The following is a 72,089-nucleotide window of genomic DNA, read 5'->3' as shown; positions in this document are numbered from 1 at the left end:
AAATTACTATTGTGACACAAGAGTATCTAAGACATTCAAAATTACTATAAGATGCATTTTTTGATCCACTCCAGCCCTTAACATAACATAGGAATTTCAAATAAGTGACCTTCACATTACCAAGTAACTTAACAGTGCACCCCATCCTCGTCGGCTACTTTACACTAAATAGACAAAATTATCTGCACTGAATTATAAAATCTTCTTAAATGTTCATGGATCAACCATCCAAAATGTGATTATAATTTAATTGCAAAATCTTTTTAATATGTTCTTAGATCTGCAATCCACGTGAAGATACATATAATAGTTCTCAATTACGGTTACAATTTTACATCCACCTTAAAAATCTGAATTTTGCTCAAAACCACCAACCAAAATAAACGCATAATGACATCTTATCCGACGCCCTACTCTTACTGTTATATTTAATGTAATGGTAATCATCACCGCGTCCTCGACATCTTCTACTCGTACAGTCTTTCCTCTCCCTCCCTCTGGGCAAACACGTTTGTTCGCCCAATGCTACCCCACCTTGCCTGCCTGCCTGCCTTATTAATTTGACCGTTATTTTTTCATTTCTGTCGATGAGTCATACAGACGACGGGACTACACTACGAGATTGGACGCATCAAACTTCATATATAGTGACCTCTTGAGTGAGGCGCCACTGACATAAAATGAAAACGCCTGACTTTTGCACGCAGTTCAATCCAAAAACACTTTCTCCTCTCACGGATTCCAATCGGTGAATTGAATTTTCGTTTAATGGGTACCTTTAAAATTTATTTTTTGGTTCATGAATCGAAAATATTAGAGGATAAGGAAGATGTTATTGGACAATCATCGTGTACTTTTCCTGAAATTTTTATTGTAGGCTAAATAGTGAGCTTATAAAGTTATAGAAATTTTGGTCTGATTTTGAAAAAATTCGATAATTTCGATATGATTTTGAAAAAATTTAGTTGAAACTTATAAAAATTTAAATTATTATAGTTAAACTCAGAATTTTGATGCACATGATGCATGATGTAATGGTTGGGGCGGATGGCTTTCGCACGCCCCAGTCATGTTCCATTCTTGAGGAGGCGCATATTTGATGACCTATAAAGTTATAGAAATTTTGGTCTGATTTTGTAAAAACTATCGTCTTTTCGATATTAATTGTAAAAATTTAGTTGAAACTTATAAAAATTTAAATTATTATCGTTAAACTTAGAATTTTGAGTATCAAATTTCTAATGATGCTGAATCTGATCAAAACTAATTAAACACTATCACAAAAATTGTAACCAAATTAAAAAAAAAAAATTAGCTGTATTATTTGCTTCTACATTTTACATATTAAACTGTCGATTAGCTATATGTTGTTAAAATACAATATGTTAATAGAGATGTCTGGTTTTGGAGAGCTGTTAACTTAATAGAGGCAGGTGATAAAAATATTGTTTGACCTAGCTCCAATTAAAATTCAAAATATTCTCAAAATTTGAATAGAAAAGACACTCCTTCCAACTCAATTTACTGTTGCTAGACAACCTTGGATGCTTTTATAAAGGAGTTCGGAAACTCCACCGAATTATATATATCTACAAAGTATTTGAAGGAGAGGGTGGAGTGGCAAAATTCACGTGTTGGACATTATAAAATGAAATATTTTGAAATCTTTGAAGCACAGCGTCGTCATATATCATCAGAATTTGCCCGTGGCCTCTGGCTATCGCAGATGTTCTGACGGACTGTTTTTTCACAGGTTGATTCCGTTTAAAAGGTCAAGTATTAAATTTACAAGGACTCAGAGGCCTCAGGTCCAATAACTGATATGCACCAAGAACATTAATTGGACCATAGAGCAGAGCATGTAGCCCCGTCAGGATCTATTAAATTCCACAGCGTCCTGGAAAATGCTCACAGGAAACTTGCTCTGACATTTATTAACCAGTTAGAGAGTTAATAGACCTAGGGTGGATCTAGTTGACAGTCGGTAACCGAATTTTCTTTTTATATATTTAAATTTTATGACATGGGCTTCTCCAGAAGTACGCTTAAAGGAATCTGGCACTTCATCGAATCCTCTCGTGGCCAAGATGACCTCCAGTGTGGGCTGCATGCCTATTCATGGTCTTCATGTTGAATTGAAAATCATTTAACCTAAGAAGATTTTTTTCTTTGGTCTCATCTTCGTTAGAGAGGATTCAGCTTAAGAGAAGCCTTAATTAAATATCCTCTCGTGTGTCCACTGTCTTGGTACCAAATCTGCAATGTTAGCCAATACTTTTATGTTAGTCAAATAGCTTTGTTTGATGGCTATATCTAGTTTAGTCCTAAGAATTTCTGCTTTCATATTTGGTAGTATATTCTTGCTATAACATTTTGGCAGAAATTTTCACCCTCTATTGAGCCCTCGAACCTCCATGTTCTAGAAAATACCAGCACCTTAGTGGCTTTGATCCCTTTGATGGGTTATTGTTAGCTAAGAATTACATGTGCGCTGAACAAAAAGAAAAATATAGCTAGACGAAGGAATAAGAAGGTACCAAACTCCAAGAGGTGAGCACAAAGGGAAACTCAGAATCAAGAGGGTAAAGAGGTTGTTGATGGAGGATGAAGCCAATGCCACATCACAAAACCAACAATGACCACTTACCTAGGCCATAAGAAAACCCATCCATTTATAAGAGAAAAAACATTTCCCTAATGGAGTCGGCAGGCCAACAAAGAAGAAATTAAAATAATGAAATCATAACATAAAATTTTGAAAATCCAAGGAAGATGGGGTTCATTACCAAGTAAAGAGGTAAATAGAGGAGAGCATATCCCATAGAGAACAATTAAATGTTTTCTTGATGCTCTGACATTGCACAACTTTCCATTACCTCTAGTCGAGATATCCCACTAAGCCACATAAATGGCCACTCATGTGCATAATGAGGTTGATTCTTAAGAAAAATGGATCACAAAAGTTTCCATTTTGGCTGAAATATACCTGGATTAACGTACATTGGTGTGATTAAGCTCCCTTTACTTTTTATCAACCATCATATACTATTCAAGGGTCATATCATCATAATGTAAAGACTGCCCATTATGCTCGTGAATGTTTGTCTCATTACTGAGGGTGTGGGGTGATGGGGGTGGTGCATGCCGACATCCCTTGGTTGGCATGTGTTGTGGGGATGATAGCAATGTGCTCCAACACATGTCACTCCTTTGACACCCCATTTAGTGAAGAATGATCTTTTAGAGATGCATTAAAACCATTATGTTTAAGGCTTGATTTGGGAATCGTAAGCCAATCCAAGCATATTGACAAGGCTTGGAATTCCATCCTTCATTAGCTACGATATCTGCTACGTTGTTTCCCTATTATTTAACATGAGAAGGCATGATGATAGGTATTGAAGACATGTTCCTAGAAATGATCACCAAACTTTATTTTGGCCAACAACTTATACTTACTTTGCTATGTGTCAATGCACAAAGAATTGTCGTGACCATATTGATGATGATCTAATATTTCCTCCAATGATAAGTTTAGTGATGCACTTATATTTCTCTATCTAAAGCCTTACTTCAAGGACTTTGAGCTCTATTGTGTTGTACTTGTATGCCCTATGGGTCCTAAAAATAGAAAGAGACTAATACTGTGGGAGTCCTTGACGAGTCTTGCATAGCTTGTGGTTACAAGGTTGCCTTTCAAAACCCCATCAAAATTTAACATGATGAATCCTATTGGGGGTTGGATGGTGCTTAAATTAAAGAATTGGAAGGAAAAGGTGAGGGAGGATTGAATATTAGTTGCAAAGGTTCATATCTTAGTTGTCACTCATTGAGGATTAAGGCTGCCAAGTCCCTAGCTTGCTAATCTTTCTCAAACTAGGTTTGTGAGATAATAGTCTCTTCAATGAAATTCTTGAGTAAATGTTATATGAGATTGATATTAAGATATATACCTTGAAAAATAGATCTATTTCTTTCCTTCCTAATGGCCCATAACAAAATTCTCTTGGTAAGGGTCTAGATTTGATTTAGAGTGAGATTTTTAAAGGCTGTGTTTTAATGTTGATGTAGAAATTTGATAGAATTGCAACTACTCAAGAAATGTAATGTAAAATCATGAGACACAATTATACTCTAGTAATATGCAAAATGAAATTCACAATTTAGAACAACATGCATAGACATGCAATAAGAAAAACAAAAAATACGCTATGATTTCTAGGGGAACCCAATAGGAAAAACCCCTCAAGCCTATTTGCATTAATCAAAGAATTGAGAAACCATTACAATTGCTACCTCCAACTCTGAGCTCAACTTGCAAAAGAATAATTGTTTTCTTGCTCAATGAAAAAGCTCTTGCCAACACTTAGCCAATTCTATGCTCACCAAGGCCCCTATTTCCTTGTGCAAATCTTGAGCAAATTAGCCCCTATTCTTTAGGAATTTCATCCAAAATGATTGCACAATTCCCAAGGATTGATCATTGATTGCATGCAACACATGTACACTCAACACTAGTTTACAACTAATGTTACACTGCCTTGGAATCTCCACCACAACTGAGAAATTTGAATTCCTTGCATGCATGAGCTATTTTTGGTTGATTGATCAGTTAACTAGATGATCTCTGAGTTAGACTATTGTCTCACTGCAAAACTAACCTCCAACTAGTTATATTAAATATTAGAAATAGTTTAACTGAGTACAACTGGAAATAACTAAACTGGATTGCTATAAATTAGCAATCACACATGCATAAATGAACTCCAAGCCCTATAACTCAAATTTACTGAGTTAACTGAGTGAAAAGAGCCATGTCACCTCAATTAACTGCCTCCAAATTGTCTGCTAATATGGAAATTTCAAATTTTCTCAATTTGACCAAGGCTAAGCCAAATTGAACCCTTCTTGCTACACTTCTCAACACGCCCTCTTAGTAGAAAGGGATTATCAATCACCCTTGTCTTGTAGCTCTGTAATTTGAAATTCCCTCTTGGAAAAGCCTTTGTTAAGATGTCAACATCTTGTTCCTCAGTGAGAATGTATTGTAGCGACATTATCCTCCTCCGCACATAGTGTCATAAATGATGATACCAAATGTCTATATGCTTGGATGGATCATGAAATATTGGATCCTTAGAGAGATTAATACAACTCTAATGATCATAATAGATCACAGTTGGATCCATCTCCTGACCAAACAGTCCCACAAGTATATTTCTCATCCACATTGCTTCACATATTTCTTGACTTGCATCCATGTATTCAACTTATGTTGAGTTGAGCACCATAGACCTCTGCTTCCTATTGTTCCAAATAATTGTTCTCGAGCCAACATTGAAAATTTCGCCTGATGTGCTCTTTCGGTAGGATGGACTCCCTACCTAATCTGCATCTTTGAAGCCATGCAACTTCATTCCCTCTGTTTTTCTGTACCATAATCCATACTAGGTAGTGCCTCTAAGGTACCGTAAAACATCCTTTGTTTCCTTCCAATACAATTTGGTTGACCTAACCATAGCTTGGCTCAGTTGGTTGAGTGCATAGCACATATCTGGTCATGTGTTCACAAGATACATCAATGAACCCACTAGCTACAGGTAAATGGTAGCATCAACCTCTTCACCTGAAGTTTCATTCTCCTTCCTCCAGTTGGCTGCTAGAGGTTTCTCCATGGGCTTACAACTCTCCATACAAAATCTATGCAGTATCTCGCTTGCATACTTACCTTGAGACACAAAAAATTCCCCATCACCTTGCCACACATCGAGCTCGAGGAAGTAGTGCATGAGACCATGTCTTTCATCTCAAATTCCCTTGCAATGCTCTCCTTACAAGAGTTCATCAGTTTCTCATTACCTTTCAGTATTAAATAATCAATATATAAAACAATGATAAGTAATTTACCTTCTACCAAAATATGATAGAGGTTCACATCTGCTTCACTTTTGGTGAAGCCAAATCCAGTGAGATAACTATCAACCCAAATGTACCAAGCTCATGCTTCTTGTTTGAGACCATGCAATGCTTGCTTGAGTTCACACACATAATACTACCGATCAAATGTCCCAAAAAATTCTGGTTGCTCTATGTATACTTCCTCCTCAATAAAACCATTGAGAAATGCTATTTTTACATCCATCTAGTGGATCTTCCAGCCCATCTTCTCAACTAGTTCAAGAATTGATCCAATGGATGAATACCTTTCTACAAGAGTAACGGTTTCCTCATAGTTGATTCCCTCAACTTGGGAGAATCCTTTGGCCACAAATATGGCCTTATACTTCACTATGTTTTGTTTGCTGCATTCTTAACTTTGAAGATCCAGTTTGAGCCCACAACTAATTTTTCGGTTAGTCTTGGGACCACATCCCAAACATTGTTCTTTATGATGGACTCGTATTCTTCTGTTGTTGCATCAACCAAAAATAGATTTTCAAATGCTTCTTCAAAAGAGTTTGGCTAAGTCTTTACAAGCTCAATCATTAGATCCATGTAGCTAGTGTACCCCTCAGGTGACCTCCTTTTCCTATGCAAATTTGAAGGATCTCCGACATTCTCCCTCTCATATTGCATCAGTCTCTTAGCTTCCATGGTTCTTTTTCTAGCTTCTTTGGATGGTTGTTCTTAAGTGGATGTCTCCACTTTGGCTCCTCGCTGCTCCATTTTTTGTTCCTCCACAACTTCTTGAGGCTCCTACTTTGGAGCTAAAAGCTCCTCTTCTAGTGGGATTTGAAACTCCCTCTCAAGAGAGCATCTCATTGCTTTCACCTCATCAAACTTTACATCCCTTCACACAACTGTCATTCTGGTGGAAGGTAAGTACACTTGATAATTGTGTGGAGTTTCGGTGTAACCCACAAAAACTCCCAACTCTATTGTCGACTCAAGTTTCTTCCTCGAATCTTTGGAGACATGGAAATAAACAGAGGCTTCAAAATTTTTGAAATGAGACAAAACCAACTTTCACCCTAAGAAGGCCTCCTCTGGTGTAGTCATACCAAGAATCCGATGAGGACTTCGATTTTGAAAGCAGACTAGTGTGTTACATGCCTCTACCCAAAAATGTAGTCACGGGCCTTAGTCATGTAGCATATCTCCCACAACTCCCACAATGCTCTGGTTCTTTCTCTCAGCTACCCCATTCTATGGTGGGTTGTGGGGAGTTGTCAGTTCTCTTCGAATTCCTTATGCACAAAATTCCTTGAATTCATTCAAAACATACTCACCTCCATTGTCACTCCTAAGAGCTTCACCTTATTTTTGGTCTTTCTCAACTAGTGCCTTGAATTCTACAAATTTTGAGAATGTATCATCCTTCTTCTACATGAAGAAGATCCAACACTTTATTAAGAAATGATCAATAAACATAGTATTTATTTCTAGCAGTGGAGGATGTCAAGAAGGGTCCACACACATGAGAGTAGACTCTCTCGAATAATGCATTTGATTTATTGTCTCAATTATGCAATGTGGACTTTACATACTTCCCCAAGGTACAACCCCTGCAGACATCCTACTTCTCAAGTGATCCTTTAGGGAGGCTAGTCATTATTTTCTACATAATTTAAAGGGCACCATGGTGCAAATGACCAAGTATTTTGTGCCAAATTTCACCATCATATCGACTCTACACTTTCTATGCCCTACTACTTAATGCAACGCAATCTTCCACATCAATTTTGTACAGGTTCTTGACACAAACCTCAATTTTCTTCACTTTCCCAGTAGCTATGTGTCTCAGAAAGGATTTCCCTTTACTAAAAATAACATCATAGCCACGATCTTCCAAAATTGCTACAAATATGAGGTTCTTCTTCAAGGTTGGTACAAACATGGCATCTTTAGGTGAAGAGGGGATCATGACTCCCTCCTAAAGGTTACTGTACCAATCACGGTAGCACTCTACCTTCCATCGTTTCCAATCTCAATATGCATCTGGAGATCTTTCTCCTCCAAGTCACTAAAAAACTCTCTACACCCTATCATGTGCAACGAGGCACTTGAGTCCAAGTACCACACACTCCCCATCACAGTGTTGGTTATGCATCTGATCATAGTAAAGTATAACTTGAATTGTGAAGATAATACTTTACCTGTTGCTTCTCCAAAGTTCTTATTGCTAGACTTTTTGTCTAGAGATGTTGTAGCATAGTGTCTAAATTCATGGTAATTGAAGATTTTTCTTTTGGACAAGTCTTTCTTCTTGCCCCCTTGGCTATAATTTGGTTTGGTGTGAGATCTCTTCCCTTTCGAATTCTTTCCCTTCCCAACCAATGCAAAATTCTCTTCATCCTCTCCCTTGCATGAACTTTCATCTCTGGTATTTCGCATGATTTCTTCTTGTACCAAATCAGACCATAAGAATTCCCAATTTGGTAAATTTTCCCTTCCATTCACAGAGTCCTCGTAGTTGTGCCAAGATTTTTGAAGGCCTAGAAGACCTAGGCTCACTAGTTCATCTTATGCAACTTTCACACCAACCCCTTAAAGCTCATCCCAAACTTGTGTAAATCTGGTGAGATACTGCAGAATAGTATCATTTTTCTTCATCTTAATGTTTCAAAGTTTGTCTTTCAGGGCCAATTTTCTATAATCATTGTTATTTTCGAATATCTCAGGCAATGCCTTCCACATAGAAAATGGTGTCTATTTTCCATGGATATTTGAGACAAAGTGGTCTTTCACTCCCTCCATGATTATTCTCCTCACCTTGGCTACATATTTCTTCCATTCTTCTAGGCTCTAGGCCTCAATTGATCTAGGTTTTGGAATGCTTTTGTTTACATAATCCAACAATACATTTTCATCAAACACTTCCTCCATGTTATCCTTCCAGACAATCAAATTTGAGCTACCCTCCAAGGCATACTCTAATCTCAGACAATTGAAAGACATTCTCCTGATCTTGAAGAACAATTACTGCACTGAAGCTAATACTTCAAAATTCTTGAGAGGCAAGTTCAAAATACTGGTTCTAATTTGATTTTAGGGCCCTAGTACCATGTAGAAATTTGATGTAATTACAACCGTTCAAGAAATTTAATCTAAAATTATGAGACACAATTCTACTCTACCGATTTGCGGAATGAAATTCACAATTTAGAACAACATGCATAGATATGAAATAAGAAAAACCACAAATACATAGTGATTTCTAAGGGAACCCAACTGGAAAAAAACCCTCAAGCCTATTAGCATTAATTAATGAATTGAGAAACTATTACAATTGCTAGCTCCAGCTCTAAGCTCAACCTACAAAAGAATAATTGTTCTCTTTCTCAATGAACAAGCTCTTGCAAACACTTAGCTAATTCTATGCTCACCAAGGCCCCTATTTCCTTGTGAAAATCCTGAGGAAACAAGCCCCTATTCTTCAAGAATTCCCTCCAAAATTATTGCACAATTCCCAAGGATTGATCACTGATTGCATGCAAGGCTAGTTTAAAACTGATGTTACACTACTTTGGAATCTCCACCATAGTTGAGAAATTTAATTCCTTGCATGCATGATCTATTTTTGGTTGATTGATTAGTTAACTAGATGATCTCTGAATTATATTGTTGTCTCTTTGCACAACTGCCCTCCAACTAGTTCTATTAACTATTAGAACTAGTTTAACTAAGTACAACTAGAAATAACTAAACTAGATTGCTACAAATTAGCAATCACACATGCATAACTGAACTCCAAGCTCTCTAATTCAAATTTCCCAAGCTAACTAAGTGACAAAAGCCATGTCATCTCAGTTAATTGCCTCCAAGTTGTATGTTGATGTGGAAACCTCAAATTTTCTTAATTTGACCAAGGCTATGTCGAATTAAGCCTTTCTTGCTACAATGTTCAACAGTTGAGAATGCTTGGATCTCCCAATACAAATTATCCTTTGTGTTTGGACTTGCAGGGGTAATCCTAGGCTACAAGGGGTCATTTTTGTTCTTTGAGTGTTCCTCTCGAGAGAAAGATTTTTCGAATATTTCAAATTGAGTTAAGCATAGCTTTGGAATCGTCATGGTAAGAGCATATAAAATAGGAGGGCTTGGAGCTCGAATTTTAAAAGGCCCATTCTTCCTGTTATGTTGAAATGTTAGAAATTATAACTAGCTTATTTAACGTTAAAATTATTATCATGTATGACCAAACCTTAGATATTAAATAACTATGTACTAAAGGTACATCAAGATATTTAGTAGGAAATTTACATTTTTGAAATCCTAACAGTTTGGAAATATGTATCTGTGAAAAAAAAAGGGTATTGAAAAGGAAAATGTGCGATGTAGAATGATTGATATCCATACCTAAAACTTGTGAGAAGTACTCAAGCTCTTTATGTAGTACCCATGCTTCTTGAAATGTCAGAATTCCCATATACATTATATTATCAATGAATTTTTGGTGTGAGATAGGGAGAACTCCCTTGAGAAATCTAATTCATTTCACTTTGCATCTAGATATTATTGATTTTATGGCACTCCCTAAGCCTTTCAATACTAGAATGAATGAAAATGGATACAAGGGTTTCCCTCTATTGGATGTTGCGAGAGGTTGATATGATTTTAGTTGATGAGCCAATTAAGAGAATAAATAATAAGAAAAGCAAGATTAGGACTTTAGTCCATGTGATCCATTCATGGGAAAATCCAAACATTGAGAGGACTGTAAAGATATAGGACCAATTAAGCATGTCAAATGATACTAAGAGATTTAGTTTGATAAGCATGCTAGGATTTTTAATTTTCCATAAAAAATGAATGAGTTCATATGCTATCGTGATCCCACTAAGAATTTTATGGCCTTCCACATAGATAGATTTATCTGATGAAACTATGAGAGGAAGTATAGGCTTGAGTCTATTATTTATGACATTGGTTATGGACTTCTAAGTCACATTACATAATTTTATCAGTTTAAACCCAATGGAATAATCTACCTTGTCTTTTTCTGGGAGATGAGGTGAGGGATGTTTCATCAAGAGCTAAAATGATGCAAAGTGAGTGTTTGATTCTTCAACTTCTGACAAAAGGTCTTAATCCACTACCAACCAACATGCTTGGAAAATATTAATCATGAAGCTATATGGTTCCATTTCTTTATTCTTTGACATTGATCTAGGTGTAGTCCCAACTTCTGTCATAGAGATGCAACATCTGAGAGTTTCATTCTAGTCCTAAGTAACTAGTGATGGGATATTCTAAACTATGTGTTGAAACTTTTTCTCTCCCCTCTGGTGTGTGTCTAATTAGAAATCTCCATAGTAAGGAACTAGTTCCAACTCCATATCTCTATGATCAATTATTTTAGTTCCTTCAATGATTTTTAGTGAGGTTATCTAATTATGATGCCTATGATGAAGCATGGATTTGTGGAGGAAATATATGTTGCATTCTCATTCCTTGACCCATCATATTCTTGATTTTTGTTTCGTGGGTATCTCTTTGTGTTTTCTTATTTCTTCTAGTTGGGCCAACAAATGGGAGTCTTGTTTGATGATCTCTTCTAATTTTCCATGAAGAATGGATTCTTTCTATAAGGAGTTTGTTTTTTCCTTTATTTATTGCTTCACTTGGAAAATATTCCCAAAGTCCATTCTTTCCATTTTTAAGTTGTAATTTGATGTTTTTTAACTTTCTTTGAAGCTGGTACATAGCAAAGCCTTGGATGCCTTCCACCTCCTACAACCATTTTGTGATTTTCTATTTAAAGTTTATTTGTGAGAGACAAATGTTTCAAAATGGAATGAGTAGTTCTTAGATATGGCTATGATGTTGAAATCAAGGTCAATGGTCTAGTGATGTAATTCACCACATGGGAGTGTTGAGGCCTCAATGTAGATATATTTTCTAAAATGGTTTTTAGTAATTAAAATTCTATCCAATGTGGATGCAATTTGATGAGCCTTGTACCTTCTATTATTCCATGTATAGTTCCCATTAATGTTTTCAAGATCCAAGAGATGGATGTGTGACATCATACCCTCAAAGACTTGAGCTTCTACCTCTAGTTTTCGTACTACAACCTTCTTTTAGAAAGAGACTTTATAGTATTAAATTATCCTCCTATAATCCATGGGAAGTTACTTAATAAGGATGAATTTGCTTGATGAGTTTAATAAGTTGGCTTGATATCTAGGCATGGTAGGGTCATATGAACTGGAAATGATGTAGATTTCAACTGATATGATGAGTTCAAATTGTACTGTGATGATTCTATTGGATGAAAATTAACTTAGAACTAATACTTATGAGTGTTTCCCAAGATAGTGTGGTCACCAACTTTTCCAAGTGGATCTATTTCATATGAATGAAAATGTCTTCCTAGTTTGTAGACTGTATATGCAATGTAATTTCTTGAAGTTTTAGCTTCATGAATCATCATGGATGTAGGATGTTCAATTTTCCACATTTATTTTAGGAGCCTCTATTTACATTTATAATTGAGACCCCTTACGTTCTAAGAGATGCCTATCATTGATATGGGGAGATGTTGAAGTGAAATACCTCTAATGTGAGCTTTATTATTCCAAAATTGGACAACATTCCACCCAAATTTTCTAGAAATTTCTTATTCTTTTTAGTACATTCTTCTTTCCCTCTTTCTGGGATTTAGGGTTATCTTTGAAACAACGTGGTTGAATTCCTAAGTGGGGGATATAGAAAGTCATTCTTGAAGAATATTTATGGGCTTGTAGTTGTGATTTTAAATATTCTTTACTCAAGATATTGACCTCCTATTCTAGAATGGATTTTAGGTCCTTTCCCTTCCAATCATTAGTAATAATAGGGAGGCCTAGAACATCTAGATCCACATCCTCTATTTCTCTTGGTTTAGGTTCATTAGTCTATTCAACCATGATAATTTCCTTGACGATATGTTTTAGAGAACTGATTGCATTCACTTAAGGGATATGGGAGTCCTTCCAAGGGTCCCAAGGAATCGCAAGCTATTTCTTTTCATAATTAGTAGGACTATTGGAATTTCCCAACGGGTATAGCTTAGCCCTTGGCAAGTCCAAATTGATTAATGCTTCAAAACTACTGAAAGTTTAGGTTTTTTCTAGAGTGTGGAGGCAGAGGGCCACAATGAGAACAACTATAGAAGGGAGGCTTGGAGAAACCACCAAAGTACTTTATGTCCTACTACATTGGAAGAGGTTGTGGGGAAAGAAGTTGATAGTTACAAAAAGGTGGCCGTACGAATTAGACCTTCACGATAATAATTGGATGTCCCCACAATCTAGGGTTTACTTCTAGACAATCTCATGGTCATAAATATCTATTGACTCGAGGAGATGTTCTTCTATGTTCATATAGACACATATATAAGCATAACAAATGTGCCTTGATTGATTAGTGGCTTCTCGTATTTTGAAAAAATCACCAAATGCATTTCCAATTCCTTCTAGAGTCTTTTCTTCCAAAAAAATTCTTGGTAAGGAATACATGTGAATTCATAAAGGGGAATATTTGAAGTAATCCTTACATGGAATGAATATATCTATCCAAATCAAAGACATAGACCGCTTGTGTTAGAATGTAAAGGCCATTTTCAAATATGCAGATTTTATCTTCTAAGCTAGAAAAAACCACCATGAAGAAACCTTTGGCACCCAGTTCAAGCTTTACCTAGCCCTTGGTTTTCCATTTTGATGAATCCACCATGTGAGAGCTTTTTTCCAATGGCAAAATTGATGAAATTTCCCAATCGATGCATGTTCCTTCATGTACTGGATGTATTCACGTATCTCAGAAGACCTAACCTTAAATTTTGGATCAATTGTAGCTTTTTGTAGACAAATCCTTGGCATGTGTTTTTGAGTCTATTATTTGATGTGTTTTGTAGATGAAAGTCCTACAAGATTTGAGTTTCTTGAGAAGGGTCACAACAAAGGGAAGAAGAAATGTTGAAAGCTAAAGTGGCTATGGGGTCACTTTCCAAAACTATATGGATATAGGATGAATATCTACTCTTCATTGCACCCTCTACCATAGAATGAAGAGATCCAAAGTTAAAAAAAAAAATTACACAAAATTAGGGTTTTCCAAAAACATCAAGTATATTATATCAAACATAATAGAATATTATTATTCATATTTCCAATACAATTTAAATTATTATTAATTAATTCAAATTTTGTTTAGTTATAAAAAACATATAATAAAATAAATTTTCTATCTTTTATTTCATTTTTAATAATTAATAATTAATATTAATAAATAACAAGATCTTGATTATTAAAAGAAAAATCCCATAAAAAAAATATTGTGAAATAAGCAAATTAATATTATAAAAAAGGTTTCCTTGTTTTAGAGGCTATATTATCAAAGAAAATATTTTCTTTTCAATTCAAAACCTTCAAATAAAGAGTACGATTCAAATTATTAATGAATATTGATGAAATTTTTTAGGATATTTTAAATGAATTTTATTCAACTTCAATGAGTTATAATGACTTATTTCTTAAGTATATATATATATATATATATATATAACTAAATTTTTTAATAATAATAAATAGAATAAAAAATTGAGATAGAGTTCTTTCCTATATAAAATTGAATTGTTTAGTGATGTAAAATTAATAAAAGAAAATTAAAATAATACAATAGTTTGTTTTATACATATATATGAGTGGATGAACCCCGAGGGTTAGTTCAATTGGTCGATTTTTCATCACCAAAAGCATCTCGTTAATGAGATTTCACGAGGTTAATTATCGTTGATGCCCTCGGGTTGGGCTCTACTAATAAGACAAAAGGATGTGATCCCTTTGGATGGATCTGCCTAGATATTTCCTCAATATATATACATGAGTTGATTATATGGATAACAACATATATTCCTATTTTATTTTCTATGGCATATGTTCAAAACAAGATAAATACCTTCTCAAATCAAATCTCCTCGGATTTGTTTAGGTTCCATCATACTAACATTAATATATAAGATTTCATCATAACTTCATAGATAAACACACTTGGACTAGAGTAATACTAGGGTCAGTGATATCCTGGGAAGTCCCAATGTTATGCCTTACTACTGTTTCCAAACAAAGTCACCCTAGAGTGTTATTACATTTATATAGAATCATTTCAAATAAAAAGAGAAGAAAGAGAATTACAACATCAAATATTGTTAGAGATAATGTTTGGTAAAAAATTTAAATTGTTTGAAATTAGATATTAGGTTTTGAGACTCATGTGCAAAAAATAGATGTTCAAGTACAAAAAATAAAATTAATAGAAATAAGAAACTAAATAATAAGAGAGAGAGAAAGTTTCATACTGAGTGGTAAAGTTAAATAGTTAGAAGACAATCTAAAGTAGATATCAAAGCCATCAAAGTGGAAACAGAAATTAAAGAGTTAGAAGAAAAGCTAAAGTAGATATCAAACCCATCAAACTGGAAATGAATAGGTTAATTGACATGTACCATGAGCATAATAAAGGAGCCTTAAATCTCATAATTGTTGGTATAATATAAAAAGAAGGATGAGAACATGATAGAAATAATAAAATAAGAAGTAAAAAATAAGTCACAAATTGAAACAACTTATTTCATAGAAGCAAAGAGGATGGGAAAAATAATCAAATGTAAAGATACAATTATCATGTTAGGATAATATTTAATTATCATAAATATGGAACAATTAGTAAATATCCTACCTTAAAAGTGTCAATAATGTTTATAAATGAAGGTATCTTTCCAACAAACCAAGCTAAGTTAAGGAAGGAAGTTTAGAAGGTAAATGAAGTCATAAAGGTAGGAAAATCGAAATAAATAGAAATAAATAAGCTATTACTAGGGATAGAGACCATAAAAAAATAACAAATAGGAATTTTGGACACTTTTTACACTTTTATGGAACAATTATAGATTTCCATAGCATAAAGCTCCTATACTAAGTAATATTATGAGTGAAACTCATATTATTTTTTTATTTGAAATCTAAGAACATAATGAGTATAAGTTTCCTCACATAGAAGGATTCATTTTTCGGTTAGCATGGGGCATGCAATTCGATTGCAAAGGGATTGGATTCGTGGCCTATTATATATGTGGGGATGTTATTCCTAACACCTACCTTCATAAGATCATCCATTTCAATTAATACATTTGGATAGAAATATTAGATATGCTAAGAGGATTTATACAGATGTTTTTTTATTTTGCACCTAATAACTCTACTTTTTAGTTGGAAAATAGTTCTTATAAAAGCTACCCCTTAAATTCCCTAGAATGACATATTCATAGTTTAAAGAATGAAGGTAATATCATCTTGTTAGAATACTTTAATGCTAGAGCAACAACTAACAAAATGGTTCTTCTATGTAATGATTCCAACCGTAATTCTTTATGGTAAGCTCAGTAACTCATTATAGCTAGTAGATACAAATGGAACTCTAGGGACCTAATCAAGAAATTGTTTAGTATTGAGCTATTCAAGATTTGTCATTTTCAAGTCCTAATTTTCATTGGTGTAGTGGATTGGCCATACTCCAACTATATGATATGGATTCATGGGCTTGATGGTAGTGTCAAATATTATGTGATATATAATATCTATATTTGAAACCAAATAGTTAATTTTGATGTTTTGAATGACCATGAGTGTAATGATTAAATACAAAAATCACTAACAAAAAATAAAGGCCTTTAATCATCAACATAAGGAAAATATTCATTAATTATTACAAGAACAATGAGTTGTGAGAACTCGCCTTTAGAATGAAGAATTATCTTACTTGTAATTTCAAAACCATTGCACTATTCTACTTTGTCCACCTTTTGACCCTGAGAGAGTAGCAATAAAGCAAGTAGCATAGCCAGTAACAGACCCATATGCACACGTAGTTTAATATCCTATTCTGGAGCCCCCCGGATTTTGATCCAGTTGGAGTAGAAGGTGGAAAAGTAGTTTCTTCTTCAACAAAGGCAAGGATAAAGGTATAGGTACCACTGGGGTAGAGCACCCTTCCCTCAAGGTCGAGATCCAATTTATCCAATTGAATAACTAGTTTATGCCTAATGATAGACATTGTGTTTTGGACACGATAGGTAATTTTTCCTACATTTTGGGGATGACTCTTTGCCTAACTATAGCCTCAACTGCACTATGTCTTTATACAACTAGCCACACTCAATCCCTCATTCAACTACCTCTACTAGTGAATGTGTTCTATCATAGAATTCTCCTAGGGAAAGAATGCCTCACATCCTCCTTATAACTCATTAAATAAAACAATTTGTTCCAAAAATGGAAAGGTAATATTCATGTACACAATTCATGTGTCATCAATTAAATTCCTATGTGTTTGTCTTAAGTTTTCCTTGACTTAGATTGTTCGATAATTTACTCTTTCTTATTTTCTTGTTTTAAAATTTATTAATTGGACTTTATTCTTACTATTTTTATAGTTTCCTTTATTTTTTTATTTGGAACTTTATTTTATTACTTATTATTTTATTCATTTGTTTTTTCATTAACATTATTAGTTTTATTATTATTATTTATTGATTTAATAATATGTAGTATTACATACTTCCTCCCTCTTGAAGGGGCTTCATCCCAAATTTAAGTTTTATCATTTAACTTATAATTTATTTATTTATTTATTTCTTCTCCCCTATTCAATACCCTTTGTTTTAACTAACATAAATTCCAACCGAGTGACCATAACATCCATTGAAAGATACATCACAACATAGGGAAGTGAAAGTACTCTCAAGCTCATCTTTCCCAACTCTTGGAACTAGGCTTAAGGTCCCATTGATCTATACCAAATCCCCATGGATCAAAACTCATCTACCCCAAGGAAAAAATCTGGTATTACTCACGTACCCCAAGCATCTTGAAAGATTATCCTATACTCCCTCCATAGCTCCTACCAAGTACAACCCTAGACATCAAAGTCCCACACCCACTTCTGGACTTCTAGATCATAATGCAATTATTAGGCACTCAGGTCTCAAGATGGTCCCATAACCTATCAAGAGCAAGGAATAAAAACACTAGCATAAATAGTTTATTGAGTCTTTCCCTATACCATAAGGTGTTACATATTATCCCTCATAGGTATGGGCTCCCATGAGATCATCAAATAAATTGGACATGTCGTCCCACTAGTGGATTTCCTGTCAATCACAACCTCACAACTTGGAAGCAATGCATTACTTATAACATCACCATCTCATAGAAAATAATTCACATGCTAACGCTTTCATGCCATCGGCATCATTGTTATCACAATGTCTTGAATAGTAAGTAATCACATGCTCATGCATGCCATCATTATACATATCATCATTAAATATGCATGGAATTATCACATGCCATAAATTTTGAAATTCCCTTATAACATTATGATATCTTTATCAAAGATATAAATTACATCACCATAATTAATAGAACCACATGTTAATATAATGACATAGCTTAACATCATAAATATGATAACCCTGTCAATCATATCATATGGAGAAGAACGAAACCTTAAGCATTCTTATCATGATTCATCATTCAAATTCAATAATGTGCATAAACAATGAATGATATTTATTTCATTTAATGCAACAAAATCATTAAGCATCCATCTAAGGCCTATTTGGTCAAGTTAGTCAATATTTTTAGATCATTAATGCTATGAGTGTCATGTTCTTGTTAAGATGTCAATTGCTTTCCAATACTTATTTGATCTTCTTTCATTAAGGAAGTTGACAATTTACAAGGCAGGTATAGCCATCCTATTAGTATTCTCAAACTTTCATATATATTTTTTATTTAACTACACTAGTAAATTCTAGTGAGCTTTATTATCAAGATATTAATCACTAGTCATGTATTCTTCCATTTTTAATTAAATTCATCATTAAACTATTAATTACCTTACCAATAATCATTATTGTCAAAATCAAATAAAATATATTTTTCATCAATTACATACTGTATTTTTACTTTCCATGGCTATTATACCCAATTAGACATAAACATTAGGTCACCATTGCTAAAAAAAATTATCATACTTAATCCACTTTCACAAAGGGATGACTAAGCCCCAGTGATTTATTCATCACCTAGTGATTATCAATAATGTTGGACCATCTCATCATGTTGTTAGATTAATACCACTTCCCTTTTATCATAGATGCACCCTTCTTCATGTTGTACTAGGGATTGTTCCCCTTAATTTTTGACTTGTCAAATACTATCTTTAGTTTTAGAATTAGAAGCAATTGAAGGCACTAGAACCATTATCATCCATACAAATAAATTTTATGCCTAATTTATTGGAAATAACTTCTTTAAATACTAATGTGATCTAGGTGGATATTTGTGGCCACCCGCCTATTAAACTTGGACCCCAACCATTTTTTCTTTTCAGTTTCCTTAATTGTATCACAACTTACTACTTTTGGCAGTTTTTCGGGTCCTAAACATCCAAAGTCATTTTGAGGGACTAAAAGACATTTGTAAGGAAAACTGAGAGACCGGAGAAGTCCCAAACTGGTTCACTAATCTATTTTCCGCCTCCTCTCCGACTTTGAGTTCTTTGAAACGAGGTATTATGATAGCTAAATGGAGATTGTATGCCAAAGTTACAACCTCGAGAAGTTGATGTACCAATTTACCCAAATGGGGCCCACAATTTTGGTGCTTCATCTCCTAGGGTTAGGTTTTTGGATGTTTACGATTTTCCATTATTTCTCAATAATAAATAGGCCTTTGAGCCTCATTGAAACATATTTCATAGGCATGTAGCTGCCACATCTCTTCTTAGAGATAAGATACCATCACCTAAGCTAGTTTATTTTATTTATGTATGTAAGCGTATTTCAGTTATTTGATATTAATGAAATGAAGTTTTATTTCTGCTCCATATCTATATATATGGGTATTTCTTTATTTTGTTTTATTCTTGCATAAGTCTGGAGCAGCCTTCTCTTCCTTTGTTTTCCTTTGCATGTCCCCAATGAGGTTAGGGTATAGGGAGTTAGGGCCTAATCTAGTTGAACCTTTGCAAGACCAGCCTCACAAAACCTGACGGTGGTGGAAGAAAAGAAACATGAGGGCGCAGGAGATCCTTTCAAAATACTACTTGAGCAAGCCCTCGAGTGACAGAGGAATGCGATGATGGATAATGTTTTCCAGATCCTTCGATGACTACACACATGTGACGAATATTCATCGAACAGCCACTCTGGAGGCGCCACTCCTTTTAAGGTACAAGTTAACTTTGATATTCCCATATTTGAGGGCTAGATATATGTGAACACTGTAGATAAATGGTTAGATCTATTAGAATGATATTTTTCAGTTAATGACTTTTCCAATCGGGAAAGTATTACTTTTTCACTTCTCAAAGCTACCCCACAGATCAAGGACTAGTGGGAAACCTACTATGAACAAAAGGACGAGAGGGAATCCTCACTATTTTCAGCCACACCCACTTGCAATTCTTTCTAAGATGCCATCAAGCAACAATATTACCGTACCAGGAGCTATGAAGTTAGATACATAAAGTGGACCACACTACGACATGGAAGGGACCAAGATTTTCCATATTTTACAAATTTTTTCGATACCCTTCGCACAAAGCTAGGTATCAAGGATTCTAAGTGGCATTTGGTACTGAAGTATCATAGATGTATACACAAGTACATATAGGACGAGATGGAGTTCATGGACATCTCCTCGCTCAGCACGACATACTAATACGTTGTCAATATTGAGCAGAAGTTTAAACGAAAGAAATGAGACTTTGGATCTGTGAATCTGAAGCAAGGAAAAGGCGCCCCCAAATGACAAGGCAAAAGAAAAAACCAAGGTGGGGTGACCCAGGAAATCCTGCCAAAGATGCAAGAAAATAAAAACACCATGAAGATAAAGAAGGACACGGGAAAATGTTGTGAGTTCCATAAGAGATCCACTCACAACATAAGTGAGAGTCAGGCCAAGCAGTCACTAGTGGCCGAGCAAAAGGCTTCTGAATTAGACACAATATCTAACTCTAAGTTGGAACCCAACAAGGGGAATGACAAAGGGAAGCAGATCGTTAACATGGAGCCTAGTGCCACCATGGCCACCACTAAGATCCAAAAGAATGAGCCTGATGATCCAAAGGAGGAGGAATGCCTCTTCCACTCACAAATGTGGATAAAGGGTTCTCCACTGTAGTTCATTGTCTACAGTTGGAGCCAAAAGAATCTCATCTCAATAGAGGTTGTGAATCAGTTTGGCCTATCGACTACAACACATCTATATCCATACACCATCGGGTGGCGTCACTAAGGACGAGATCTCCACATCAGTGAACAGTGCCACCTTCCCTACAACATCAAGCCCTTCACTGATAAGGTACTATGTGATGATGCTCCTCTTGAAGCTTGTGATGTATTATTAGGAAGACCATAATTGTGGAAGCAACATGTTGTGTATGAGTCTAGACATCACTCTATGATTATTACTTTGGGCGATAAGTTGTACCAGATACCACAGGTATCCCTGCCTACTACCATCTCTTTGATCACTACAAAGAAATGCAGTAAGATCATTTCGCAGACCAAGAAATGCATTTTCCTTATGATTTGCCCAGAGGGAAAGAAAAGGGTTTTGGTCACGAATTCTAGACATGTGTTCTCCAAACAACAACAACAAATGGATAAGGTCATGGAGGAGTACAAGGACATTTTTTCCTCGCCTACAAAGGTACCTCTACACTGTTAGGTCAATTACTCCATTGATCTGACCTTGGGCATGCCGCTACCTAATGGATCGATCTATCGACACTCTGTTCTCAAGAACAATGAGATCAAGAGGCAGATTCAAGAGTTGTTTCAGAAAGGGCACATCAGGCCAAGCTCATCACCCTGTGGGAGCCTAATTGTATTGGTACTGAAGAAGGACAAGATGTAGAGACTCTGTATTGACTATCGAGTGGTGAACAAGATAACTATTTGGAATAGGAACCCAATCCCATGAATTGATGACCTTCTGGACCAGCTCAAGGGGGCCAAATATTTCATCAAGATTGACTTGAAGTCTGGTTATCACCAGGTGCCTGTCGAACCCTCCGATGTGTGGAAGTGTTAACGGGAAAAGTGTCTACTCAGAACGCCCCTATCCCACTAAGGTGTGACAGTACCTTAGAAACAAATAGAGAAAACTATTTTTGTATTCTTCTTTATGAACTATAAACGAAGAGGAATACGATGAACCAACATGTGTCTTGCGCTAGTCCTTTGATCCAATCTCTCTCCTCTTTGACAGCTTCCAGCTACCTGCTCCCTTACTTGCCCAGCTTCACCAAGTTCCTGCAAGATCACAGAAGAAGAAAACTACACAAAGACATGGATTTATATTCATAAATAGCTTAGGATCATATTTAAGCTAAACATCCAAATATAACAAAACATCATTGATACACAAGCATGTAGGAGAAACTCAAATAGTTTTTATTGATATAACAAGAAGGTCCAAGAGGAGTTACAACCGATTATTCCTGATCCAGCATCAACCCCCCAGCAAAGGAATCCCCTCTTCACCTCCAACAAAGCATAAATCACCCAATACACTGATCTCTATCTCAAAACCAACAGAAATTCTCTGCAATGTACAAAATTCCAGCCTTTGGATCTCTGGGATGAGGGATCCATATATAGATGTATGCAAAGAGGATGAGTCAGCTTATGATTTGACTAGTGGCTTCTCTCTGTCAGTTCTTGCTTCCACTTGGAGACTGAGAGCCTCTTACTCATCCTTGGTCGAACTCAGTGAGGCAAGTGTCATTGGGGAAGATTCTGGAAGCTTCCATTGTCTGTCCACCTCGCGGAATGACACTGCCATTTGTCATTTCCCGCTCAGCGCACCCTGGTAGTGCATTTAGGTGCATTGCAACGCACCTAGCTAGTGTACTTGGGTGCTATGCAACGCAGCTAGCTAGTGGAGCAGCTGAAATGATCCTGATTTGACTAATTCTGAGCAGTTTCTGGTGGAGAACTTCTGGGAGAAGCTGTAATTGGTTGACCTTGTTCCTCTACGGGTAGGAACAACACTTTTAGGGACTTAGGATCCCTTGGTTTATGGACATTTCATGCTCAGAGCTGTAAGGCACAAAAATGTCTATAACAGTTGCCCCCTAAAGTATGAGGCCGTTTATCGGGTGAAATGCTTTATTAGGAGGATCCGAAGTTCTTTCAATGCTGGGAGGAGACCTGTAATAAGATACAATACAATACATTATCTTCATACTGTTTTCATGATCTAGCTGAGGCGGGCATTCCCATGCTCAGCTTTATAAATTCATTTTTATGTACACAGGACAGACAATCGTCTGATGGTAGACTGATGATTCTGATGAAGTCATCATCCTTTTGGTAGGATGATTATCTGTGCTGCAATGTTGTACATGTCAATGTCTTTATTTTTCCTGAATATATATCGCAGCCCGGATGGATGAAACTAGATCCGGGGTCTTCAATCTCGTCCGATCTTCACTCGAAGGACAAGTCGATCCATGTGAAAAATGTTTTGAAGTCGAACATGGAAAGACATCGCTTGATTACCAGTCGATGATGTAAACTGTTAACAAGCGCGAGAGGAATCACCGATAATGATGATGAACCTCAAGGTACTGCAGTACAATTCACGTGGTGTGAATAAAGGACTTGGCGTCGAACACCATGCAAAATCTTTCGGTCGAAGGTCATTGATGTATTCCTGTCGCCGGAAGTGAGAAACTTGCCATTGAGGCATGCAAGCTTCAAAGTACTGAATGGGGTGTTCCTAGATCAACTTCTTGGATAATGAGCTGATGTCGACAAGAAGCGATCCGTCAAAGGAGGGCCTTGATGAATCCCACATCAATGACACGAAACGGAGCAAATGATTTTGATGGAGGTGAAAACGATCTGATGATATATGGTTCAGGATGGCGGTCATGAAAGAATGAAGTATAATGTATGGTAGTGGATGGGACACAGATGACTTCTCTGGATGACTTCTCTTGAACATGTCGGCGACACTTATGTGATGGATTGGTAGCATTTACCCCATATGTGGATGGTATGGCGTGACCATGGTGATGTGACCGGTGAATGAAACAACCCAACCTGACTCAGGCATGGAGTGGAAGTGTCATGTTCAAGAGCGACTTGCTACCAATAAAGATTCTTTGAGTTTCTTCCCAATTTTTCCCCAGTCATTGCTGACCAGTACCTCTTTATTTTTGTCAAGCTTGAGGAGGATAACATATGCTTGTTCTATAATTTGCCCTTTGGGCAAACCCATCGCTATGTTTTAACGAGCCTAGCGATAGTGAAACTCGTTCTCGTCTAAAGACAAGTTTGTCGCTATTAATCTTTTTAACGAGTTTAACGACAAAGATAACTCGGTCCTTTTCATTTTTAGAGAGTCTGAAAAGGTACGTAAAGGTAACTCCAAAATTCCTTTTTCGTCATCTAATCCCTTAAGTCCGAAAAAGTATAAAACAATACAGAAGGGATGAATTTTCGATAGTTTTAACGAGCCGAACAAAACAAGCGCTCGATCTTTCTGTGCAATAATCCCTCAGGTCCAAAAAGATTAAAATCTAGAGGAGGGATAGCACTTCCGGTCGCTTTAACGAGCTGGAAGGCCAAAACTCGGCAATCTTTTCATATTTTACGAGTCAGTTGAAAAGAGCTTAAAGAAGACTCGTCTTTTGAGGAACGAGTGATAAAATGGGTAGCAGCTGATTCTAGGTAAGGGTTGAAATTTTCCAATCACGGCAGTGTCACAAGGATGGCTAGTGAAATCACTCTTCGCAGCTGTTCCTCAAAATGGGTAAACAATCAAATGGAGGTGAATGATCGGCCAATGGAAAAGTGGAGGTGACAGTGCAAACACGACCAAGGCTTTAATGGCTGAAATGCTTCATTCACGGTGGTTATTTACTGGAGAATAGTTCATTTTTTAATGAGCTTAAACGCGGGTGGAAACATTTGCTCATGTCTTATGTTTATTTTTTAACGAGCTTGAACTATGTGCTAAAACTGCTCGATTAATCCAGTCATATGATAAGAATGTCTCATATAAAACGGCAACTTTTAGATTTTTGCCCCACATCCTTTCTTTATGCAAGTTAGGTGACGACTAATCCTACAAGTTTAAAGGGTTAGAGGTCCTAAAATTTTAAAAAAATAAATAGCTGCCCCTCGCTTGCACTCCAAAAGGTTTGCATGCCCCCAGGTATAAAGTATGGTTTCAAGGTTACCCCTTCTTTAGTCCAATAGAACATTTGTTTTACCGGGAGAGGCCTACCTCTTACAGGTTACCCAAAGATTGCTCGATTCGCGGTGCAAACAAAACACTTCTTCGGCGATGTCTACCGAGATAAACAAAGGCGAGTGACTCAGTTCTGTCAACTCACATAACTTTGACAAGAGAATCTTGTTCTAGAATAACCCCTCTTCCAATCACGGACGGGGTACAGACTAGTCATATTCTCCCGCGGAAATCTACCCTATACCCGAAGTTTTCCTGCCGAAGCAGACCAAGATGCATGCCCCCTAGGTTTCAGTCATATCCCTCCGAATTACTCGCGCTTATCAAGAGGACGGACTCGAGATTGACACATTTCTTGCGTGAAGAGACCATTTAGGGATGGTATATGACTATTTGCTATGCGTGATCTGGGAAATGAAAGCTGGTCCACGAGCTTGACCACTCTTCCTTCGTGTAGAAAACACATTACTCTAAAGAGTGAGGAGATGATGGCTCCCATGCAATAAATATAGTCTCGTCCAAGGAGTAGGTTATAATCCAAGGGTCCTTGAACTACCATTACGTTCATTTGAACTGTCTTCCCTCTCAATGTTATGGGCACATTGGAAGGATCCCTAAAGGTCGACTGGTTCCTTTATCAAAGCCTGTCAGATTTCTCATCTCAGGCAACAGCGATGGCGAACCAAGCGCTTTCCAAGCAATAGAGGAAAGGATACTCACAGAAGCCCCCTCATCTATGATGGTACCAGCCATGACCATTCTATATATTTGAACGATAATTCGGAATGGTATGCTTGCTGGTAAACGGGGTCTGCCTAGTTGATTCCAGTCGAAGGAGACAACTAGGTTGCTTGGAGGTGGGACCGAATAGACGGCCGGGTATGGCTCTGACGAACTTCCCTCCTGCGGTAAGGGAATGGGTAGATTGCCCCCATGTTCGTCGGAGTCTATGTTGATGAAGAGAATTTGGACGGTGTCATCCTTGTTCTCTTCAGTGACTGTATCATCTGAAGACAAGACCTCTGAAGGCAAGACCGGATCAACTACCGCCTCGACCCTTTGACTTTCATTTGGTATGGATTCAGATGGTTTATCTTCGATGATAGGCGCTTCAGCCGACCACTTGAGCGGGCCAGCTGGATTCTCAACTAGCGACGGACTCGGCAAGAGTTTTTTATATCCAGGAGGAAGTCGTAACAGTGAAACCAGACGATCATCCAAAACTATTTTGCTTCGTCTAAGAAGGGACAACGGTGGACGACATGATTGCCTTCGCATAGTTTATAAGGAAATATAGCTTTCCTTCTTTGTCCTGGGGCTTCACTTTCGCTAGTTGACGGTGTGCTTTCAACATGATCATCAGAGGTTGATGACACCGGATTGTGCAAACGAGGAGACCAGTCCCTTAGTATCCGAGGGATGCAAGGACAATCTCTGTGAAAGTGGTCTCCTTTGCAAATGACACATGGCGATTTAGGCCTGGTCGGTGCAGTGTGTGGATTTTCATTAGACGACACTCGTTTTCCCCCATTCGCCTTTGGCTCCTTCTTTTTCTTCTCTTTCTTCTTCTTCTCCTTCTTCTCCTTAGGAACTTGACTTTTGGCTTTGCCAGCCCCATCAAGCGAAGAGGAAGGAGGAGAGGAACAATTAGAGGAAGTAGAAGGTTGGTGGGCAACTCTGGACTCGTCTAGTTGCTGATTCGATTGTTCAGGAATAGTGGTGTTCTGAACGACATTGGTTGAGAAGAGCCATACTAGCAAGCCAATTGTCAGTCCTGGAAGCGACAATGTGGCCATATGGGGTGCACCAACATCTCCCCAAGAGGAGAAGGGACTAGGATTTCCACCAAGGGGAATTCCTTGGTTGGTAGACTCCATTTTCTCAACCTAAGATCAACGTAGGAAAAGGGTATGAATATTCCGTTTAAAATAAATTTTAAGACGCTTCGACACAACTTGTTTTTTCAGTTTTTAAGAGTCAAGAAAAAACAAAAGATGACTCTAGTCTCCTTCGATTTTTAATGAGCCTGAAGTGACAAGTGCTCAGATGGACCTTTTCCGTTAAGGAGTCTGAAAAGGAACGAAAGGGACTGCTCTGGAGATCTAGGTAGAGGGAGTACCAAACCAATCGCAAAACTGCAGAATACTTTTTACGGTACGGCAGTCAATCTTCCCGAATGTTGTGTTCGGTGCATTGCGATCAGTAGGGCGGCCGACATGGCTTCCTATGGATAAAAGGTTTTAAGCCTATAGGGGTCTCCCAATATGTACTCGACGGTACGTGGGAGCACAAGTCCGTACTGGCACTTATCGTCTCAAAGTGGAGGAATCACCCAACCATCAGTGAGGACAACAGTTACCAGGCTTTACGACGCCGGAATACGTCTCTAGCCTAGACCTCTAAATGTTGTGCGTTAAGTTCCAAAGCGTTGTTAGATTCATTCAATTTATTTTAAGTTGATCTTTCTTAGAAGTTTGCCTTTTGGGATCACCACGAGATGTAGATGTAATTCCTAAAATGCAATCTAAAGATGATAAGCAAGATTTTATCTCTTTTCAGCAATGAAAATCCTAGCTACAAGGGGAAAAGAAAGACACAATCTTTTCTCAAAGAGCAAAGAGCACATTGTAAATGGACTTTTCCTAAATCAAGCCAAACAGACTATCAATATGAAAATGCACATATGCATGTATTTGTTTTCACTTTCTTAATATTGATGCCTAAAAAGAAAGTTGATGTACAAATCTGAATTTGCTTTCAAGCGACAAACACAAACAAGCTTCTTTTCGAAATCAAAAGGTAGAGAAGATTACGACACTTTATGATTTTGAAATAAACACTCGTTTCGACACTAGAAAGTGACAAATTCAAACCAAAGGCAAAAGTAAAAGCGTAATCGACTGTCAACAGCAAATAAACTTTCTCCTAAGATCAAAATCGACACTTACGACAGATCTAAATCCAAGGACGACAGTATGACTATTTTACTTTTTCAATGGAAAACTGTAAATGATGTAACAAACACACAAAGAACATCTACAGTCTTTTTGTACAAAGGAGGTGGAATTAAGGCAAAAGAAAAGGGGTTTTTAAACAGACACACACTGATTACAGGCTGCAAAAATCAGAGACAAAACTGAAAAAATGAAGCAAAGAACCTCAGTTGCACAGGGCTAGGCTGATCAGCGCACCTGTTACACAGAGAAACTGGATTGCAGCGCAGGTAGCCCTCTCGGGAACTGCGTTGAAATGCAGAATCTCTTCACAGAGCCTGCGCTGGGGCAGAAACGAGAATTCCTTCCGGGTTCTGGGTCACGGTTTGCAGTTTAATCTATGGTTTTTGGCCGAGTAAAAGCAATCAGTAATGCACAATCAGAGGGTAGATTTAAAGGAGGTCTAAGAGCTATCACAAAGGGTAATCAGATCATTTGTGAATCAACTGTTCAAATCATAAACAAATCCAGTGAATGGATTGAAGTAGCAGGTGTTTACTTTGCATTTGATAATGGCAAATGCAGTTCGATTGCTACTTCTGTGTTTATGAAACAAACAACAAGAGAAACACAAACAAACTAACTAGACACGATCCCCAGCGGAGTCGCCATTTTGTTAACGGGAAAAGTGTCTACTCAGAATGCCCCTATCCCACTAAGGTGTGACAGTACCTTAGAAACAAACAGAGAAAACTATTTTCGTGTTCTTCTTTATGAACTATAAACGAAGAGGAATAGGATGAACCAACCTGTGTCTTGCGCTAGTCCTTTGATCCAATCTCTCTCCTCTTTGACAGCTTCTAGCTACCTGCTCCCTTACTTGCCCAGCTTCACCAAGTTCCTGCAAGATCACAGAAGAAGAAAACTACACAAAGACATGGATTTATATTCATAAATAGCTTAGGATCATATTTAAGCTAAACATGCAAATATAACAAAACATCATTGATACACAAGCATGTAGGAGAAACTCAAATAGTTTTTATTGATATAACAAGAAGGTCCAGGAGGAGTTACAACCAATGATTCCTGATCCAGCATCAACCCCCCAGCAAAGGAATCCCCTCTTCACCTCCAACAAAGCATAAATCACCCAATACACTGATCTCTATCTCAAAACCAACAGCAATTCTCTGCAATGTACAAAATTCCAGCCTTTGGATCTCTGGGATGAGGGATCCATATATAGATGTATGCAAAGAGGATGAGTCAGCTTATGATTTGACTAGTGGCTTCTCTCTGTCAGTTCTTGCTTCCACTTGGAGACTAAGAGCCTCTTACTAATCCTTGGTCGAACTCAGTGAGGCAAGTGTCATTGGGGAAGATTCTGGAAGCTTCCATTGTCTGTCCACCTCGCGGAATGACACTGCCATTTGTCATTTCCCACTCAGCGCACCCTAGTAGTGCATTTAGGTGCGTTGCAACGCACCTAGCTAGTGTACTTGGGTGCTATGCAACGCAGCTAGCTAGTGGAGCAGCTGAAATGATCGTGATTTGACTGATTCTGAGCAGTTTCTGGTGGAGAACTTCTGGGAGAAGCTGTAATTGGTTGACCTTGTTCCTCTAGGGGTAGGAACAACACTTTTAGGGACTTAGGATCCCTTGGTTTATGGACATTTCATGCTTAGAGCTGTAAGGCACAAAAATGTCTATAACAGGAAGACTACCTTCAAGTACAAGGAGGGACTTTTTGAATGGATGGTCATGCCTTTCGGGTTGACGAATTCCCCTGCAACCTTCATGATATTGATGGGAGGCATATTGCAACCCTTCACCAATGCATTCATGGTGGTGTATTTAGATGACATCTTAATCTTTAGCCAGAGTTGGGAAGAGCACCTCCAACATATTTGACAGGTCCTTCAAACCCTGCAACAACACAAGTTGTGTGCAAATTTGGAAAAATTCACTTTTGGCATGAACAAAGTTAAATATCTTGGGTACATCATTGATGAGAAAGGTGTGCATGTGGACCTAGCCAAGATACAAGTCATTCGAGATTGGCCAACCCCAATCACTCTAATAGAGCTCCTCAGGTTTCTACATCTTGCCAATTTCTAGCATAGGTTCATGTTGGGGTTCTCTCATATCACTTGGCATTTAAGTCAAGTCACTAAGGGAGGAGCCAACAAAAACTTATTTTTGTCCAAATGCCAATAGAAGGTGTTTTCCAAGTTGAAGCATTGCCTCTGCATTGTACCAATGCTCACATTACCATACCTACAATAACCATTTGAGATCGAGACAGATGCCTTTAACTATGTTATTAAAGTAGTTCTTACTGAGGAGGGAAATCTAGTGGCATGTCATAGTGAGACACTTTTAGACACAGTTTGAAAGTATCCCACCTATGACAAAGAGATGTATTGCATTGTGTAGGCTTGCTAACAATGGAAGCATTAAATTATGGGGAAGTTTTAGAACGATCGCCATCAGAAATGGTCCACATACCTGCAACGGTTCCATTTGAACATTAAGTACAAGAAGGGAAACACCAAAAATGTTGCAGACTGCCTTAGCTGACCACCAGTCATGGCACTGACCACTGTGCTTGACTCTTGTTAGCACGAGATGACGGGGTAGCCACATCTTTACAAGAGCGATCCAGAATTCGGCAACACATACCAGAAAATCCTAGAAGGTAAACAAGTTCCAAATTTTCACCTCCAAGATGCATTGTTATGCCACCAAGGACACATATGTGTTCCTTCAATCGAGTGTGCCAAAATGATTTGAGAGGTGCACTATAGTTGGGTCGCTGGATATTTCGGGGTAGAGAAACACTGGAAGTGTTAGAGAAGTATTTTTATTAGTTGAACCTTCAACAGGATGTTGGGAAGTACAACAGATCATGCACAGCTTGTTCCATTTCCAAATTGACCATAAAGAAGCAAGGCCTGTATACTCCTCTTCCTACTCCTATTCGACCTTGGGAATCCATCTCCATGAATTACATGTCGGCTCTTCCTTCTACTAAGCATGGAAACGACTGCATTTTCATGGTCGTCAACAGATTCTCTAAGATGGTCATTCTGGAAGCCTGCAAGAAGAGTATCACAACATAAACCACTACTAAGATCTTATTTGAATGATTGTGGGTACATTTTGGGATCCCACAATCCATTATCTCAGATCGGGATAGCACATTCCTAATTACATTTTGGTCAAGTCTCTAATCAATGTTTGATACCAATCTCACTAAGTCCACGACTTTCCACACCCAAACTAATGGTGAAACAGAGGTCGTCAACAGGATGATCGTACACATTTTTCATATGTACAACTCGAAGCATCCACACACATGGGATGAAAGCATCCCTTATGACTAGCACAACTACAACAGAGCTCTCAATAACCCCTTTCAGTTAGAGTTGGGATTCCAACCATTACGTCCCATTAATGTGGCCATACCATTTGCAGCTACTTGGGCAAATTCAATTCATGTCTAGTCCAAAGTTGACAGGGCTAACAACTTCATTGAGTGCATTCATCTCATCTGCAAACAGGTCCATGACATATTGGACAAAGCCAATGCTAACTACAAGTAGCATCGTGATCAACATTAGGTTCCACATAAGTTATAAGAGGGCGATAAAATTTGGTTACATTTTCTTAAGGACCACCTTGCTGGGCCCCACTGCAAGCTTCACCCGCTCTGATATGTGCCTTACACCATCACTAAGGCTGTAAGGAAGAATTTTTTCGAGCTCAGCATTCCACACATCAAACACTGTAGAACAATTCACACCAACAGAGTTAAACCCAAATTACATGGAACAGGTGACAACTGATCGGATCATGGACATGTAGATCAAAAACACTTGCCAGCACAAAATCTAACTCTATCAGGTTTTCAAAACTAGCGAACTCCTACACCAAGGCAAGTGGCTCACCAGGGACCATGTTAAGTAGAAGTTTCGCCATCTCATGGAAGCACTCAATGCAATGGGGACCATTGCTTCATAAGGTGGGAGGACTGATCTAGGTGGATATTGGTGGCCACCAACCTATTCCACTTGGACCCCCACCATTGTTTCTTTTCAGTTCCCTTAATTGTAGCACAACTTACTACTTTAGGAAGTTTTTCAGGTCCTAAAGTTCTGGAGCCGTTTTGAGGGACTAAAAGACATTTTTAAGGAAACTAGAGAGACCAGAAAAGTCCCAAACCAAACTAGTATATTCTTTTCAGCCTCCTCTTTGAGATATTTAAAACGAGGTATTACGATATCCAAATAGAGTTCATATGCCAAAGTTATGACCTTGGGAAGTTGATGTACCGATTTACCAAAACGGAGCCCACAATATTGGTGCTTCATCTCCTAGGGTTAGGTTTTTAGATGTTTAGGGTTTTCCATTGTTTCTCAATCATAAATAGGCCTTTGAGCCTCATTGTAAGATAATTTAGAGGCATGTAGTCACTACATCTCTTCTTAGAGATAAGCTACCATCGCCCGAGCTTGTTTATTTTTATTTCTATATGTAAGCATATTTCCTTTCTTCGATATTAATGAAATGAAATTTTATTTCTATTGCATCTTTGTGTATATAGGTATTCATGTATATTTTTGTATTCCTGCATAAGTCCAGATCATAATGGTAAAAAATTGAGAAGTTTTTCAATATGAGATATCATTAGATAACCAATCCACTGACAAAAAAATGAGTGTAGATATGTCAATTTACCCTCTATTAGTCTATTCTTACTTCTTTTGAATTTTTCCATAGCCATTTTCAAGCTCTCCTTATTACATCATAAGGAATTTCTCTTTGAAATGAACTCGCCTATGTGCTACCGTGTAGTTTCTTGGGCTATTTATTTGATGTGTTAGACGATTAAAATATTTCCACCATAGGATCATCATAAGAGGTTATAGTAAACCCTATGTTGGAATTTCATTACTGTAACGACCCACACTATGTTTGTATATGTTCAAGATCCTTCCTTTCCTTACAGTAATGACCTGCACCAGCAGAGACAACATCTAGTCTAGATATAGATCCACCAGATCAAGATAAAGCAATGAATACAGAAGTAGATCTTGTTGATGAAGTAGGTAAGGAAGTCGATTCTATTGACTAAGCTTAAGTTTTGGATTTCGTTGATCCAGGTGATTTTGTTGTTACAGACGACCTAAAGGCAGTTCTTGTTTCTAGGAATGATCCAGATGTTCCACCTTCACCACTATCAGGAGATTAAAATAGTGAGAAGGGATGTCACGATTGTTGAAGCGTTGAAGATGTTGGAAGGGGACATTGAGATTCCTGAAATACTAAACATGCCTTTGCCTATTTTTTACCAATATCTTAGCCATGAAAAAAACACCACTTGAAATCACCAAATCTTCTTGGTTTCTCATACGCACATGGAATGTTCTCAGGTAAGTCGATGAATGTATCTTGGAGCAATTTTTTTCACTACTGTATGATTCACGCCTCTCTTAGGGTTTTGGTATATTTTTCACCAAATCATTGTTCACTAACATCAATTCAAGGATGCGAAAGATGTAATAGAAAATATTTTTTTAAAGTAACCAGATGACTTTGGACGTTCAAGAGATATTTTATTCCACTCCTATTGTGATCTTACCAAAGCTCAATGGATACAATTTGATCCCATTTTTAACTCGATGGAGGATATTCAGAAGTCAGATAGAAAGAAGTGAGGCTTAAAAAAATACACTTTTGAATATTTCCACAGGTTGAAGTTCCAAATTTAACTTTGGATGGACAGGGTTGATTAATGACCAGTTTAATTTTCACTTTCTATTTGGGTGGAATGGAAGTGGAGCGTAATGACAACCAACTAAAGGGGGAATTTTCTATTGAAACTCTGAAAGGTGTATAGTACCTACATGTTGCCGATAGTAAACATGTCATATGTCCTCTCGAGATGCAAGATCTCTCTCCTGACCACGTGGGTAAACCATCATATCTACCATATTTAGTGAAATTAATTAATTGTTTTCTCCAAATATCAAGATCTTATATGATGTGATTTTTAGATGCATTGATATTTCAGTTGGCATTGAAGTGCCATAGAATAAATTTATTGAACTTCTTGAATGGGAAAGTGCAAAGAAGACAATAGAAGTTATCATGCATGGCTTTCCTAGAATTGGTAAACCTACTTTGGCTGATGTTGCCTTTTCAAAAAAATTCCAAGAGAACTATACTTGTTCCACAAATATTTGTAAATATTCCAAAATCAAACTCTATGAGGATACATACTCATCGTCTGATATCAAAAGTTTGCAAACAATCATTAGAGAGGATCTGATGGGTGATGATGACAAGAATGTAGCAGTTATTTGAACCTTTGATGATGGAAAAGGACAAATTGGAAATATCTTACAGAAAGAGTATGTTTTCCTTTATATCGACAATGTTTTGAGTAAAGAATCTCTTGATCAAATTTTTCCCTTATGATCCACTTTGTACAAGGCAAAAAAACTAAGGTTACTCATCACCGCATGTGACAAGGGTATTAGTACTATTTTAGGACAAAAAATGTGTAAATTCCATGAGGTGTTGCCTATTTCTCTTCACAAGTGAAAAAAAAAATAATCTATCAAAGTAAATGGACACAAAAAATAGATAAGAGTGTAGTGGATGAGATAGTATAAACATCTGGAGGAGTTTCATTAATTTTGAAAGTAATAAGACAATTTATTGAAGAAGAAGAGGACAGGAAGAAATATTTTGGCATATTCAGAGAGGAGCGTGAAAACTAGAGTGGTCAAATATTTGAAGGACTAGAAAATCGCATACAAACATATTGCAAAGGATTAAAAGATCCATTTCTAGATATGTGCTCATTTTTCAATGGATGGTACTGGGAGGTTGTGGAGGCTATTGTGGGAATTTATACACTGGACATGCTACAAAGGAGGGGCTCTTGACTAGAGACCACAACTATGGGGTAACCGTCCACGGCGTAATCTTGAGAATAGGTCTTCAGAAGTCAAAGGGAACGAGGATCACAGATGCAAATGAAATTTCAAAATTTTGGAAGCCCAAATATATGAAGGTACAAAATTAATTCACAAAAAACTTAAGGGATTTATTATCTATTTTTCCTTATTAAATATAAAATGAATGTTCACTAATGGTATCCATGTAGGTCATAAAAGGTGTCTCGTTCACTGAAGACCAAGGCATGGAGTTTATATCAGCCATAAAGTTAGATCAAGTAGTGAGTTATTTAAGATTTCATGCATTGCAAAAATTAAAAGTGGAAGGCGATTATAACGAAAATTTCCTGAAGTTGATATACTTAGATGCAGGCATGAACACTCTTCCCTCCATTGTGTCATCATTTAAGGAGTTGAGTTACTTAAGTTACTTACCACATAAACTAGAGGATTTGAATTTATCACAGGCAAGTTGGCTTCATATTTTAATTTTATTTTAATCCTTTTTAAACAATAAATGGTTAAATTCATGAGGGTCCATTTTTTTTAATACCTCGGGGGGATAGGCCTAAGATTCATTTTTAAATATTTCAATCTTCCACTGTTGCAGATGCCATCCAAAATGAAATGATTAAAATTGAATGGAAAGTTGTATTCCCATTTCTTCAGAGGTTGTTCACTAGATCTTTACGGCCTCCAAAATTTGAGAGTCCTGAAATTGCAGCTGCCTCACTATGCGAGTTTAAGGTAATTGTCAGAAGATTTTAGATCTTTGAGATCTCTGTGAAAGCTTGATTTGAAAGGTATGGGTTTGAAAATTCTCCCTAAAAGTTTTGCATAGCTTTATTCATTGAGAATTCTAGACCTAAGTTGATGTAACAAGCTTTAGGACTTGAGATAGGACTTTCATAGTCTTCCATCGTTGCAATATATGGCATTGAGTTTGTGTCCAATGTTACAAGGACAATGGATGGATGTGATAATGAAGTTGAAAACCATTAAAGAGGTGGACATTAGAAAAAGTGAAAAGTTGCTTCAGAAATGGCAGAGAATTACAAGTCCACCAAGGACTTTCTTATTAAAAATGAAATAAGGTGTAATTATATAGATCTCCTTCAAGTTCAGAGGAGGAAAATCACATGATGATCAATGGGAATAGAAAGTGCACTAAATCTAGCTGTGTTGTGCTTACTTTCTATATATTCTTTTTTATGTTCTTATATGCATCGATATATAGTTTTTATATGGCTAATGTGTTCCGTTGGGTTGTGTTATATTATTTCCACGACTAAACTATGTAGTGAAGTGGGGGGTTAGAGGGGGGGCAGAGCCCCCCCTTCATTGCACCGATTGCACAGCGGGGGGGCAACAACCCCCCCTATCCGGGGGGTTTGAGTGGGGCAAGTAGCTCCCCTCTATAGGGTTCAGAGAAGCACCCCGAGAAATTGTTTTTTGGACCCTATATTAGGTTGGGCAAACCTACCTATGGTTTTCAGTCCATGGTATGGGATGCTTCGACATGTATAAATATGTATTGTAACATTGAAAGGAATATAATGAACAAACAAGTTGGTAGTCTCGGGTTTGGGATCCAATGGGAAAATCTATGTGTATATGTGTTTTACATGTTATGCTCTCGCATTGTTTATTTTTTGTGTTTTAGAATTTGTATATAGGTAATTTTTGTATGGGGTTAAAACCTACATTTTGTATCAGAGCTTTTTTGGCTTCAAGTGGACACCTTTGTTACTGAGGGGTTTCACTCGGGCTTGTGGTAGACCCTATTCAGTGGGAGATCTGTGAGATCAATTCTAGTGGTAAAAGAAGATGGCGAGAAATGGATAGATAGGGATTGAGAAATTTAATGGTCAAAGTTTTGAGTTGTGGAAACTCAAGATGGAGGATCTGTTGGTGGATAAAGATCAGCGTATCGTGGTAGATCCAAGTACTAAAACAACGAGAGTGACCAATGAAGAATGGAAGAAGTTGGATCGGAAGGCAAAGAGCACAATACGATTGTGTCTAAAATTTAGTATTGCTGAATGTATCAAGGGAAGCTATGGTGAAGGCTTTGTGGAACAAGTTAGGGACTTTGTACCAATCTAAGTCTCTGATGAATAAAATGTTCCGATGAAAAAGGTTGTATCACCTGAGGATTAGATATGGAAACTCAGTGACAGAGTGTCTAAATGCATTTAATACTGTGGTAAGTCAGTTATCGTCTGTTGATATCAAAATTTTAGATGAAGATAAGTGCATTAGTTTGTTGTGTTATCTACCATATTCGTGGGATAGTCTGGTTATTGTAATAGGTAGCAATGCAACTGCCTTGCAGTTTGATGAAATAGTATCATCCTTACTGATGGAGGAGATGAGACAGAAAAATATGGAGAGCCAGAATGGTGATGCCTTGTCTGTACGAGGACAGTCGCGGAACAGAAACAAAAGTAAGTTATTGAGTGGGAGATCTAAATCTCCAGGAAAACCTGTAAAGGTGGTGTGTTGGAAATGTGGAAAGGAAGGGCACTACTAAAGGGACTGTAAATCTAAAGCTCCTGATAAACGAAAGGGATCTGATGATGCTCCTTATACAGAGGCAAAAACCACCTCAGATGAAGGTGAGGATGTGTACATGGCTTCTTCAAGTACACATGAAGATCATGAGGCATGGTTAATTGACTCAGCTGCATCCTTTCACTTCACTCCCCATCAAAAGTGGTTCTGCGAGTATGAGAAATACTATGTTGGTGATGTCTTCTTAGGGGATGATAGGAAGGCTAAAATCATTGGTTGCGGAAAAGTAAAGTTGAAGTTGCAAGGTAGAAGGGTTAGAACACTTCTAGGTGTTCTACATATTCCTGCATTGGCCACAAATCTGATTTTTGTAAGCAAGATGGATGATGCAGGTGTAAAAACATTGTTTGAGAAGAATACTTGCAAGATGGTTCGAGGAGCACTGGTATTGATGTGGGGAGTTCAGACTAGAACTTTGTACAAGCTGCAAGGTAGCACTGTTGTTGATGGGTGCAGCAATTTTGTGGTTCTTGAAAGTGGAGCAGAAAATCTATTGGTCTCTGGAGAGAAGACCATGTTGTGGCATCAAAGGCTTGGACATATTGGAGAGAAGGGCCTTCGAATACTTCATGGTAAAGGTATGGTAGAAGGTATGAGTAATATCTCTTTGGATTTTGATTTCTGTGAAAAATGTGTATATGGGAAGCAAAATCAGGTGAGTTTCCCCTCTAGCAGGAAGAGGGCGAAACAAATATTAGAGCTTGTGCATAGTGATGTGTTTGGACCTGTGAAGGTTCCATCAATGGGTAAGTCTATGTACTATGTATCATTTATAGATGACTTCTCAAGGAATAAATGGATATATTTCCTTAAGAATAAATTTGAAGTTTTTGACAGGTTTAAAGAATTTAAGGCTCTGGTGGAAAACCAGACAGAGAAGAAGATAAAGGTGCTGAGGACAGATAACGGTGGAGATTTTTGTAGTAAGGAATTTGAAGAATTCTGTAAGAAGTGTGGAATAGCACTGCAGAAGAATACTCCATATACACCTTAGAAAAATGGACCTGCAGAAAGAATGAACAAGACATCGATGGAAAGGGCAAGAAGCATGCTCAGTGGTGCTAGGTTAGGACAGGAATTCTGGGCAGAGGCAGTGGAGACAGCATGTTACCTAGTCAACAGATCACCTTCATCAACGTTGGAGGACAAGACTCCACAAGAGGCATGGACTAGTAAGAAACCCTCTCTTTCACATCTGAGGGTATTTGGATGTGATGCATATGTACATGTTCCAAAGGAGAAATGAACCAAGTCGGATAGTAAATCTGAAAAGTGCATATTTATTAGGTATAAGGATGGTTTAAAGGGTTATAAGCTTTGGAACCCAGCAACAAGGAAGGTTGTGTACAACCGAGATGTGGTGTTCAGAGAGTGAAAGATGTTATTAAACATGAAGTCGAACCAAAGGAACCTGAGAAGATAGAGTTTGAGCTAAAGGAGGAAGAATCAAAATCTACAACAGAGAAGGAATCAGAAGATGAAGAGACACAAACTCCAGGTGTAAGAAGATCAGTTCGAGAAAGAAGCAACTAGAAAGGTATAGTCCATCTGCTTTCTGTTCAAATTTTGCTTTATCTATTACTAATGATAATCCCAGAACTATGAAGGAAGCAGTAGATTCAGAGGATGGAAAACTCTGGAAAGAGGCCATGGTTGATGAAAAGGCATCTTTGCACAAAAATGAGGGTTGGGATCTGGTGGAGTTGTCGGATAGAAGGAAACCCATTGGCAGCAAATGGGTGTTCAAGAAGAAGACAAATGCAGAAGGAAAGGTGGAGAAATGCAAAGCTCGGTTGGTAGCAAAAGGTTATTCTTAGGTGCCGATAATTGATTTTGGTGATATTTTTTCTCCTGTTGCCAAGTAACTTCTATTATATTATTTTTATCTGTTGCTACTGATTTTGATTTTGAGGTAGAACAGATGGATGTGAAGACAACATTTCTTCATGAGATCTGGAAGAGGAGATCTACATGAAGCAACCTAAAGGATTTGCGGTGAAGGGTAAGAAAGAACTGGTATGCAAGTTAAAGAAGTCTATGTATGGGTTAAAACAATCACCATGGATCTGGTATCAGAAATTTGATTCATTTATACGGAAATTTGGCTTCACCAGAAGCAAAGTAGATCACTGTGTGTATTTTAAATTAATTGGTGACTATGTTATTTATCTAGTTTTATATGTGGATGATATGTTGTTTGTTGGAAATGACAAAGAAATTATCTAGGATTTGAAGACCCAATTGTCCTCCAAATTCGACATGAAAGATCCTGGTGCTGCAAACTATATTTTGGGCATGGAAATTAAAAGAGATCAGGCAAAGAGGAAGCTCTAGTTAAACTAGAGGAAGTATGTCGAGACAATACTGTAGAGGTTTAATATGCAGGATAGTAAATAGGTGAAGGTTCCTATTCCTATAGGTGTAAAGTTATCTGTTGAACAGTGTCCCAAGGCACAAGAAGAAGAAGAGGATATGTCTTGTGTTCCATATGGAAGTGCAGTCGGTAGCTTGATGCATCCAATGGTCTATCCTAGACCAGACATAGCACATGCAATGGGAGTATTGAGTAGGTTTATGTAAAAACCAGGGAAGGATCATTAGACAGTAGTGAAACGGGTTTTCCGGTATTTATGTGGCACTAGTGATTATGGTTTGTGCTACCAACGAAGATCGGGATTGGATAGAGTCTTGGATATCCATGGCTTTGTTGATGCAGACTAGGCTATAGATTTGGATCAGAGAAGATCTAAAAGTGGGTATGTGTTTAACCTATTTGGAGGTGTAACCAGTTGGATGAGTAAGAAACAATTAGTAGTGGCACTATCAACTACAAAGGCAGAATACATGGCAGCCACTCATGCAAGCAAGGAAGCAGCTTGGTTACAGAGATTGTGTTCAAGTATGGGGTTAGTACAAGGAGCTATAAGGATAGACTGTGACAGCCAAAGTGCAATTTTCTTGGCAAGGAACCCTGCTTATCCTTCAAAGACAAAGCACATTGATGTTCAGTGTCACTTTGTGAGGGATATGATAGAAGACAAAAAGGTGTTGCTGGTAAAGGTGGACACTTTGAAGAATACTGTAGATGCATTGACAAAATCTATGACCTCTGAGAAGTTCTCCTGGTGTAGAGAAACAATGGGCGTTTCAGGGCTGGAAAAATGACTAAGCTCTCTTGTGGCCCCCTGTGGAAAGAAAACAACAAGTGGGAGAATGTTGGGTTGTGTTATATTCTTTCCATGACTAACCGACATATTTGGTTTTTGGTCCATGGTATTGGATGCTTCAACATGTATAAATATGTATTGTAACATTGAAAGGAATATAATGAAAAACCAAGCTAGTAGTCTCGGGTTTGGGATCCAGTGGAAAAATCTCTGTGTATATGTGTTTTATATGTTATGCTCTCGCATTGTTTATTTTCTGTGTTTTAGAATTCGTATGTAGGTAATTTTTGTATGAGGTTAAAACCTAGATATAGACATATAGTTACAACTAGACATTTGAAATGTTGTCTCATGTTGGCCTTCAAATTTTCTACCTACTCTATAGAAAATCCTACAGATTCACAAGATAATGCAATTTACTAAAGCAAGAGACATGAACCTACTTCTATTCTTTACAACGGAAGCCCATAAACATTGAGAAAAAAATAATCAATAGAGAAAGAGAATCAAAGGAACATAACAAAATAAATATCTAGGGAAAGCCACAGCTCCAAACCCCACTATTTGTTTTGTATTAATCCGGAAAATCAAGATGAAATTATAATGCTTGTTCTCTCTAGAACAATCCCAACACTCAGTAAATTCAATCTCCAACTCATAAGCAAGCTCAAGGCCAAAGCTTAGCCTCTTAACAAGCTCTCCAAGTCTCTATTCCAATGTGTAATTCCTATGGAGAATAGCTTGTATTTAAAGGGAAATAAAGCCTCTAAAAATAGTGCAATCCCTCAAGGATCAGTTCCTGATTGCATGCACTATCAGTGCAACTCAAAAAAATCTAAAACAAATAGTATATTGTCCCTGCACTCTAGTCTCAACTGGGTCTTTCTTAGAATTGACATGCATGAATTTCTAATGATTAAATATTTAGTTAACTAGAGTAGCACTGGTGGAGTTCATTAGGGTCACCACTAACTGTTAACTCACTATTATTTCTCTCAAACAGTTTGAGAACTAATTTAACTGAAATGAATCATGAAACTGAGACTTCTATTAAAATTCACATTTAACTCACAGTGGACTCCTACAAAGTACGGAGACCATATACGTGACTTCCAAAAGACTTCCAACTCAAATTTCCTAAGTCAATTAAGTTTAATAAACTTAATTTAACTATTTTAAGTTGCTATGAGAATAGAATTTGAATCTAATTCACATTTGAATTCAAGGAAAAATTAAATTGCAATTTCTTGTTGCCATTTCTCAACACTCCCTCCCAACAAGAAATGGATTATCAACTACCCTGATCCTGTCTCTGTGAAACTCTAATTTACATCTTAATAATGTCTTTGTCAAGATATCAGCATCTTTATCCTCTGTGGGAATGTAATCTAGTGAGTTCCTGTATTGCAGCAAGAATGCTGCAACTCTTGCACTACCAACTTTAATTTTATCAACCTGGTAGTTCGTAACAAACTTGGAAGCATCGGTGCTATATGCACAAGTACTAGTTCTCACTGTAGGTTGTCACTTGGTCAGCTGGTGCGAGATCACTAGGAGCTCAAGCCAACTTCTATAGATTTCAGAAGAAGCTCTATGTGTGATGAAAGGAAAGAAAGATTACTCTAAAGATGCTGTTCTAACTGCAGCAAGGAGAAAGACTGGAATGTAAAGCAAAACCTAGTAAAACCTAATTAACAAGCTAATTCTACTTTTGCCAAAAACACTGTGAAAACCATGAAAGAAATGTCATTACCTACTCAAGGAATTAAAAAACATCTAACCATGCTATTTCTGGAATTAAATAAGTAAAAAACATATTTTTGGATTTTTATGTGCTTTTATGAGATTTTAACATGCATCTAAGTTATTGTGTGTGAGTGTGGCAGCGAGCAGGTGACGTTAGAGGGAATTTTTGGAGCTTGGGAGGATGTATGATGGTGTGGATGGGTCCTAGGAGGTCTTAGGTGGCCTTCTGGAGTATTTTCCCACACTCAGCCTTGAAAAGAAATCCTACAAGAAAAACTATAGGAGGAAAATAGGGAAACTACAGGAGGCGTACAGGAGGAGGCTGAGAGCAATTTCCATTGTTTTGAGGGTGTGAGAGTGGGTGGAAAAGGTGGATGAAGGTTGGAATTAGGTTTTAAGGTGCCTAAGGTCTACCATGAATCACCAGGAGAGAGAAAGATGATTGGGTTTTCTCAAGGAGAGAGGAAGAAGTTCTATAAAAATGAAGGAAACTAGGGCAGAATTGAGGTGAGGTTTGGGAGTCCTATCAGGCATGGATCAGATGGAGGGCGTGATTGCTGGTAAGCTAGCCTACTGCTGGAATACATCTATTACATAGGAACTAAAATTCAACCAAGAAAATCAAGCAACCAAAGAAATGAGTGCATCCTAGGAAAAACAGAGTTTTCATTAAAATGGCCTAAACTATGATGTATAGAAGGAAATGATGGGAAATGATGTAAGAAAGGAAAGTGGGAAAAAGGAATATTGCAAATTAGGAAGTGACCATGATAAAGAAGATCTAAAGAAAAGCAAAAATGGACTATTAACCTACTAGAGAGAGCTGCAAACACTAGAAGTCCTAGAATGAGGAAAATCTATGTCTTTGGCGTAGCAAGAGAGTCTTTGCCTCAAATCATGGTCCCAGAGGGAGGAAGAAAGGCCAAGGCACTCTTGCTAGCCTTTTGAATCTTCTCTAATCACTTCCTAACCTATTACAGAAATAACAAATGGAAGTAAGCTACTAAATCATCAAAAGCAACTTATTCTTAACCATAAGAGAAATATATCTAACAACAAACTAATCTACAAACTGAAGTAAAGCATACAAATACAAGTAAAGAGAAGCTTGGCTGCATGGATTGGGCCCTAACCCAAGAGATTTAGCCCTCTGAGGTAACTCAGTGCTAGCTCAAAAAGGATTCCATCTTCATTATCAAAAAATAGCAAGATTGCATAAAACTGTCATAAAATAGTAAGCTCGAAATTTGAGCACAGTTTACACAATAAAAAAAAAAGTCGACCATAGTGGGGCCCTAGGCCACTCTACTTATAGATCTGAAGCTACCAATAGCTTCCTTAAAATCAGGGACGCTTGGCTCCCAAAACACGAGATAACTATCAATCATCTTCCACTTGCTCGGTTGCCTTCTAGTGCATGATTCGACTGCTTGTACTCCGAGCAGAATGAAGGGAAATTCGAAGTGAGGAGAAATAAATGAGGGGGATTCCCTCCTATAAGTCCTCTCCTCTGTCTACTTCAAGTTATTGCTGTAGTTTTACCACTAGAACCTTGACTTTGACCATGAAATCCATCAATAATTTGCATTAAATACATGTCAGACCACATGGCATAATAACTAACTCAACTCACCCTATAAGCATAAATATAATCAGAAAATCATACAATAAGCTAAGAGAATGGTTGATTTGACTAGGTTAGGAGGTAAAATGAGCCCATATAATTACCCATTTATGAGTCTCATCATCACCCCCTATTGAAGGTGTTGCTCATCCTTTCAGCAACCTAGTCAATCTCTTGGTCTTTCATGGCCCTAGTGGCCTCCCTAGCATTCCAGGCTTCTGATGTGGTTTACTCCTTTTCTTCTCTTCTACCTTCTAGCATGCCTAATATGAGTGGAGGACTCAGTTTGAGGCCAATCCAGTTGACCTTCAGCCTTTGCATGGAGCGCTTGTACATTGGCACTCTTTTCAATGCCTCCTTTAGCTTCATGGGGGAATGGTATTCTCTGATCTGCAAGCTGTGGGGTAAGGTGTTCTATATTCTCATGCATGCATGCACATATTCATCCCCAAGTAGCCTAATAATATCTTCAAAGTGTGCAATGGATTGTTCCTGATTGGCTAGATATTTAGGGGCAATTTGAGGGTCACTAGCAACTAGGTTGTGTGTGCTAATGAGTGCCATAGGATCTGATGGCTCAACTCTTATCATGAATGGTTCATTTTGCTCTTTTATTAACAATATTTTCATTTCTTCTGCCCTCAATTCTTCATGGTTCATCTATGACGCCATGGCCATTAATTGCAGATCCCCTAGCTTGGCATTGGGGTCCCACACATTCAAGTCTGTGAGGGCCATGTTGTGTAGATACAATCTTTTCATTTCTGCTGCCCTCAATTCTTCATGGTTCATCCATGATGCCATGGCAATTAATTGTAGATCCCCTAGCTTGGCATTGGAGTCCCACACATTCAGGTCTGTGAGGGCCATGTTGTGTAGTTAGAACTTTGTCGTCCTTGCTTTGTCCTCGAAGGTGTTTTGGTCATACAAATCCATGAACTGCCTATAGACTTGAAAAGGAATTATGCTTCTTTGTGCCAAAGTTTTTATTTGGAATTGAAGTCATTGATCCTTCAAATAGAGGCCATAAGACTTGGCTGGTGTTTTTCATTGTAATGCTTCTATGGATAAGCTAGCCATGTATGCCAAATGAGTCTCTTTCTCCTGCAGCTGCCTCCTTAGTAATTCATTCTCATTCTCAAGGTGGCTTCTTGTAATGGCTTCTCTGTCTCTGAGAGCACTCAATTCCCTACCCATTTCCCTGAGTTTGTCTTCCATGTGGCCAATATCCTCAACTCCTTTGGACTTGGCTATCTGCATCAACCTATCCATTCTCACTCTCTCTTTTTCCAATTCTAAAAACAGTGGAATTGCAAATTTCTGTGGGATTATCTTGCCTCCCTCAAGTAGTCTGTACTAGGAGTCAAGATTGGGATAGGGGTCAGGTTCTTGTAGCTCTTGTGCTTCTTCTTTTAGCTCTGGCTGTGCTCCTATCTTTTCCTCAAGTTTTTGTGTCTCCCATAGTTTGGACAGTGTCTCCTGTAGGATTGTTTTAGCCTCCTGTAGGTTTGGTTTGGTGTCCTGTAAAATTGCCTTTCCCTTCCATGTAGAAGATCTTGTAGTCCTCCTTTCATAGGTTATGGGTGTCTTGGAAGGTGATTCTTTCACCTTGGTAGCTGGTGAATCTTCAATGTTAATGAGAGTCTATGATGAGGGCTGAGGTTTTCCTGTTTTAATTTTGGTACTCTTCCTTGCCCTGAAATACATGGACGTTTTTCTTTTCCTCTTTAGCTTCTTCTTGACTGGTGTATTGAGGGTAGTGAGGGTAGCTGCTACTTATCTTTCCAAAATTTTAGGGAACTCTTCTCTTTGCTCTGCCCTCTCTGCCTCCTTTTCTCCCTCTTCTGTTTCTTTTTCCTCCTCCTGCCCTGTCTCTTTTCCCACCTCCTATTCTATCTCTTCAAATCTCCCCTCCTCTATTTATTTTCTTTCCTCCTTCCTCTCCTGCTCTGCTATGTCACCACTGGCTTCACCTTCTCCTCCTTGTTGTTCTCCCTCCTCACTGACAGCAGGACTGGCATCATAGGTTAATGCCTTGATGTCATCCTCAGTTGCCATATTTTTGAAAACTTTCCATGCTATAGGGATTGTAAGGGTATGGAGGGCTTCTTCTACTAGGATCTTGATTAGGCCATGGTGAGCTAGCTGTTGTGAATTTCCTTCTTGTACCTTGGTGCTAGAGTTAATGAGGGACTGAAGGAGAAAGTAAAGGATACTGAGCTTTTGATGCGCTGGGTTATCCACGCCATATCTCAATTTTTGGAGGATTCTGAAATGATATCCATAAACAATGTTGTGCCTCCCCTCACAAGAAATGTATTTGATCACTTGATAGCTAACCTCATCCTAGGGATATGGTACACTAGCCCTCCTAATTCAATTTTTGTCTTCAACAGTGATTTCATTATCTTTGAAAACTTTCCTCTTGGTAGCCTAGCCAATTATTTTCTCATCTTTACTCCAAGGTGGCCCAAGATGAAGGGTAGTGACCCTACTGATGAATTCTGGGGTTATTTCAATGGAGAGGCCTATAATGGTTACAATAGCATGAGTTCTTGTGTGAGAGACCAGAGAGAGAAAATTCATGGGTAATTTCATCATCAAACCCTCTAAACTTCTCAAAGAAATTCATCTAGTTTGCCCTTGTAAATATTTCCACCACTTGAGGATGTGCATGGAGTTTAGTGGAGTTAGTGGGCTCTTTTCTCATAAACCCCCCTGTCATACTGCCTATACTTCTTTTGAAAAACTAGATATGGAGGCGGAGACAAAGAATTTTGAGTGAAATATAAAAACAGAGGGGATTATGTTTAAAAAAAAAAAACAGATTTATTTATTTATTTATTTTTAATGTATTTCTACCCTCTTAAAGACTCATTTTATCTTCAATTTGAGACCAACTCTTTCACATTTTGATATTCAACAGAGGGAATTCATGAACCCTACCTCTTCAGGCTGAAATTCATGCCAAAAAATCAAGTTTCCTCCCTTAAAAATGACTCATTGCCCCTCCTGTAGAAGCCCACTATCCCTCCTGTAGATTTCCTGTAGGTGCTCCTGTAGAAAACCTGTAGGGCTCCTGTAGAAGATGTCGAGAGCATAAATATGGAGTAAATCGATGGAGGATGGCAGATACGAGGCTATGGGGGCATATGAAGACTACTATGTGGCTGAGTTACGAGGAGAAACTGAAGAAAAGGTGGTGAGAATGCATGGGGAGGAGTGCTCATTACCTTTTATGGTTGTTTTCAGTTATGAGTGCTAAGTTGGCAAGGTGTATGATAAGCCCCAAAAATGGATAATTATATGGGCTCATTTAGCCTCCTAATTCGACTTAATCCACCATTCTCATTAGTTTACTGCATGTTTTTTATTATATTTATGCTAATAGAGTGAATTGGGTTAGTCATTATGCCAACAAGTCTAATGTGTGCTTTATGCAATCTTTTTGGTCAATTTGGAAACAAAATCAAAGGTTTAAATGAGCACTTGGCAGCTAAATTCGTGGAGAGGATTTTTAGGAAGGCGTCCCCTTCATTTATGGGCCCTTACCTCGAATTCTCCACCATCAGCTCGGAGTTCAAGGGCCACCAAATCGATTATCACAAGGGCAGCCGAGCAAGTGCTAGTAAAAGTGTTGTTAACTAAAAGCTTTGGCAGCCGAGTTCCGAAAGTTTAGGAGGGTTGTTGGGGTCCTCAATTTGTATAAATAAGAGGGCTTATGGCCTCATTTCAGTTAGTCACTTTGTAGGCAGAAGTTAGCTAGTTTGTAGTTCGATTTTAGTCATTTTTTAGGCAGTAGATTAGCTCTGCATTCCAGCACACTTTCATGCTTTCCCTTGTGGACAGTTTTTTATGTAACTATTATTTCTTGCTCAATAAAGATGAATCCAGCTTTGCACCAGATCTAATCTCTCTTAGGAGGCTGTAGCTCTTAGGGTTGGGCCCATCTCAAGTGCCCAGTACCTCCTTTGTTTACCTTTATGTGTTTTTGTTGCATTCTCAAAATAAAATCTGCTATTTAGATTTAAATCTTGTTTTTTTATTTAGGTTGCTTTTGATGATTAAAAAAGGCTTTTGATGTTCAGATTTAGTTGATAGGTTGTTAATAGGAAAAGCTTCAAAAAATGGCCATCAAACACCTCTAATTTCACCTCTCCCTCAGTGGGATCAGGAGCTGGGATCAAGGTGACCTTGCTGCCCACAAAAACACTAACTTTGCTTTGCCATGCAATCACTAGTGTTTGATTTTCATTTGTAGAAGTTGGTTACATGTTCAGATTTTTGCTTGCTTAGTTGCATAAGTTAGTATACATGGTTTCATTGTAGTTCAAACTCCTGTTCATTCTCTTTACTGTCAGCTAGATCAGATTAGGTCAATGTAACTAGGTCTTTGATTTTACAAGTCTTCGTTGGTTCAGTTGGAAAAACAACTTGCAGAGCACCTGTTATCCTTCTTTATCTACCCATTCTCCATCAATCCCACCTGATTCATCCTCTACTTAGAATCCTTGCCTTACGTTTGCCATTTTCTCACTCTGCCCTAAATTCCCATATTGTTGTGCAACATTGCTCTACCTCTCCTTGAACCAAATCCAATCGCCTTAGCCACTCTTCAGCCTCATACACCAAGTCCTGGACATCCTCACACCCCTATCTCACCTCCATACCCACTCCTTCATCTTTCTTCCTCCATCCATCCTCCAAAATTCCATTTCTGAACATCTGTAGAAAATCACAGACATCCTGTAGAACCCCTGCAGACTTCCTGTAGAAGCTCACGAATGAGGTTTCTTGATAGCAAAACTTTGTGAAACTCTCTGGAAGGGTTTTAGGTACCCCTTAGGCCCTCTCTGAACCTTCTCGACCTCCTCCAAGCATTTCCTCTCACCAATCTACCTCTGCACAGTCAAAAACAGTTAAATCGCATGCATGATAATTCTAACAACTTATTCAAAAATACAAAAAGATGTTTTTTTCAGATGTTACTGTAGAAGTAACTTAGACACATGCATTTTACCTTCCTATAAGGCAATGGAATCTCTTTCAGTAGCTTGCATCCTATTTCTTGCATCAGTAGGGCTAGCTGGTAAAATTAGGGTTTGCTAGGGTTTATGTTTCCTTTCAGCTTTCCAGTTTCTTTTTGCAAGTAGATTAGCCTTCTTTGAGTTAGCTTTCATCCATCAGTTAAAAAGCTTCTTCTGAGATCTCATAGAAGTTGGCTTAAGCTCTCAACAGACTTGTGCCAACTAATCAAGTGACAGCAGCGGCAAGAGCTAGTACTTGTGCATACAGCATCGTCACTTCCAAGTTTGTTACGAACTACCGGGTTGATAAAATTAAAGAATGAAATTCCAGGAGTTGCAACATTATTGCTGCAATACTGGGGCTCACCAGTGTACATTGCCCAGATTAGGACTGTTGGTCCCCACCTACCTAGTCATCATGACCTCCCTCATTATCATTAGTTCATTACTGCATCGGAGTTAACTCTTCCTCCCACTACGTATCCTTCGCATCTTTTGCTTGAGTTGACTGTGCGCACGTGCGGGTAATATCTCAGTTAAGTGGAGTCAACTAAATGAAGATGGCCAAGTTAACTGGCCACCTTTCCCTCTTTTGATTTTAACCATCTCGTTGCCTTCGTATGATTCCTACTTACAAAAATGCAGATAGCGGAGTGACTTAGATACTTACCTGTAATCCAAGTGTATTTGTTGCCATCGACTGTGAGGTGTTGTGGCTTTCTCTGCTGCATGCCTTCATTTTCCCTCATGCATGATGTCTTTGCTTATTGATGTGTTGTTGTTTATTTTGGTAGATCTGAGCTGCATGTGCCTTTACAACCTTCATATGTGTTGTCCCTTGCTGCTGGTGCTAGACTTCTATGGGATCAGCTGCTACGAGAATTCCTACAAAAGCTCCTGTAGCTGCTTCTCCCCTTGAAACTTCGGCTATTTTCCTGTGCTTAGAGCTTGAGAGTGATGCCAGAGGTGGAGATGAATGATGGAGGGGTAGTAGGTAAGCTTCAGGTAAAGTTAATGGTGCCTTTTCCTCCTTTTATATTTGCTTTTTTTTCAAAACTGAAAAACTGTTTTTCTGTGTTTTTTCTTGGAAAGGAAAAAAAATAAAATAATGATGCTTGGAGTGTGATGCAGGATTTGAAATGATGGCAAGGAGGTTTGAATATGGTAAGAGGTATTATAGGTTTCTCATGAAGCTTTTCTTGTCCCTCAAACTACCTCCTATAGACACTTTTGGCTCTCTGTAATTCCTACAGGAGCCTCCTGTAGAAAAAACAGAGCCACTTGTAGAAAACACAGTTTTGGAAGAAGAGGTATAATGTGGTGAAAGAGATGCCAAAAATGATGGAGGAAGGTGTGGAGAAGACAAGATGGATGCTGGTATGAATGTTAGGGTCCCCTTGGCACCTTCTTCTGCTCCCTGTAGTCCTCCTGCAAACCTGCAATGCAAAAAAATTCATTTTTACTTTCTCTTTCTTTCTTTTTTGAAAACAACTAGCGTGCCTCAGAGAGGTTTTCACCGTAATTGCCTGCCCTGGGCATCTCCAAGGGAGGTTTTCACCCAGGGATCTTATTCTTTTCCCTTTTTTTTTTACGTCATGGGGTCACCTCAGAAGAGGTTTTCAACCCAATGATGGGACTCAAGCGCCTCATGGAGGTTTTCACTTGAGTCCTTATTTTTTCTCTTTTTTCTTCAGTGAGTGGGTGAAGTGGAAGCTAAGACATGCTCCACTACCATCACTGTTTTATTCAAATCTTCAATAAACTCTCGCTTGGACAGGGGTTTCTTGTAGACTTTCAACCGATGTCCATTGACAAGCATGGGGATGGCTTCATCATCAATGGTTTTGATCATAATTGAACCATTTTCATTGCATTTATCCATAGTGTAGGGTCCCATCCATCTTCTCCTTAGCTTTCCTTTGAAATCCTTGTATCTTGAATCATAGTGTAGTGCCCAATCTCCCTCTTGGAATTGCTTCTCCCTGATATTTCTGTCATGCCATATCTTTCTCTAAAGCTAAACTAACCATGTATGGAGAAGGGCTTGCAATTTGTATTCATCCAATCCATTGAGCTAAAGTAAGCCCTCCTCCTATGCATGGCTGAGGTCTAGGTCTAGCTGAGCTGCCATCCTTCGGGTATTGAATTCAAACTCTATTGACAACAAAGCCTTCTTCCCATAGACCAGTTCATAGGGTGTGAACCTGGTGGTGGTCTTCCATGTTTTTTTGTAGGCCCAAGTTGTGATGTTATTGCCAGGTAATCCCATGAACCAGTGTAGTCCTGGGACCTTGAGAGTAGAAGGGAATAGTTTCAACTTTTGCTCGTCTTCTCCATAGTCATAAGTTCGACAGATGACAACAAAATCGAACAAGAAGGTGTCATGATCTTCTGTAGTCAGACCATGGAGGTGAGGTAGGGCTGAAGGACTTATATTCTTCATTTTAGTGTCCCCATTGGTCTCCCAAATGGGGAAGGTACCCTCTATTCTCTCTCCATTTCCCCTAGCATTTCTGTTTTCAGCCATTGGCTCTAGAGGAATGTTTTCTTCTTCTTCTTCCCCTATAGGTTCTTCAAATATGTCTGGATGTTCACCTAAGGGTTCTTCTTGATTGCAACCACCAAAGAAGAGAGAAGGTTGGCTATGTGAAGCAGTGGGGTTGTTGGGCAAAAATTTTCCTAAATTATCTCTACTCCTACGAGGCATGAAAGGAAATATTTTTGGTTGGTTTTTTGTTTCTTTTTCCCCACACTAAAAGTACCTGTAGAAACTGAAATTGTGATTGAACAAAACAAATTGCAACTAGCTGAAATGAACTTGTTGAATGGAATTTTACAGAATTGAAAAGGAAAGCAAGGAAATGCAGAATTGAAAGAAAAGAAATGACTAGTCTACTTTTGCCGAAATAAACTATTAGAAGAATGTTGCAATAGGAAATAGGAGAAAGCAGTAATCATAGAATACTCTGAGGCTTCCCTGGAAATGGCACCAAAAAGTGGTGAGTGCTAGTATTGCAGCAAGAATGCTGCAACTCTTGGGCTACCAACTTTACTTTTATCAACTCGGTAGTTTGTAACAAACTTGGAAGCGTCGGTGCTATATGCACAAGTAGTAGTTCTGACTGCAGGTTGTCACTTGGTCAGTCGGTCTGAGATCACTAGGAGCTCAAGCCAACTTCTATAGATTGTAGAAGAAGCTCTATGTGTGATGAAAGGAAAGAAATATTACTCTACAGATGCTATTCTAACTGTAGAAAGGAGAAAGACTGGAATGTAAAGAAAAACCTAGTAAACCCTAATTAACAAGCTAATTCTACTTTTGCCAAAAACACTATGAAAACCACGAAAGAAATACCATTACCTACTCAAGGAAGTAAACAACATCTAACCATGCTATTTCTGGAAATAAATAAGAAAAACACATATTTTTGGATTTTTATGTGTTTTTATGTGAATTTAACATGCATCTAATTTATTGTGTGTGAGTGTGGTAGCAAACAGGTGGCATTAGAGGGTGTTTTCCGATCTTGGGAGGATGTAGGATGGTGTGGATGGGTCCTAGGAGGTCTTAGGTGGCCTTCTGGAGGCTTTTCCCACACTCAGCCTTCAAACAAAAGCCTACATGAAAAACTATAGGAGGAAAATAGGGAAACTACAGGAGGCCTACAAGAGGAGGCCGGGAGAAATTTTCACTATGTTGCGTATATGACCAAAGTCCCACATTGACTAGAAGTGGGGAGGATCATGGGTATATAAGGATGGAAAAATATCTCCATTGGTATGAGGCCTTTTGGGGTAAATCCCAAAAACAAATCCATGAGGGCTTAGCCCAAAGTGGACAATATCATACCATTGTGGAGATATGTGGTGTCCAGAGTCCTAACAAGTGGTATCAGAGCCATGCCCCGAAGTTAGCCAAGTGGATGAATCCTTGAAATGCTGAACGAAGGTGGCGGGCCCCGGTAATATCACGATGGGATCCGTGGATGAGCTCGGTTAGACAGACGGTGTGCTCCGGATTCTTCATGGACGTGTCTTGGTCCCAACACGGTGAAGAGGAGTTGACCTAGGATAGAGCAAGCTCTCGAGGCAGGTGGTGCTTCCATGTAAGGCGTGTGCTTCCAACGCATTGGAGCGGAGAATCCTGGTTGGTAGAGAGTGGACAAATGGATAATCGTTTGAGGAGAGGCTCGATGGTCCTTTGTTCGAGGGGAGGATTGTTGGGTATACGACCAAAGTCCCACATTGACTAGAAGTGTGGAGGATCATGGGTATATAAGTGTTGGTTAGGTAAATCCCCTCTGCGGACAGAGGTGATCCCACTAGCCTAAAACAGAACTAGCCACAATCAAACCACGCTGCTACGCAAGTTCCTAGTTATGCATCAAAGGTGAATTAAGAAGACCAACCTGGAGTCCAACGCTATGATTGAAGCAGAGTTGATATTCCCTCTCCCTTGCTCCAGCAGATCATAAACGAACACCTGCACATGCAAAGGAAGAGATAGATACCAACATAAAATCTACCAAGGCACAACTATATTTCAGTCAGAAAGGAAATAAATCAACACATCACCATAATAGACAATTAGATTGGAACTATAATAGCAGTCGCTCATTAATTAATAATGAACAGGAAAAGTTACAACCATGGTTCTGACGTTGAACCTCTCCTGGCTGGGCGACTAACTATATGTGTCTTGCAATGCATCTCCTCTCCGGCAGCATAACCTCTCTAGCATTCACTAGCATTCCTCCAAGAACTCAAGAACTCAACATCTAACACTCCATGACTAACAACTATCACTAGCTTGTCCAATGCATAAGGACAAGCTTATATAGATGAAGAAGGGAGGAGGATACGATGAACCGGGACACCTATTGTGGATTAACATTATCCCCAAAAGCCATTAAAGATGGAGATAGGATCGAACTCGACAAAAGACTGATTTTTTATCCTCAAAAAGCTCCATGTAATGAAGGAAACAACAGTCGGGCGTGCGTTAAGGCAAAAAGCATGACCAAACTTGGTTGGCGCGACTATTGCTATAAGACAGAGCGCCAATGGTCGCGCCCTCTTTTGAGGATCTCCATGATTGGCGCGGGTAAGATGCTGTGGACCTGCGCCAATGGAAAAAGAGCATTTTTCAGGGATAATCTGTAGAAGGTTTCTTCAGGGAGCATGAAGTACATACTCAGGGGAACATAATGCAAGTGTTTTTAGACTTTGTCACTTCTTATAACTCCCGGGATGAGTCCTCCAACGTACGACAAGAGGAGTAACAGGGATGGTGAAAAATTACTGTGTAACAGATGCCCCCTAAAGCATGAGGTCCGAGAGGTGGAGAGGGGTGAAATGCTTTACAAGAACACATAAGAACACATATAGTTACTGCCGCCAAGGATTCTGTGTTAAGAGACATGACTGATAGTTCAATTACATAATGTACTTGGTATGGTAGCAGCCATCCATAAGAAAGTACATAAATAATCTAGATCCATAGTATGGACGCAGCCATCTGGTTAGGATCAATGAACTGACTCAGGTATGGTCGCAGCCATCCAGTGAATGAGTCAAGTATCAAGAATCACGCCTGGATTACAACAGACACAATCCAGGGTCTTGCGCTCCATCTCAACCCGAACAAGAGTACAAGTTCAAGCATGTGAATATATGAGCTGAAGTCGAACATGCATGAACATCGTCTGATTACCAGTCAATAGTGGAAACTGTTAACAGACGCGAGAGGTACCACCAATAATGACAATGGTCCTCAAGGTACTATAGGTACAATCTACGGCACGTGAATTAATGATCTGAAGTCGAACGCCCGTAGAATCATTCGATCGGAGGCCAATGATGAAAACCTCTCGTCGAACACGAAGAACCTACCATTGAGGCATGCAGACTCCAAGGCACCGGAAAGGAGTCTCTAGATCAACTTCCTGGATAATGAGTTGAAGTCGACAGGAAGTGACCTTGATCGAAGGTGGGCCATAATGTTTCCCACATCATCGACATGAGACAAAGAGATAATGTTGTGAATCAAGATTGTGCGAACTATCAGAGGGAGTTTGTTTCTTTGCAGAGGTCAACTTCTCTTGAACATATCGGCGGCACATTAATGGAATCGGCAATATTTGACATCAATATATCAAAGGTCATAATGACAAGGCAATGAGTGGATGAGAGGTCAAATAAGGTACCCAAGTCCATGGAAGCAAGTGAAAGATATGAGATGAGATATCCCCACCCCGGACACGAAAGCAGAAAAGTGCCATGTTCAAGAGCGACATACTGCCGTTACGGTAATAATTAGGGTTCAAAAAATTTTCTTTTCCTCCCGCCATTTCTGGCGAGTACCCCAGTTATTTTTAACAAGCTTGATGGGGATAGCATATGCTTGTGTTGTGACAAAATCCGATGTCATTAAGTTTTAACGAGTCTGACAAAGGAGGAACTCGGCGTCTTTTCATGTTTAGAGAGCTTGAAAAGACAGCAGAAAAGGAAACTCCAGGGATGTCCTTTTTCGTAAAGTTGTGTCTCTCGGGCCCGAAAAAGTATAAAATAATACCCGAAAGAACCGCCCGATCATTACGATTGAGGAGTACTTTTCATAATTAGTGATTTCGACCTGAAAAATTAAAAAAGTGGTCAAAACCACGTCGTTTCGTAACCATTAACGAGTTTGAAACGACAAAAACCTGGTAATCTTTTTATGTTTTAACGGTCGTCAAAAAGAACTTAAAACGACCACCCCTTATTACCATTTAACGAGTCAAGAGGAGCGTCTCGGCAATCTTTTCCTCTTTAAATGGTCAGAAAAGAGCTGAAAGCGGACCTTAAGGTAACCTTTTCTCGTGTTTTACCGAGCTCGAAAAAGTCAAAAAGGGAGCTCGTTATGTTCTTTGAGTGGCACTAAACCCTGTCAACATTCAAAAACAGCGTAAAACTCTACTTTGACATAAAAATATTTCACAAAAACGTTATTTTAATGTATCTTTAAGCCAAAAGAAGTTATAAATAGTGAAATGGTAAAAAATAAAATTACTTTTCACTTTTTACCTTGTGAGTTTACCGTTGGAGGGTTTTGGGTGCAAATTTCAACTGCTGATTGCGACCAATCCAGGAGACCATTTGAGCCGCCGTTTGAAATAGGTAAGAGGCCTCATCTTTAGCTCCATTTCTATTCCATTTATTTAGTTTTCCCTCCACAGAATGATCCTCTGCAAGGGGAATTGCAAAAATTAGGGTTGCGCCCATTGGCGCGAGTTTCCTTCACGGGTCCGCGCCAATGGGCAATTTTCTCTAAAGGAGACGCGCCAATCGCGCGAACTAAATTTTACCCTCTTTTCACCGTTGGATTTGCAATTTTCTTTGATATTTGATTTCATCATTGATTTATTGATGACATCTTCGGTTTTTGGTTGCAGGTATTGGTCAAAATGTCAATAGAATGGAGAGAAAGGGAACACGAGGCCATAGATGCCATGGCAATGGAAGATGACGCATGCATGGACGCGTTGCGAGATTGTGGCTTGAAAAAATTCTTCCTTACCTCATACCTACGTGAACAGCCCGAGTTACTAAGGTTTATTGTGGACGCCTGGGATATTGAGGATCAGGTATTCCGCCTGAAGGACCAGACATTGGAGTTGGATGTCTCTAATGTCTATTTTATTATTGGACTATCTCGGCGGGGTGTACGGCCCATCTTGTCCGGTAGCAGGCCTTCTGGGGAAAAGATGGGTGAGGTAATGGAAAGGGTTTGTCCGGGGCCCGTTTTGGATCCAACAGTGCCAAGGTGGACATTGTCACTATCCCAGATTTGGTGCTACGAGTGGTACTATTTACTATCACCCGGACGGCTGGGATACAGGCACCCCACGAGGCCAGCAAGAATCTCTTACTGCTGGCAACTGAGTGTCTGCAACCGACACTGTTTGATTGGGCCTCGGCAGTGACAACAAATATAAAGAGGCAGCTTACCAAGTGTAAGTGTGATGGCAATAAGCAGTTTGGATATGGATCCATTATAGTGTCGTTTTTCCTGGAGCGGTTACCGATATTCCGGATCCCGAGAGGCATAGTGGCAGACCCAGTGCCACAGGAGCCGAGGTTGGCTCGATGGGCACCACTTATGCCTAGAGGAGGTGGGGGCCAGCAGATGGCCTGGAGGCCCGAGTTCTTCATTTGGCTCCAACACCAGTTGATCATCGTGGAGGACTGGCCCTATGCGGGCACTGATTTTACTGGAGATCCAGACCTCCCGTTGCCTGAGGGAGAGGACTGGGATGAGGAGCTAGGTAAGGACCCTTTATGTTTTTAATATTTTAACATATTCAAGTTTTTGTAATTCATGTCTATTTCTTACAGCACCTATATGTATGCAGATGTTGGTGCAGAGCGACCGACCGACTTGCCTCATAACGTGCAGAGAGTGCAACCTGCAGCAAACCCTCAGGTGGAGGGTGAGGATGATCTAGTTCAGAACCTTGAGGCCCTTACTCGAGGAATACCAGATTATGGCAGATTGGCCACCTCGGCATATGCACACCAACGATACGTTGAAGCATTGTAACCAAGATTTTATTGACAGCTTCAACTTGACCATTGGACTGAGGGTAGTATGGAGTTGAACTATCGTGTTGCAAGCCTAGCTGGGTTGTCAATTCCGACATCATATGATTACGGAAATGCTTTCCGTGATCAGTGACAATGGCTTGAGGGACGCCGAATCGCGAAATAACATGATTGAATAAAAATTGCACCGCAGTGTGACCGTCTTCAGTTAATGTAGGCATCGCCTCAGCCCATTTAGTAAAGTAATCGACGACAACGATGACAAACCCATGCCCCCTGGCCGAGCGAGGGTTACAGGTCATATAATCAATGCCCCATTTTGCAAAAGGGCCGACGGAAACCACAGGGTGCAACGGAGCAGAAGGCGCTCGCATTTTCTGCTGGTATATCTGGCACTCATGACAAGAGCGGACGGCAAGGATGCAATCCTTGAAAATAGAGGGCCAAAAATAGCCAGCACGAAGGATTTTTTGGGCTGTAGCATATCCGGACATATGTCCGCCACAAGCACCAGAGTGGCAGTCATTTAGAACCCGTTCAGCTTCCTCTAGAGTAAGACAACGGCGGAGAACGGAGTCTGCACCGAGACGATATAATGTATCTCCAATGATACGGTAGGGTTGAGATTGATGACGAATCCTCCGCCGAGCGTCTTTAGACACATCCGGGCGGAAGGAGGACGTTTGCAGATATGTGATTATATCTCCGTACCATGGATCGAGGGTGCTAATGAGGAACAGGGTTTCATCTGGAATTTGATCTTCTACAGGCGAGGTCGAGGAAGAAGATGGCAAAGAGCAAATTAACTCAGCAAACACAAGGGATTTCTTAGACTTGGCAGTGGTAAATTCCAAGTCAAACTCTTGGAGGATAACAATCCACTTTGAGTATTTGCCCCCTAGTAACTGGCGTGACAATATATACGTCATGGGGTTGCAATCAGAAATCACAGTAGTAGTACGCAAAAGAATATAATGACGGAAGCGTTGTACAGCAAAAACTGCGGCTAGTGCCAACTTTTTGATATAAGCATATCGAGTTTCTGTGTCTAACAGGTTGCGGCTGAGATAATAAATAACATGTTCAGTGTTATCATCATCAGTTTGAACAAGAACCATGCCCATAGTGGTATTGACGGCGGCTAAATACAATGTGTAGTCGCGATAATAATTCGGAGGACGAAGCAATGGAGCAGAAACAAGGAGACTCTTGAGACGCTCAAAAGATCCCTGAGCTGTGGCATCCCAATGAAAAGGGATATCACGCTTCAGTAATCGTGTAAAACCTTTAGCCACCTCGGCATAGTTGGGAACAAAACGACGTAAAAGATTGGCTTTCCCCTGCAAACTCTGCAACTGATGCAAAGAAGTTGGGGGAGGGAGATTGACGATAACTTCGACTTTAAGGGGATCCAAACGGATGCCCTCTCTAGAAACGATAAACCCGAGAAGTCTGCCAGATTCAACATAGAAGACACATTTGTGAGGATTTAGCCTAATTCGGTAGTATCGGCAGCGAAGAAAGATTCCGCGAAGGTGTTTAGGGTGGTCCTGACGTTTAGCTGAATGAGCAGGAAGATCATCTAGATAAGGTTGCACAATATGCCGAATGTCATGAAATGCATAAGACATTGCACGCTGGAAGGTAGCACTGGCATTTTTAAGGCCGAAAGGGAGCTTCTTATAGGAAAAAGTCCCCCATGGGCAAATAAAAGCAGTTTTGTGTTGATCAGCGGGAGCAATATTAATCTGGTTATAACCAGAGAAACCGTCCATAAAAGAATACATTTCACTGCCGGCGCAGTCGTCAATGATTTGATCAATGAATGGTGTTGGAAAGTTATCTTTAGGACAGGCTTTGTTTATATCACGGTAATCGACACAAACTCGGATCGTACCCTGTTTTTTAGTTACAGGCACAATGTTAGAAACCCAATCTGTAAGAGGAATAGGGTAAATAAAACCGGCGTTAAGAAGCTTTTCTACTTCGGCCTTAATCTCTGCAGCCTTGCGGGGGTGTACAGGGCGTAAACGTTGACGAACAGGCTTAGCATCTGGGTACATGATTATTTCATGCATCACTATAATAGAATCAATGCCGGGCATTTCTTCATAGGACCATGCAAAAACATCACGAAATTCGCGAAAAAGTTTGGAATAAAGTTGAATCTCCTCTGGAGTACAAGTGACTCCGATGTGAAGATGCTCAACTATCCCGGGTTTAACAGAGATGTCGAGGGGTTGGGTTCGCGTAATGTTTGCCATATTTCCTTCAGAAAAAACCTGATCAATTTGAATAGGCGTTTGAAGGATTTGTGATGGGAGACAAGGAGAAAACCGCTCGAGGCATGTCAGAAAATGCTGCGAGGCAGGGAGAAATGAGGAACGATGGTGAGAACTATACCAAGGAGGTTCCTCCAGAGACATAGTCTCAATAATAGCTTCGTCGGAGAGGAATGTTTCTCCTAAAGAATCCAAAGAAGCCTCATCTAGAAGTCCTGAGGATGGAGTAAGCGCAGAAGAGGGAGCCGAGGCAGCAATGATTTCAACATAATTAAACTCGGCAGGAGTCAACGGCATCCGGTCGCCCCAGGAATCTACTTGGTCTATGGGGGGTACGAGCCACGGATCAGAGCCAGTAGCGATCATATTGATAGAGGCGATATTAAGAGGAGGGAGTGGAAAAACACCCATAAGATCAAGATCTTTGAAAAGTCCAGCTCCCAGACTCTTAGGTAATTTGGAGGTATGCTCCACAAACGGGATGGTGCCTTCGGAAGAAGAAGCAAAAAAGGAGAGCTGGTCAATGGTAACGATCTTCCCTTGATGAGGGAAATGGATAATTCGGAAGAAAGATGAAGCAACAGCTTGCATCGCGTATATCCAGCTACGTCCGAGAAGGAGGTTGTAGGTTAGAGTAGCATCAACGACTTCAACTTCCATCTCGACCGTCTTCCCTTCCAAAGAGATTGGTAAACGTTGGAGTATACCGTAAGGACGGGACGCTCTTCCATCAGAATCTTCCAAGGTAGTGGGAGATTGGCTCAACGTTGGAGCTCCAATAGCTTTCCAACAGGCAACAGACATGATCCAAGTTGAGGCACCTTCATCAATAACTGTACGATGAATCGTCTTGGAATCAATAATTACCTGTATGAGGAAGGCGATTTGGGGAGGCAGTCTCTATGTGTGGCATTCCAAGTCAAAAGTTATTAAATCCGAATCGGCCGGGTCTATGCCACCGATGGCAGATAGCATGGACTTCCTCTGAGAAGGGCAGCTCTGGAGAACCTCTAAAGCGGACATAGCCGACGGAGTCTGTGCTAAGTCCTCAACGATGTTGTAGTGCTGTGCAGCACGAGCATTCGGATTATACGAGGATTTCCGGAGTACTCCTTTTGGAGGGGGTCGAAGAGGCATTTCAGTGGTAGGTCTCTCGATGTGGAGTGGACCTGAACTGAATGGGGGAGCACTTGAGGGAACCTCAGGTTCCTTCCCGGCAGATGACGGATAATCTTTCGTTCGAGTACTGATATTAATGGGTACTGTACCAGCCATAAACACTTGAGAACCAAAGGAAGAGGGAGGCTGAGTAGGGTCAGCCACCATTTGAGTTTTTTGAGTGTGTTGGGTGGGAAAGGGCTCTTTGAGCACCGCAGGAGTCCCAGAGGTGCCTTTTAACAAACGACTAACTTCGGACCGCCTCGGGCAATCCTTAGTATAGTGATCCTCATTGCAGATAAGACAAGGATATTTGGGTTTGCGTTTAGTGCCGTCCTCAGGTTGAGGTTTTGGGGTTTCCTGCTTAGGTTGTTCTGGCTTATTTTTCGCTTTCCCTTTTTTCTTCTCTTTCGAAGCCTTGTTTGCCGTATTAGATTGGACGGCATTAACCTCAGAAGTAACATTCGAACCAGGCGATGCCTGGGAAGGTTGTCCATTCGAAGCAGATGGTTTTTGCTTTGCAGGGTTCGCCGGATTTTTCTTGGAGGATGAATTAACCGAACCAATGATACCGTCAACAGTGGGTGTTGGCAGTGCTTTAGACGTTCCTTGTCTTGGGACATCAGGCAAATAATCATATAATGTACCTGACTGAGAATAAACCAAGTCAAGGTACTGAGCTCGAGCAATAGCTTGCTCTTCAGTGACACACGCCCCCATGGCGATATCCCGAGCTATCGGAGGCACGAACGAAGTTGTAAACCAATCGGTAAGAAGCTGGTCGGGAATCCAAAATTTGATCATGCGTCTGCGCCATCTCCATTCATGGATATGATCAGAGATATGCATAGCCGTCGTTTGTCTTAAGGAAGTGAGGAGGTGTGTACCCGTTTCGTATTGAATGGGTAACTGGAAGTGAGTGAGAAATGCCATAGCCAAAGAATTGAAATCTTGAAAGGACCCGCGATGAAGTTCGATATACCACTTAGCGGCAGAGCCAGTGAGAGTCCTTTGAAAAAGGCGAAGCCGAATTGAATTGTCAAGCCATGAATTAGATGAACACCACAAATGATAAGTCATAACATGGGCTTGTTGGTCTTCATTGGCTTTACCATCAAATTTTGGACAGTCACCAGGTATTTTAGTTGGAACTGGAGGCCAATAAGGATTATGAAGAATAGGATCATTGGTTAATTTGGATACATCCGGTAATTCTAAAGTTGCTAAGAATGGTAATTGAGGATTGAAAGACATCTGGGGTTGCTGGTAGGGTGGAGCACCAGGGTTCCAACCAGGTGGTGGTTGCCCCCATGGATTTTGTCCGGACGGATTTGGTCCCATAGTGGATTGGCCATAGGGATTTGTATATTGCCCCCCAGCATAAGGATTACCAAACGCTGCTGTAGATGCGTCGTATGGCTGTTGATAAGTTTGCGAAGGACTCGCGTGCTGTTGTTGGTAGTTCTGGTACGGGGCAAACGAAAATTGCCCTTGAGGTTGTTGGTAGCCATACGGTGGTGGGGCTCCAAATTGAGTTTGAGGACTAGGCTGGGTTGGATAAAAAGTTTGTGATTGAGACCCAGCCTGCATTTGAAGACCAGATGGGTATTGGGGTCCCATTTGGGGCCACGGACCGGATTGAGCAGCGCTAGTAGGCTGTCCGATAGGTTGGGTTGTTTGGCCAGAAGGAAAACCTTGTTGATAGTGAGGTTGGCCGATCTGTCCAGAAGGTTGTACCTGCTGATACTGAGGTTGGCCTACCTGTTGGAACTGTTGTTGCGCAGCTGAAGGTTGTCCTAACAGACTAGATGGATGAGGAGACTGGGCAGTTGGTTGGCCCAACTGTGTTTGAGGCTGACCAGCCTGCCCAGAGGGTTGTGAATACTGGACAGTAGATTGACCAAGTGGTTGAGTAACTTGTCCAGACATTGGACTATACTAGACATTGGATTGGTTTGGGTTAATAGTTTGTTGACCAATTTGTCCAACGGGATAACCTTGCTGGATACCAGGTTGGACTTGTTGAAAAAATGACTGACCTGAGTTACCAGAAGGTTGCATATAAGAAGAGGAAAGAGGAGCACCAGTAGCGAAAGGGTTTCCACGAAAGGATTGCTCTGGTTGGTCTTGAGGGGGTTGTCTTGGAGATTGCGCAGATGAAATTTGACCACCATGGAAAGAGGTGGAGGTCCAATCAATTGATAATGGAACTGATACCTCAACAACCGGTTGAGAAGACAAATATGGATCATATGGCCCCTGTATTGGGACATTTGTTATGGGATCAAAGACTCCAAACAAGGAAGCCGAGGGACGACTGGAAATAGGAGTCGAAGAGGCTGCACAAACCGTCGGAGTGGTTGTGACGGAGGTAACAGACAGACTGCGATTTTGCGGAGTAAAAGGCTTCGTAGTAGGAAAAGTATGTGATGACCAAATGGGACCCGTGAACGGAGTTCCAGACGGCATAGTATCTCTTAAAGCTTTATAGCCCGGTGGTGAATTTGTAGTAGTAGGTGTACTACTAACATGTATAGGGTCCGTTGAGGTGGGTATTTCACCGCTCGTTGCAACGGACTCATCGGTCGTTGTAGGGGACAAATCATCCATGTCAGATGAAACAGGTGGGACTGACACACGAGGAGAAGTATGGTCCCAAAAAGGGGCACCGTCCTCAAAAGGTTCCCACGTAGGGTTCCAATGAAACTGGTAAGTCTTGTCACCTGGGGCACGAGAACTAAGTGGTTGTATACTTAGAACCACAGGGAGACTCACAACCAATGTTTCGGTAGAAGACGAAACTGGTGATTCCGCCAGGATGAAACTTACGAAATCTGCCGAGACAACCCCTACTTCGGACTGACACAAACAAAAGCTAATTGGGTAGATGTTATCGTGGCCAATAAATTTTAAGACACTGAACTTAACCTTTTCATTTTTTAAGAGTCGAGAAAAGGATAAAAGATGACTCTAGTCTCCTTCGAATATTTAATGAGCACGAAGTGACAAGATTCTCACAGGCACCTTTTCGTTTAAGGAGTCTGAAAAGGATCAAAAGTGACTGCTCTGGAATTCTAGGTAGAGGGTGTGCCAAACTTTTCGCAAAACCACAGAATATTTTTTAGGGTACGGGTGGTCAATCTTCGTGAATGCTGTGTTCACTGCATTGTGAATCGTAGGGCGGCTGACATGGCTTCCTATGGATAAAGGCTTTATTCCTATAGGGGTCTCCCAATATATACGCGACGGTACGTGGGAGCACAGTCCGTATTGGCACCTATTGTTTCACCGTGGAGGAATCACCCAACCACTCGACGATAAACTACCAGGTTTAAAGACGTCGGAACACGTCTCTAACCTAGACCTCTAGAGTATTTGCGTTATGTTCCAATGCGTTGTTATGTTCATTGAGTTTATTTTAAAGTTTATCTTCGATTATGTTTCAGTTTTTGGTCCTACCGTATGTGATATCTCAAAAACTTCTTAAATGCAAACTATATGCCAAAATTATATCATTTGATTCGATGAATTCTATCTACAGGAGGGTTGAGATTTTTGCAAACGAAATGATCACTGAACCAACAACAAAGATCTTAATGCAGCTAATAACAAGAAATGAAATTTTTTCTTTTTCTTTTTAATAGCAACAAACAACAATAAATGCTAACTAATATGATGCAAAAGATTTTTTGTTTTTCTTTCCTTTAAGATGGCATGATGCATGTAAACAAATTTTAAGAGATATGCACAATCCAAGTTCACTCAATGAAATAGAACCAATTCTGAAACACCAAAATGAACCATGCAAGCAAGGAAAAACACAAAAGTCAAGTGAAATCCAAAGAGGCTAGAAGTGAAGCACTCAGAGTATAGAAGATCAAGCTTTAACAAATCACTGGATAGGTGCAGAACACAACCAACAAGCTGACTGGATAATCAAGAGATCGAAACTTCCCACAGAAGGCTAGACATGCAAAGTCACTAGATGTTCTAGGGCTGAGACGAAAATCAATAGAAATAAGCAAACAGCTGAAGGATAAAGGCTAAGACCAGTCAAGCAGAGGTTCAACACACTTCCAGAGGCTGTAAGAGATATAAAAAGAGACTGAAAGAGCTTTCCACCCACACACAGGCAAAATTTACAGGGCTGGCACGACTGTCAGCCTGCAACTTGCGCTACCACAGGATTGGCGCGAGTTGCTTTTGAGAAACATGCGCCAACGGGCGCGACTGTCAGAGTAATAACCGCGCCAATTAAGCTTGCCGGCTAGAAAAATAAATGATGCGACCTCAGGTCAGGTTGACAGTGCTCAGATGGGTCAAACAGTAAAGAATAAACTCAAAACTGACTCAGGAAGCTCATTCACTCAAGCAAGCAGAAGAAAATTAACATGCAAGACAAATTCCAAATAGCTTCTCCCCAGCGGAGTCGCCAAATTGTTGGTTAGGTAAATCCCCTCTGCGGATAGAGGTGATCCCACTAGCCTAAAACAGAACTAGCCACAATCAAACCACGCTGCTACGCAAGTTCCTAGTTATGCATCAAAGGTGAATTAAGAAGACCAACCTGAAGTCCAACGCTATGATTGAAGCAGAGTTGATATTCCCACTCCCTTACTCCAGCAGATCATAAACGAACACCTGCACATGCAAAGGAAGAGACAGATACCAACATAAAATCTACCAAGGCACAACTATATTTCAGTCAGAAAGGAAATAAATCAACACATCACCATAAGAGACAATGATATTGGAACTATAATAGCAGTTGCTCATTAATTAATAATAAACAGGAAAAGTTACAACCATGGTTCTGACGTTGAACCTCTCCTGGCTGGGCGAGTAACTATATGTGTCTTGCAATGCATCTCCTCTCCGGCAGCATAACCTCTCTAGCATTCACTAGCATTCCTCCAAGAACTCAAGAACTCAACATCTAACACTCCATGACTAACAACTATCACTAGCTTGTCCAATGCATAAGGACAAGCTTATATAGATGAAGAAGGGAGGAGGATACGATGAACCGGGACACCTATTGTGGATTAACATTATCCCCAAAAGCCATTAAAGATGGAGATAGGATCGAACTCGACAAAAGACTGATTTTTTATCCTCAAAAAGCTCCATGTAATGAAGGAAACAACAGTCGGGAGTGCGTTAAGGCAAAAAGCATGACCAAACTTGGTTGGCGCGACTGTTGCTATAAGACAGAGCGCCAATGGTCGCGCCCTCTTTTGAGGATCTCCATGATTGGCGCGGGTAAGATGCTGTGGACCTGCGCCAATGGAAAAAGAGCATTTTTCAGGGATAATCTGTAGAAGGTGTCTTCAGGGAACATGAAGTACATACTCAGGGGAACATAATGCAAGTGTTTTTAGACTTTGTCACTTCTTATAACTCCCGGGATGAGTCCTCCAACGTACGAAAAGAGGAGTAACAGGGATGGTGACAAATTACTGTGTAACAATAAGGATGGACAAATATCTCCATTGGTATGAGGCCTTTTGGGGTAAAGCCCAAAAACAAATCCATGAGGGCTTAGGCCCAAAGTGGACAATATCATACCATTGTGGAGATATGTGGTGTCCAGAGCCCTAACACACTATTTTGAGGGCGTGAGAGTGGGTGGAAAAGGTGTATGAAGGTTGGAATGAGGTGTTAGGGTGCCTAAGGTCTACCATGAATCACCAGGATAGAGAAAGATGATTGGGTTTGCTCAAGGAGAGAGGAAGAATTTCTATGAAAAATGAAGGAAACTAGGGGAGAATTGAGGTGAGGTTTGGGAGTCTAGGGCATGTATCAGATGGAGGGTGTGATTGCTAGTAAGCTGGCCTAGTTCTGGAAGAGATCTATTGCATATGAACTAACAGTCAACCAAGAAAATCAAGCAACCAATGAAATGAGTGCATCCTAGGTAAAACAGAGTTTTGCATTAAAATGGCCTAAACTATGATGTATAGAAGGAAATGCTCGGAAATGTTGTAAGAAAAGAAAGCATGCAAAAGTAATATTGCAAATAAGGAAGTGAATATGATAAAGAAGATCTAAAGCAAAGCAAAACTGGACTATCAACCTACTAGAGAGCTACAAACACTAGAAGTCCAATGAATGAGGAAAATCTGTGTTTTTGGGGCAGAAAGAGAGTCTTTGCCTCAAATCAGGGTCCCAAAGGGAGGAAGAGAGGCCAAGGAACTATTTCTAGGCTTTTGAATCTTCTCTGATCACTGCTTAACCTACTACAAAAATCACAAATGGAAGAAAGCTACTAAATCATCAAAAGAAACCTATTCTTAACCATAAGAGAAATATATCTAACAACAAACTAATCTAAAAACTAAAGTAAAGCATACAAATACAAGTAAAGAGAAGCTTGGATGCTTGGATTGGGCCCTAACTCAGAAGCTTCAGCCCTTTGAGGTAACTCAGTGCTAGCTCAAAAAGGATTCCATCTTCATTATCAAACAATAGCAAGATTACATAAAATTGTCATAAAATAGTAAGCTCGAAATTTGAGCAGAGTTTACACAAGAAAAAAAAGTCAACCCTAGTGAGGACATAGGGCTTTCGACCTATACATCTGAAGCTACCAACGACTTCCTTAAAATCAGGGAGGCTTGGCTCCCAAAACTCGAGATAACTATCAATCATCTTCCACTTGATCGGCTGCCTTCTAGTGCATGATTCGGCTACTTGTACTCCGAGCTGAATGAAGGGGAATTCGAAGTGAGGAGCAATAAATCAGAGGTATTCCCTCCTATAAGTCCTCTCCTCTATCTACTTCGAGTTATTGCTACAGTTTGACCACTAGATCCTTGACTTTGACCTCGAAACCCATCAATAATCTGCATTAAATACATGTTAGACCACATGGCATAATAACTAACTCAACTCACCCTATAAGCATAAATATAATAAGAAAATCATACAATAAGCTAAGAGAATGGTTGATTTGACTAGATTAGGAGGTAAAATGAGCCCATATAATTACCCATTTATGAGGCTCATCATAATCTAACAACATGATCCACCTCAATACACAATCTCTGAGGTGATGATACCAAATATCAATATGCTTGGACTGATCATGAAAGACTGGATATTCAGAGAGTTTGAAAAAACTCTGATTATCACAGTAAATCACTATCGAATCCATCTATTGACCAAACAAACTAACTAGGATTTTCCCCATCCAGATAGCCTCACATGCTGCCTGACCTGCAGCCATGTACTATGCCTCAGCCAAATTGAATGCAACTGATCTTTGTTTCATGTTGTAGCAAGAAACTGTTGTTGACCCCATACTAAAGATCCCTCCTGATGTGCTCTTCCTGTTAGATGGACTCCTTGCCCAATATACATTTGTGAGGCCTTGAAGCTTCACTCCCTCTGCCTATCTATACCATAACACAAACTTAGTAGGGCCTCTGAGGTATCTCAATACATGCTTTACCACCTTCCAATATAGCTTGGTAGGCCTAACCATGGCTTGACTAAGCTGGTTAATTACATAGCACATATAAGGTTGTGTGTTCACCAAGTACATGAGTGAACCCCCTACTTGTAAATAGTAGCTTCCACTACTTCCCTTAGAGTAGCATCCTACTTCCTCCAATTACCAGCTAGAGGAGTCTCCATGAGTTTACTTCTCTCCATGTAGAATCTCCTCAGTATCTCGTTTGCATACTTGCCCTGAGATACAAACAACTACCCATCTCCTTGACATACCTCCATTCCAAGAAAGTAATGCATGAGCCCCATGTCCTTCATCTCAAACTCTCTTGCAAGGTCCTCCTTGCAATATTTGATGAGCTTCTCATCACCTGTCAATATAAGATCATCTGAATAAAGTACAATGATCAACAACTTACCTTCCACCATTCTTTTATACAAGTTCACATCCACTTCACTCTTCATGAAGCCTAACCCAGTGAAGTAGCTATCTATCTTAGTGTAGCAAGCACGTGGTGCTCGCTTCAGCCCATACAATGCTCTCTTGAGTGGGCACACATGTGACTCACGGTCCAAGGTTTCAAAACCTTTAGGATACTCTATGTACACCTCTTCCTCAATCATTCCATTGAGGAAGGTAGTCTTCACATCCATTTTATGGATCTTCCAGCCCATTTGTGTTGATAGTGCCAAAATAGATCTGGTTGACAAGTACCTTGCAACAGGAGAAAATGTCTCATCAGAGTCAATCCCCTCTACCTGTGAAGATCCACGGGCCACAAATCTAGCCTTATGCTTCTCGACACTACCATCTCCAACTTGCTTTACCTTGTAAATCCAATGGGAGCTCACAACTGACTTGTCCTCCAGTCTTGGGACCATATCCCAAACACTATTTCAAACTATGGAGTTATACTCCTCCACCATCGCATCAACCCAAATTGATTGCTGCACTACTTCTTGAAAGGAAGATGGCTTTGTCACAACACATGCACCCATAAGTTCATGTATCCAATGTACCTCCCTAATGACCTCCTCTGTCTGTGCTGAGAAGAGGGTGCTCCCACATTGTCCTATGCATCATCCAATAATCTATCAGCCTCTATAGTGCACTCTCCTCCCTCTCTAAAATAATATGCCTGAGTGGATGTCTCCACTATCTGAACCTCTACATGTAGCTGCTCCACATCAATGTGAGACCCCTCAACCTTAGGAGCTAAAATGTCATCATCCACATGTAGCTCAAGCTCCATCTCAGGGGATACTCACATGGCATTCTCCTCATCGAACCTAATATCCCTGTGAACCACTGTCATCTGACTAGTTAGCATGTACACCTGATAGTTGTGGGGTGTATCAGTGTACCACACAAATATACCCAACTCTGTTGTTGGCTCAAGCTTCTTTCGTGCATCTTTCCTCACATGGCAATAAACCAATGACCCAAAAATATTGAAGTGAACAACATCTAGCCTCTTACTGGAATAAGCCTCCTTTGCTGACTTCATCTCAAGTATCTGATGTGGGCTACGGTTCTGAACATAAACTGTTTTGTTGCATGCCTCAGCGCACAAGTGTGGTGGTAGAACCTGATCATGCAACATCACCCTTGTTTCCCCTACTATGTTCTTCTTCTTCCTCTCGGAAACCCCATTCTGTTGAGGGTTATGGGGTGCCACCAACTCTTGTTTAATCCCTTCCGCTGCACAGAAATTCTTAAAGTCATTGGAGACATACTCACCACTATTATCACTCCATAGATATTTAACTTTCTTCCAGACTCTTTCTCTACCATTGCGTTGAAATCACAAAACTTTGTGAAAGTTTGATCCTTTTTCTGCATAAAAAATACCCAAAATTTACGAGAATAGTCATCAACAAATATAACATAATACTTGTGTTTCGCCATGGATACTGTCGAGAATGGTCCACACACATCTAAATGGACTCTCTCCAAAATAGACTTTTCTCAACTATCTTTGTCTCCAAAGGAATACTTGGTGTAATTTCCCAAAGTAAAACCCTTGCATGTATCAACTTGCTCAAGCATACCTTTGGGAAGGTTGGTAGAGATTTGTTGCAATATCTTCAAATCCCCATGATGCAAGTGGCCCAATCACCCGTGCCACAACTCAATGACATCTTAACTCAACATCCTTTCTTCTTTTGAACTCAAAGAAACACAATCCTCTACCTCTATTTTATAGAGATTTTGAACGCGAATATCTATCTTCTTTACTTGACCTGTGGCTATGTGTCAAAGGAATGCCTTTCCTTTCAAAAATATCACATCATAGCCTCTATCCTCAAGCATGGCAATGGATACCATGTTATTCGTCAGTCCGGGTATATGCATAACATTCTTCAAGGTGAGTGGAGCCAGATGCTCCCTCTGAAAAGTAATAGTGCCCACACTAGTAACTCTATGCTTACCATCATCACCCATCTCGATAGGCATCTTGACATATTTCTCCTCCAGCTCACTGAATAACTCTTTGTCGCCAGTCATGTGGAAAGAAGCTCCACTGTCTAGGTACTAGACACTTCCCATCATTGAAAACACCATGCATGCAATGAGGGAAAAGTCCAATTCGAATTGGGAGGCAAAAGCCTCACTCGTCGCTCCTCCTGAGGACTTATCCTTGGACTTCTTCAATGGACAATTTCTAGCAAATTGGCCCATCTTGTGACAATGAAAGCATTTAATTTTCATCATGTCCTTCTTCTTACCTGCATGATAAGAATCTAAATTGGAACGTGAAAATTTACCTTTCCCCTTCCTTTCCTTAATCGCTAAGGCACATTTCTCTTCATCATCAGTCTTTGATGAAGAGCCATCCTTGGTGTTCCTCCAGATATTATCCTGCGTCAAATCTGACCATAACCATTCCCAATCTAACAACTTCTCCCGACCATTGATAGAGTCCTGATAACTATGCCAACTCCTTGGGAGTCAAAGAAGAGAAAGGCTCACCATATCCTCCTTGACAACCGTGATTCCAACACTTCCAGGTTCATCCTGACATTGAGTGAACTTGATCAAGTACTTTGGAATCGTCTCACCTTTATCCATCTTGATTTTACAAAGTTTATCCTTCAATGCCAACTTCATTTGATCATTTCTATTCTGATACAAGTTTGTCAATGTTTTCCACACAGAATGCGGATTTTCCTTGCCATGGAGACTCGAGACAATGTGGTCTCAAACTCCCTCAAGGCTTATTTTCCTTGCCTTCACCACACACTTCTTCCATTCGGCCAAGTTTTGTGCATCCGTAGCTATTGGCTTGGGAACTTCTTGATCAATGAATTC

This window comes from Pinus tabuliformis, chromosome Q (genome assembly GCF_031772625.1).
Source record: "Pinus tabuliformis cultivar Carrire ecotype Pingquan chromosome Q, CPIR1, whole genome shotgun sequence".
Lineage (NCBI taxonomy): Eukaryota > Viridiplantae > Streptophyta > Pinopsida > Pinales > Pinaceae > Pinus > Pinus tabuliformis.
Note: the sequence above shows the minus strand (reverse complement) of the source record.